This window comes from Mytilus californianus, unplaced genomic scaffold (genome assembly GCF_021869535.1).
Source record: "Mytilus californianus isolate M0D057914Y unplaced genomic scaffold, xbMytCali1.0.p SCAF_4, whole genome shotgun sequence".
Classification (NCBI taxonomy): Eukaryota; Metazoa; Mollusca; class Bivalvia; order Mytilida; family Mytilidae; genus Mytilus; species Mytilus californianus.
Window position 1 is genome coordinate 124,165,874 of NW_026262690.1, and position 72,089 is coordinate 124,237,962.

At 32.9% G+C, this 72,089-nt stretch overlaps 3 protein-coding genes across 3 annotated transcripts; 2 read left to right on the plus strand and 1 right to left on the minus strand.

Annotated features, from left to right (window-relative positions):
- Positions 1 to 592: 592 nt before the first annotated feature.
- On the plus strand, positions 593 to 16,899 carry LOC127739318 (WD repeat-containing protein 20-like). The gene is made up of 5 exons (XM_052250987.1): positions 593 to 854; positions 2,173 to 2,355; positions 8,289 to 9,524; positions 11,464 to 11,503; positions 12,145 to 16,899. The coding sequence occupies exons 1-5, from the start codon at positions 606 to 608 to the stop codon at positions 12,165 to 12,167; spliced, it is 1,731 nt and encodes a 576-aa protein (XP_052106947.1). The 5' UTR covers positions 593 to 605; the 3' UTR covers positions 12,168 to 16,899.
- Positions 16,900 to 24,805: 7,906 nt separating this feature from the next.
- Positions 24,806 to 51,674, plus strand: LOC127739317 (heat shock protein HSP 90-alpha-like). The gene is made up of 10 exons (XM_052250986.1): positions 24,806 to 24,931; positions 38,166 to 38,243; positions 40,056 to 40,572; positions 41,256 to 41,467; positions 42,220 to 42,444; positions 43,455 to 43,811; positions 48,292 to 48,439; positions 49,219 to 49,487; positions 50,160 to 50,493; positions 51,304 to 51,674. The coding sequence occupies exons 3-10, from the start codon at positions 40,056 to 40,058 to the stop codon at positions 51,405 to 51,407; spliced, it is 2,166 nt and encodes a 721-aa protein (XP_052106946.1). The 5' UTR covers positions 24,806 to 24,931; positions 38,166 to 38,243; the 3' UTR covers positions 51,408 to 51,674.
- Positions 45,356 to 46,669, minus strand: LOC127739320 (piggyBac transposable element-derived protein 4-like). The gene has a single exon (XM_052250991.1). The coding sequence runs from the start codon at positions 46,649 to 46,651 to the stop codon at positions 45,410 to 45,412; it is 1,242 nt and encodes a 413-aa protein (XP_052106951.1). The 5' UTR covers positions 46,652 to 46,669; the 3' UTR covers positions 45,356 to 45,409.
- Positions 51,675 to 72,089: the final 20,415 nt, after the last annotated feature.

Below are 72,089 nucleotides of genomic sequence, written 5' to 3' on the forward strand. Positions count from 1 at the left end.
GTCATCCATCAAAGATTTCAATCTAATATCCGCAAACACTCATTCTATGTTAGAATTGCTAAAACCTGGAATAAACTACCAGATAAAATCAATAAAACCCCATCTATAAATACCTTTAAGAACCGATTAGATAAATGTTGGTCTGACGAAGAGCTATATTACAATGACTAGAATGAGCAGAAATATCCGGAAATCACGGACAAAACAATATTAGAAATGACTCAAATTATGAGTCTGGTGAAGAGGAACCTTAGGGATCCTGTACTGGAGATCAACTATAAGTAAGTAAGTAAAACCTTTAGCTGAGCTCATCATTTATCTCGAACTAAAATACAACATTGCATTGTAATAACTCACACGAAGGATTACATATCAGGCTTAAGCTCAGATGAAGATATGATAAGGTGGGTTGATAATCTGTAAATGGACTGGACTGGTCATCTAAAAATAAGAAAATCGGGTTAAATGCGTCTTCTGGGACTCGTTTAATCATCAAGTGAACATGTAAACAAACCCACGTGTTATTGTTTACCTATTTCACGGAAGTTTACATGACGCATGCGTATTTATCTTATCCGGGCACCTGTCGGAAACTCAATTTCAATATGGCGTCCCAAAGTGAGGGCGGAGGAAAAGATGACATTAAAACTCACTTTGTAACCCGGGAAGGGACGTACAAATTGATGCCACTGTCAGAATATTCAAAACCTACCCGAGTTCCCTATAATGGTCAAACTAACACTCCATCCAGAGTGTCATTCATTAATGTAAACGATGGTTCTCCGTCGCCAGATAGGATATGTTTCAACGTTGGCAGGGAATTGTATTTTTATGTTTATAAGGGCGTAAAAAAGGTATATTTTGCCAATTTATGTTACAGAATATATAAGCAACTTGCACAAAATATATAGGTATTTCACAATCACAAAACACGACTTCAGACATTGTCAATTTTGCACCAGACTTAAAATAAATACATAGGTATTTACACATTATGATGAAACCGGTATTTTAAGTTTAATTCCGTTGAGGTTGCGATACTATGCTGTAAACTTTCTGTTGCAATAATTATGATTATTAACCCCTGTCTGCAGCAATAATCAAACAATTAACTGCACAGTGTGCATTGCCATGTTTTATTATGATGAATATACCAATTTCAGGTTTGTCTGCCATAGAAGGAAATAATATGTTTTCCTGTAGTGCTAAGCATCACAACAGGAAACATTTGACATCGAACTGCAAAAGTGTATTGGTCTAGTAGAATGCAGGGTTCATATTTATTTTTGCATAAATATGTTATCATATGCATTTAATTTGTTGTTTGATGTTTACATGCATGACATGGTTAAACAGCCACCAATCTTCAAACCAAATTTTCTATAAGTATGTTTCTGGTCTAGTAATTATAAGTCAAATTATTATACATGCAATTTATACTAACACAGAGACCTAGTTAAAAATTTTAAGTTTATCAATATATTATCTCCCAATTTGCTTTTTCCTAGTAAAAATATGAAATAACATTTACAGTAGCAAATACTTTTACGCCATAATATCCTATGACAATTTTCCCACCAAATTACCCCATTTCAACCGGGCAGTTCATTCATAAAATCTTATTAGAATGTATTGTATTAACATCTAGCAATGACTACATGTCCAAGACTAGTTCTATTGTGACTATATAAAGTATTTTTGAGATTGTTTTCTTATTCTGTTTTTTTTTAATAACAAATTAGCTCAGACAATGGTTACTTAATCAGATCAATTACCAATTGTAATTTGGAATGTGATTTTGTGAAATGATTTATTTGTTAACATGTTCAATATTCAGTGATTATGATAAACTTGGATACTACATGTACAAATGATGTAGAAAAACCAAAAAAATTGCCAGACCCAACCAATTTTTGCTAAACATCATGTCAGACCTATAGCTAAGGAACTAATGTATATTGCTTAATTAAAAAAATGAGATGTGGGGAAAACATCAATAAAACAGCAACCCCCCCAAAAAAAACCCACAACAGACACCAAGAGGTCATCAGACAATTTTAAAGTTACACGTATGTCAAAATCTTCTTGTTGAAATTGGAAAAAATCTTGTGTTATGGTATACAATCATGAAAGTTATGAACAAACATTTAAGATTTTCTTTTTTTCTTTCAGGCTGCAGATCTGACAAAACCAATAGACAAGAGATTATATAAAGGGACATTTCCGACATGTCATGATTTTAATAGAATGATAATATCCAGTGAGAGTGTTAGATTGTTAGTAGGCTTTACTGCAGGACAGCTACAGCTTATTGATCCTATAAAGAAAGAACTGGGAAAACTTTACAATGAAGAAGTTTGTATAATTAAGCTTTTAAAAGTCTAGTCTGAAAGAGTGTGGGGGGGGGGGGGGGGGGTGTGATGATGTTATGCCCTGTGTTTTGACAGTGCACATGCCTCCTTGCTTTTACTATGACTTGATTATAAGTGTTTCTCTCCACCTTTTGCAGTTCAATCAAAATTCTTACACAATTTGTTTGATGAAATCAACCTGTTCAAAGAATCAGAAATTTTAACCAACTGCAAAGTGATAAAATAAAGCATGAAATCTAAGTCATGAATTATATTCTAGTCTTCAATCATGATAATGTTAAAGAGTGGCCATTGTTGAAAATGCACATAGATCAAACTGAGCCTCTAGTTTAGGATTTGCTGGGGCAGTGGTACATCAGAGTGCACTTCATGTTTAAAACAATGAATTGTTGTCTCTAAGCCAAACTAAATCAATAGTGTGTTTCCGGTTTCCCGACTCTACCTCCTGTTCCGACACCGACCCTAAACATTTTATTTAACAAAAATTCAAATAAAAATTCAAAATCCAGATTATTTGACTGTCCGGAATCCGTTTATTTGTTTAGAATACTATAGATCTTCAAAATGTTTGTTAATAAGGACCAATAGGATAAGTAAAGCATTTCAAGGACAAAGATTTTAAATAAACAAGCATGGCTTTTCGACAACCGTGTAGCGTATTAACTTTCAAATATGCGAAATGTGATCACATGGACGCAAAATATGACATCAATTCCGAATAATTACGATATAATGAATCTATGTAAAGAACATCATACATTTTGTCATATTGGACCTATAGATTAAAAAAAATACGAAGTTGACGCATTTTGCTCAACTTCTTTGAACAGGCAGTCAGGGGTACTACTTGTACAAGTAATTCTTATTTACTTGAAGAAGTAGATATTCATATACTTATATAAGTAAATTTGTAGGATACTTATACAAGTGTATTTTATTTACTTGTATAGATAAAAAAAAATTGGGCTTAGTTATGTCCCTTAGACATTCAGATTTTTTACTTATACAAGTAAAAAAGTCATCCTATCTTCTTTTCTTGAATTCTTAGGACTTCTTTGCTCTAATAGAATTTTTGATTGTCTGTTCTTTGCAGATGTCTTTGCTAATCATTTAAGTGTAATTTCATGGACAATGAAAATCTCATTTGTCTGTTATCTTCAGAACACTGCTCATTTACAAGCCCCCAAGGGGCAATTTTTGAAGGCTTTGCGCAAATACTTAAGATCTTTGCGCAATCAGTTTCTTTGTTGAATTAATGAGATGAAACATTGAACTCTAATAAAAAATTATGAGCTAACCTGAGAAAAATTGTTAAAGGCATGTTTTTACATTTCAAAACTTGAGAATTTTTGTGGGATTGTAAAAAAAATTTACTTATACAAGTAAATTTTTGAGAAAATTAAGGGGAGATTATTCAAACATTATAATTAAGGATGTTCGCTACTCTGTTTCAAAATAACAAGCTTTTTAAAAGACTATTATAAATTGATAGTATATAAATAAAGGAACTGAAAAAGCAGAAAAAAATGTAGGGTCCGTGTACTTGTTTTAGAGATATAAGCCATTGAAAATTTGGCGGGAAATAATTCTCTCTAGACTTTTCTTACATTTAACATTGGCACCCTTTTTCTTTTAAAATTTATGAAAAAATAACAAGGATTTGATAAGATTTTCAAATATGGCTTTTTAAACTATTTGTAATAAAATTATAAAAAGAAAAGTAGGGGTTAGCGGGGAAATTTTTTTAATGACACTACATGGATAAAACCAGAGGATTTCGAATATCTGGCAATAATTTCAAACCCAATAGGAGCGAACATCCTTAACTTATATAAGTTTATTTTATTTACTTCTTCAAGTAAATAAAGATTACTTGTACAAGTAGTACCCATGACTGACAGGTACAAGCAAGATTTTTTAAATATTTGTATATAATGAATAGTGTATTCAGTATATATACATATATAAACAAAATCTCATCTTTTACCTGTGCTTCTTTGGACCAAAAGTCAGAATCGTTCCCAGTTTGACAGACTATCTGTCGGTTAAATTACTGACAAACATTTTTAAAGTAAAATGAATTCAATTTACTGCTAAAATCAATCCTGGTTATCCAGCATTTGTTGTAAAAAAACGCTTTTACGAATGTTACAGTGTTTTCCCTAGGCTATTCAAGCATTGCGGTACCGCTACGCATAAATTTCAACCGCCATGCTTTCATCATTGCCGCAATGCATCCCGCTATGTGTGAAAATAATAACTGTGTAAAATATTTATTATCGATATTTTGAAAGTGAAGTGACAAGTGACAACACTCCACAGGTGTTTTAAACTCATCCGACTCATAATTGGATGCATCACGTCGCGCGTGCCGGGATTTTATAACCTTCTTGATTAGTTGCATGGTTGTATACATTTACACATCGAGACTTCGGTTACATAATAGAAGTTGCCAGTTAGCTGATAAATAAATAGTAAGATTAATCTCCAATGCATATCTTTCTGTGCCAAATAAAAAGTTTTAACATTTTCCCAGTATAAATTTCACTAAAAAACGGGAGTTTGACATCGTTATTTTACTGTGATCATTAAAAAGTAGAAATTTAAAATTTAGTATAGTCTCTGGTATCATAAAATAAAACTAACGTAACTTCACCGAGAATGAACAAAATCTTTTTTTTAAATAAAGTTTCGCAGTTTTTTCATCAGCTATATCAATGTATATTTACATCGATGAACTATTTTTTGATTGGTCACAACAATCAGTTATTTTTAGATTAGTCGCTGTTGATTGATTATATCAAAGAATACACATCACCGCAACCGTGCCGAGAAAAAGACGTGTCTTATGAAATGATGGAAAAACTTTCAAAACATACGTAGTTATTTACGGAAATATTGTTTTTAATATAATAAACTAGTGTTGTTCTATCTTTAATTCAATGGGTCACATAGCGGATTCATTTGCCGTTTTTTACACAAGTGGGGCTAAATTATTTTTTCTTTCACTTCGGCAAGATAGGATTTTTACAATTATGAAGCGTTATAAATAAATCGGACAGGAATGTATTTAAAAATTGTCATGAAATAAAATGTCAGTTAGCTTCCAAACAGGTAATTGCCAAATATGTCATCTGTATCAAAAGATCAATGTAGGATAAAAATACTTCAATCAAATAGTTTGGGGGTGGGGGTTAAAATTGCTGCAAGTTTTGTTTATCCAAAATCGACTTTACATATATCCATATTGGTCAATCAATTAATCAATTTTTCCCAAAGTAAGTTAAGGGGGGGGGGGGGGGGGGGGGGGGGTCAGTGAAAAAACTATGTGAATTAACTTTTTTTTATCCTACAATGAACTTTTGATGTCGTCCCTAACGCAAATAAACTTTTTTATTATTGTTCCCTGTAAAATCTCTGTGAAGCAATGAAGACATTCAAAGTTTCATTTAACAACTTGCTGTTACTGCTGAAACCATTCTATCAGCAAATTGAGGACACTGTTAGTGAAAGAATGTAACGACATGACATTTAGGCAGACAATGAACAAAGTTGCCAGTCTTAGAACTTTGTATCCATGTCTGTCTAAGTATGCAGCAATTGGTCTTGTTTTGCCAGTTTCAACAGCTGATTGTGAAAGGTGTTTTTCATGTTTAAACAGAGTTAAAACACCTTTGAGAAACAGACTATGCCAAAAAGTGCTGAATTGCTTAATGCATATATCAATTGAAGGACCAAAGGAGGAAGATTTTGATTTTGAAAAATGTGTGGTGAACTTTGGAAAGTTGAAACGGAGAAAGATATCAACAAAATAATGTGTACATGACATTAATTTGTAAATAACTAGTGCAGACTGGATTATTTTTATTATTGTTTATAAGGTCTTTCATTAATTCCTCTCATCTGTAATAAATACTTTAAAGTTCCATGACTTACCTATAATAAAACAATTAGATTGGTATATGGCTTTAAACATATAAATTATGTAGTGTTCCTAATTCTGAAAAAGAATCATCGCGCGCCGTGTTGCAAATCCACCATGGACCCACCATGCATGAAAAATTTTCTAGGGAAGACACTGATGTTATGCAGAATTGTGCTCAGGACGCAACATAAAAGGCTGTTATTGCTTTTAAGTTAATGACGGCAAGGGGGCAGACAATGTGGAACGAGAAGGAGGAAAAGAAGCTTTCTCTAGTAGGCAGTCGATGGTGTATAATTCATATACATTTATAAATGAATCTGCCCTAGCACCATGTCTACTTTTATTCTTTTATACTCTGATTTCCCATAACAATTTATACAAGAAATTGAAAAAAAATCATGTCATATCTATATCTGCAATTTATTTGACCAGTAGCTATAGATTAAGATGAAGATTTCACATTCTCACTCTTCTCAAAACCTGGAGTTTTAATCATAGGCACTTGTCTCAGTAAAAAAAATTTCCTATATACATGTACCTTAATATAACACGTGTTATATTAAGGTATATAGGAATTTTTTTTTTCTGAAAATAGGAAACACACTATTAATTTATTTTGGCCTATGTCATTATATTTATTCATTAATTCCTTTTGCCAGTATAAAATAAATCATATATCATTAGACAATGATAAGATTCCTCATTTATTTTACTCCACGATTATGTAGGCTTTTATTAAGGTACAATTCCCCTGTAACACAAACGAAAGCTTTCTTTCCATCAACCCTCCATTTTCAGCAATGTACTTTGTAAAATTAGCAAAATAGATAAATGAATTTTTGATCATCGGCAGGTGCTTTCTGATGATATATACCTTACCTGTATTTGTCTTGTTATTTTGTGAACTAGGACATTCAACATCTGACTAAAGCATGTTGGTCTAGTACAATTAGGTTCATAATCATATAGCATTAATATGTTCTCAACCTGAATATGCTTTTAAATTGCCACTGATAAAAGTTTAACAGCTGTCCATCATCATTTATTGGTCTGGTTATATCATTTTATTACCCCTTCAGGGTCAAGTAAGATCATTTTTGGCATGGGATAAAAAGTAGCAGCAGATATATCACCAGCAGCTGTATTTTGTAGTCAGAGGAATTTAAAAAAAGTGTATATATATTTTGCTACATTGGCAATAACCAGATTGATCCCTGATAGTGATAAATGTACATTGCATTAAAGGGGCATTAGCTGTCAATCAAATTCATGTTCACCGATTTGACTCAAATTCTCATATTTGATTTATAAACATGTAAAACATTTATCCAAACTATAAAAAGTCTTAAATAAACAGTTTACAGGGCATGTGCTAGATAATATGTAACTTTGTTTCGTGTGTATTTTAGTCTTGACGCCATCTAATTAACTATCGAGTTGACCTCCGAAGACCTCAGATAGTCATATAAGCGATATAAACATAACTATAGATATAAATAGACAATGAAATCGCGCAATTGGATTTTTCTAGGTCTGTTTAATTTCATATTGTAGATTAAAAAATATATGTTAATCATCGTTTTTACCTGTATAAGAATGATTTTTTGTGGATCTGTGGATCGAATCAGTCAATCAAATGATTTACCTTTGTTTCACTTTCAATGTTGACATTCTTTTCCTTTATAAAATAACTGAACACGCACAATGCATGCGTTATCCATCTCTAGCTAAGGGGTTAAATTGAAGTTCACATGAATACGGATTCAATGAGGTCAATTATAATCATCAATGTTTCTTAGCTTTATTTGACAAAATTGAACCATACTGGCTGCTTAAACATTTGTTAAAGCGAATTATTATTTCACTATTTCACTTTCATTAATGATTGAACAAAAAAAATCCTACTTTAGATTTTTTATATATCTCGTAGCTAGTGCCCCTTTAAGTTTCTATGATATAATATTTAGTATATATTTGTCGTTTTTTTTCAGCGATTAATAGACAAAACCAAAGTTACGTGTATAAAATGGATCCCAGGATCAACCAATCAATTCATAGTATCACATTCTAGTGGCCAGATGTATATTTATAATGAAGAATTGCCGTGTGGCCCCACCCCTCCTCATTATCAACCGTTTAAACAAGGAGACAGTTTCTCAGTGTTCACATGTAAAACAAAAAGTACAAGAAATCCATTGTACAGATGGATGGTAGGACATGGACCAATTAATGAATTTGCATTCTCCCCATGTTCTCAGTATCTGGCTGTTGTGGGACAAGATGGCTATTTACGTGTTTTTAATTACAATTCCATGGAATTAGTAGGATCAATGAAAAGTTACTTTGGTGGTTTATTATGTGTGTGCTGGTCACCAGATAGTAAATACATAGTAGTAGGAGGGGAAGACGATTTAGTAACAGTTTGGTCTTTTGTTGAAAAACGAGTTGTTTGTAGAGGTCAAGGACACAGATCATGGATAGGGGTTGTTGCATTTGACCCTTATACATCAGTGTTTAGTGAAGAAGAGAGTGACTCTTCAGACAAAAAGACTGGGTCCAGTAATCATGAAAATGTTGTGAATGGTAGCCTACAATCCAATAGAAATTCGTTAGAATGTCAGTCAACGTCATCATCATCGAATATCACTACATATCGATTTGGGTCAGTGGGACAAGATACAATGCTATGTTTATGGGATATTACAGAAGACATTATCAAACAACCATATGGGCGCTCACGGACAAGTATTCTGGTCACACCAAACGCTTCACATACATTACCTAGATGTAATAGTTTACCGCAGTCCCAAAAATCCAATTCAGTAGCAAGTGACCTTACTTTAGATGGGAATGCACATCCTGTGGCTAATCATACATCTAGTTTAAGTACAAAATTTGCAACATTAACTTTAGCAGATAGAAAAGAAAGCCAGGAAAGGAAGGAACATAAAAGAAATTTTAGTTTAGCAAGTCGAAGTGTAGATAAAAACAGTATATTAAGATCTAATCATGTAAAACCTGTAGACGATTCAATTAAACTCTTAGGCACATTAGCTTGTCCTCGATTAGAGGAAGCACCCATTTTAGAACCTTTAGTGTGTAAACGAATAGCATCAGAAAGATTAACTGAACTTATATTTCGAGAAGAATGTATAGTCACTGCTTGTCAGGAAGGATTAGTTTATACATGGGCTCGACCTGGTTGGACGTGTCCACAGGGGTATGCGGTAGGTACCACACTCTAATTTCCAGTCAATACCATTGCAGAAACATTGTTTATTATGTAAAGAGTGTATATACATTTGCACTTTTGTACATGAATATAGATACTAAGTTAGATGTGTTAAGTTCTGGAATATAGGAGAAGGTACATGTATAACATTGTACCCCTTTGAATTAAAACAATCAAAAGTTATAAATTTATCAAATTACATCTTACAAAAATTGTTAGATGTTCATAACTGATCATACAAAATTAGTCATGTAAGTGTGACAGATAAAAATAATAATATTTTTGAATTTCGTGCTGCACACATTTGTAGTTTATTTATTATAAAATATTAAAGGAAATAGGGTATGATTGCCAAGAAATAGGGTATGATTGCCAATGAGACAGGGTATGATTGCCAAGAAATAGGATATGATTGCCAAGAAATAGGGTATGATTGCCAATGAGACAGGGTATGATTGCCAAGAAATAGGGTATGATTGCCAAGAAATAGGGTATGATTGCCAATGAAATAGGGTATGATTGCCATGGAGACAGGGTATGATTGCCAATGAGATAGGGTATGATTGCCAATGAGATAGGGTATGATTGCCAAGAAATAGGGTATGATTGCCAATGAAATAGGGTATGATTGCCAAGAAATAGGGTATGATTGCCAATGAAATAGGGTATGATTGCCAAGAAATAGGGTATGATTGCCATGAAATAGGGTATGATTGCCAATGAAATAGGGTATGATTGCCATGAAATAGGGTATGATTGCCATGAAATAGGGTATGATTGCCAAGAAATAGGGTATGATTGCCAAGAAATAGGGTATGATTGCCAAGAAATAGGGTATGATTGCCAAGAAATAGGGTATGATTGCCATGAAATAGGGTATGATTGCCAAGAAATAGGGTATGATTGCCAAGGAGACAGGATATGATTGCCAAGGAGACAGGGTATGATTGCCAATGAGACAGCTATCCTCCAGAGACAAACTGCTGTAGATGTTAGCTTATAACATGTATAAAGATAGTGTTACTGTTTTAGAGAGCTTTAGTTACTTTTATGTGAAACAAAAACCTACCTTTTTTGCAATAGCAGCTTTACATAGTTAGCTAAAGGCTGACACATGAGTAAAAGACATTTTAAATTTTTACTTTCATTTTTTCCATCAGCATTTCACAATAAACTTTTAGCAGCCATAGGCCTGACATTCATGTTTTGGAAAATTTTATATGGATTCTTTTGACCTAAAGGAGAAAATCTTACAATCTTGAGGTGTTGAGCCTGATGCAGAGCATTAAGTAGATATAAGAAGATGTGGTATGAGTGCCAATGAGACAACTCTCCATCCAAGTCAAAATTTATTAAAAGTAAACCATTATAGGTCAAAGTATGGTCTTCAACACGGAGCCTTGGCTCACACCGAACAGCAAGCTATAAAGGGCCCCAAAAATTACTAGTGTAAAACCATTCAAACGGGAAAACCAAGGACTTGTTTCATAAGCACATGTATAATATTATAAGCTTTGGCTATTGGGCCTGTGCATGTGGCACAGTGTTAAGACAGGTTTCATAAGTACATGTATAATTTTACAAGCTTGAGCTGGCAGGCTTGTGACAGAAAAGAAAACCAATCTTCATTAATAAAATTATGAAAATGAAAATATTAACATGATTAATGTACAATGATGTAAGGTTTAAAAAACATGAAAAAACAAAAATATTTACTTTTCATAATTTTCATAATTTTAAACATTTACCCAAGTTTACAGTAACTATTGGTTAATGAATGTTAACATTGAGGTACCCACAGTTACATGAAAAAATTTTTTTTTAATTTGGTTAAAAAGCTTCTCTCCCCCCTTCAATATACAATACATGTAATGATGTACATACATGTTCATTTTAAGACTATATACATGTAGCTGTTACTATTTTTTTTTCAGAATACAATGCAGCACACAGTTGTTAGTCCACAAGTTGGAGGTACTGTTGTTTAATTGTAAATAAAATTTTATGTAAGTCCTGCAGATGGACTTGTTCTTCAACTTGAAAATTGTGAACTAGTACGTTAAAATCAAGCTCAGCATGTCAGTCTAGTTCAAAGCAGGATTAATATTCATTTTGCATTAACATATTCAGGATGTATGCATTTAATTGAACGCTGGATGTTGAATAGCCATCCATCATCATCCCCTTCAAAGCTGATCAGGATAAATATAGTATGTCTTACCCTTGAGGGGGAAAACATAATCTTAAATATTGTATATATCTTAATTACATCACATAAGTTTTTGAAAATAAAAATGAACAGTCCACCTTGGAATTTTAATGAAACTTGACAAACGGTATGAAATTCTTAATTCATGGCTCAGCTAGCGCTTTACCCATGAAATCGATGAAAATGAGTATGAAGCAAGAAATCAGGAATCTATAGTAATTATTAAAAAAATTTATTACTGGTACTCTACAAAAGTATTTCGTTATTAAATTTAAAAAGATTTTATAACCATATAGTTTTTCTGGAAAAGTAATGCATGTTTTATTATTATGAAAAGCAAGCTATTGTACATTGTTTATGGCATGGTTTAAAAAAACTTTCTAATGGTTTCAATATTTATTTTCAGAAGTTTACCAAATGCAGTTTTAACACAGAGAAGATGTCTCCTGTGGACCCTGAGTCGAACCCTACAAAATGTGCAATGTTTCTCCACAAACCAATGGAATAAGTGCTAAGAGGGGAGACAATCTTTCTGACTGTGATACATGGGTTATGTCCCTTCTTGATGTGATTTAACTGTGATCTTGTGCTACCTTGTTACAGCTGATTATTTGTCACTGATTGTTTGTGTGTATAAGTGTTTGAGTGTGTATTATACATGAGCTTTGTGTGAGAATGGATGCTTATGCGTCAAAGGGCACATTTGCTATGAGTATAATTAACAATAATGTTTTATATTATTAAGAATTGCATATATGGGTTACAGAAATTTATTTAAAGCACTTAAGAGCTTTTAGTTGAATTTTTTTTTTTTTTAACGAAAAAGTTCAACTTCTAAATCTAAATATAATTGTTACGTATATTCCCCTTGTTGTAGTCCAATTTGGTCATGGTCCCATGCACTTACAATATATAACAAGCAATTAATTGTTTAGACATATGATATACTATCTTTACAAATCATCTGTGGCTATCTGATAGTGCTTATGTGTCTTTTTTTATTAAACAGTTTGAAAAATTTTTGTTAGGTGTGTATTTTTTCTGACTGGACATATCATTTCATGCAGGAGCTGCACTGGCCTAAAAGAATTGTCGCCAGAAATCTAAATTTTTGTAACCAATTTCAAAACATTTGGATCAAGCCCACTATGCTCATATTGGACATAGCTCACACTTTTTTTCCTAAATTTTAGTCGGTTCTTTCATATTAGTTAAATTATTAAAAAAATTATTATAGGTTTATTGTTCCTCATCATGACTATTAGTCATTTTAAAAGCCTTCCAAACTTAGATTTATGTCACTTGGTCTCTTGTGGACAGTTATCTCATTGGAAATCCTACCACATCTTCTTGATTTTTTCTTAAATAGCAATCTTAACAATACACTTATGTTTGTTAACGTTAAAAACTAAAGTGGTACATTTTAAACAATAAACTGCAAAACTTTTATTCCATTTTAAAAATGTAATTAAACATGTACATCGTGTAGATTTATTCTGATGATTGCTAACTATTATTTTTGAAAGATATGTATATAAGACCATCATATTATGCATTTGTCAGATAAAAGTAATAAATTTACTGAGAGGGTCATATATGTATAGACAATTGACCTGATGACCAGCAGGTGCACTTTGGGGAAAGCAGCTAATTATTTGTGTATTGGTCAGTTAGGGCCCATCCACTTGTATGAAAGTTTACTTGATTTAGGAGACAGAGCCTTAAATTGATGAACAATAAGTATTTATTTTTTTATTTTGACCTTTCTATACATGTAAAGCTCTTGATTCATGAAGAAAACTTTAAAATTCTGTGTGATTTTTTTCTGGACCAGAAATGTTGTCAGACATGAAAATCTTTTGATAGATAGAATATAAATTGCAATTGGTGATATTGGTGAAGCCCAGTGCAACTCTTCATGAACCTGTGTGCAATAGTCAAGTGTTTAAATTCCATTCACTATGAAAGCTCCAATAATGTAACTGGTTTTGGCCAACAGAGAGAGAAAAGATTTATTCAAGTTTTTGTAATATTGATTTTTGGAATCAGTTTGGACTCACCTCTGCATAAGTTATTTTTGGACTTGTCTGATAAATACCCTAGCGAGAAGGAGGCTTGCCTTTTAAGTCATAAAATTTAAGTTTTTGATACAAGTAGTTTTCAAAATTTTCATTTAAGAGTGGAATCTGGATTAATCAGATTTAATTTCAGAACTTATTACCAATTCTCTCTCCTGTCTGTTCCATTTTCCATTAAATCAATACTTTAAAAATATAGAGACCAAGCATGAAACAGTTTCTTTACATGAATAAAAATGGGACCAAACTTAAATATGATGCCTGCTAGGTTTTACTTGGAAGGCACATATAGGTTTTTAGAGTTTTCCCAAATATGTATATTTGTAATTCAGAATGTCCAGAATTTAAAATTAAAATCATTGATGGGCTCTTTTGTTTTCTGTAATACAAAACTATTGGTTGACCCAACAACATTTAAAAAATAATTGGAAGTAAATGATCAGATATAACAAAAATTTTTCTTTCATTATAACAAATGCGTAATATTTCTGTAATAACTCTATTCAGTAATTCATTTATCGTTACACATAGAGCTCCTAATACATAACTCAATGATTTGAAGGTCACAGCTTTTCTTCTTTTTACAAAATCAATATAAGTGTTGAAATAAAAATCTATTTTTTATGGATAAAAACTTCAGATATCTGACTAACATAAAGTCTTCACAGTAGGCAGGAAATATCAGAACTACAAAAAATAAATGTGTTTCAAGTGATAAAGCTGAAATTGAAATCTTGGTTGAGTAAAGGAAAGTTTGAAATTTGGCCTAAGAAATATACATGTATAACTAATAGATGTCTCCTTTCCCCTTCAATTTTTTTACAGGATTTCTGTTGCAACATTTCATGATTTCTTCTGAAATATTCTACCTAATTCATAACTTAGTTTACAACAAAGAGATTTGAATCTCTTCTATTTTGAAAATATTTATGTCAATTTCAAAAAACATTAATATTGTAATTGACAATTGATTCAAACTATCTTGTTTTCCTTACTAAGGACACATTCATTCTTTAGTGTCTAGTTTCTGCACATTTTTCTCCAAAAAACTGTAAATTGAAATACATTAGAGAGTTGAAGGTGTACAAATTGATGAAGTCCACTTAATCAAGGTTGTTCATTTCTTCATTTTTTAAGCTATATAATATGGATATTTTTTGACACTTTTTAACAAGAAATTAGTTAAAATAGGTTTCTTAAAAAGAAGTAGTAAATGTAAATCTCTTTGATTTCTATTATTAGCTTTATATTTTGAAGATATATTGATAAGAGTTTTTGTATTGCCTAATCAGAGTCGGTGTTCTATCAAGAAAGACAATTATAATATAGAAATTTACGTTAGATCTGATATTTATCTTAGATTATTCTCATTAGTTTTATAAACAGAAGCATTTTTCTCCTCATCTTGGTAGAGGATAAGTTAAGACATAATATTTCCATTTTCATAGCATGATATTCATTATTACAGGATGAAAAGTCATTTTTTTCTAGACTATTCATGTGTTTACTGGGCCGATTAGCTCACAAACTTCTTATGTGTAAAGTTTATATGAGTTTACGGAAAGGTTTACACATCAAGAACCTCCAGAAAAATAATTTGTTTAATCCTAATTATTCTCAACCCAAATATTTTTTAGTTTGTTCTTTTAATTTCAACTCCCTTTGAACCACTGGATTCCATTCACGTGTATGGTGCATGAATACATCACAATGATATTGAGATGGTGGTTCATATATTTTGCAAAAGTATTTTCTGACACGTCTATCAAATTGTAAACCAAGGAAAAACATTTTACAGACCCAATAACATTCACGTATTTGTATATAAGCAAATTATATAAGAATTATTTCAAAGTATTTACAAATTATAAGTCTTGGATAATTAATGGACAGAAACGGAGAAGTAAAAAATCTGTTATTCACAGGGGAGATAATTTAGATTGTCTCCCTTTTAAGCTATAGGACGAAGAAAGAAGCAATTCAGTGTTTCCTAGTAGTAAATTTAAATCAGGGTAAATAACTCTCTTATATTTCCCCATTGCATTTTGGGAAAGGTGGTTATTTTGAGAAAAAATAGCAAATACTTAAATTGGGTATTAGAAATTTCTTTGTTTTACTTAATATATGTTCAAAAAAATGTTAGAAAGACCTTTGAAATTTTGGAGACACAAATATCAACAGCTTTGACATTTATATGTATCTTTATTTTAAAAAACCTTTCTATGGTTACAATTTTCAAAATGCCTTCCTTGAATACAAAGTAAATTCACACACCTGACATTCTTTGGAACCAACTTTTGGAGTTGACAGATAGTAATTTCACATCTCAAAATGCTATTCCCTGAATGAAGTTCAGTAGATACAATCGGCTGTAAATTTTCTGCGATATTTGAAAATTAATTATAACCTTGGGATTAATTTTTGTAGGAACTAAGTTTTTGAATTTTGAAATTCCATACTACTTGATATAATTTACACTTTGACATGTTGTTATTTTTTTAAGTTCCATGATAAGTTCCATAATGAATAAGTCCATTCATTGAAACTGTTGCACAAACACCAACACAGTCAAAATAAATTTTATAAGTATCTACATTTTCAATAGCTAGAACTTTTGCTAATTAACAATGCAGTGAAAGGTGGGCATTATGTCAAATGGTGCATGTTAATTTGTCAAATATTATAAACTGTGACTGTATATTCTGAAATTAATGTATGCAAATATATTTATTGTGGTTTAAGATCAGAGGGTCTATTAATGCAATTAAAAGAAATTCTTCATACAAAGAATTCAGAATGTAAGAAGCTCTCTCAAATCAATATTCATATACACATGCCATCTCATTTTCGCCCCCAAAAAAATCTAAATTTACAGAAGGTGGAATTACTTCTTTTTTAATCAATTTATGATTTTCATTTTTCATCATAGACCAAAAGATAAGCTGTTTTTAATGAAGAAAGATTTTTTAAATTTTTGTTGAGATTGTTGAAGATTGTATGTATGAGATACATGCCTTGAATACTTAACTTTGTATTTTGAAAGGCTTGTAATAGTTTATATTATAAAACACTTTTAAAACCTACTTGTGTTATGCTTTTTGTTTTGTTAGGTTTCTGTCATTCATATATACCCCACATTTCCTATTATTCATAGTTGTGATCTTTTTTTATGCACCAGCAGTAGGCAATGGGGGCATTAAAAGAGGGACGAAAGATACCAGAGGGACAGTCAAAGTCATAGATCGAAAACAAACTGACAACGCCATGGCCAAAAATAAAAAGACAAACAGACAAATAATAGTACAGATGACACAACATAGAAAACTAAAGACTAAGCAACACGAACCCCACCAAAAACTGGGGGTGATCTCAGGTGCTCCGAAAGGGTAAGCAGATCCTGCTCCACATGTGGCACCTGTCGTGTTGCTTATGTTATTACAAATCCGGTAAGTAGTCTAATTCGGTAGGTCACCTTCGTGAAAAGGGAAGGATATTATAGTTACGACATAAGGAACATATCCGATATCATCTGTGAAACGATTATTCCATAACGGTCAACCAACTCGTGATGGTGTCCGTAAAATTTACGAAAGGATGATTTCAACTTCACCATTTGGAACTCTTCCATGTGAGCAGCAATCCTCTATCAAGGGTTACCCTTGACTGTCCATCTTTCCGTCTGTCCCATTTTCGTTTCTGCACTCTTAACTTAAGTTTGCCTCATGCAAATTCTATGAAAATCATACACCATGCTAAGAACCAAAACTAGCAGACAGATTTCGATTTTGGGCAGTGAGTCACTTATCGTTTTAGAGTTATGCCCCTTTTTAATTTGGAAAATTGCAATTGTTTCGTTTCCCCACTTTAACCTAAGTTTGATGGAACTCATACACAATGCTTAGAACGAACTAGCAGATAGAGTTCCAATTTGGGTTGTGAGTCATGTACTGTTCTAGAGTTATGCCCCTTTTAACATGGGCAATTGCAAAGCTTGAGATGTGTGTTTAAAGTAGTCTCAGGTTTCCAGAATGTTTTATTAGCATTGTCAGATTAAAGCATCTCATTAACACTGACTTAAAGTTTCATAGCAGACAACACCTGTTTCATGTATAAAGTAGAATATTAATGTTATTTTAAAACTATTTATAGTTCAGAAACAAATGTGAACTCTCTGAAATATCTTGTTCTCCTTAAGGATTAAAACTAAATTTTATATAAAAGTAAGGAGATGTGGTATGATTGCCAATGAGACAACTATCCACCAGAGTTCAAATGACAGGCATAAGCAATAATAGGTTACACTTTGTAAATACAGCTGTTTCACAAACCACGCCTCTTTTGGGGAGATATATAATATTCATAGATTTTTGTTCTGTTTACGTACTGGTTCCCAGATTTGATCTCTGTTTCATATCATTGAGACATAACTTAGGAATGTTACCAGTATAAATATACATGGAAGCGGCAAAAATTGAATTCTGAGGAAGACCCAAAGTGAAGGGAGGGGCAGTACAGAATTTTAGTATAAGTTTAAACACTTAAAAGTTCAGGGTATATAAATGTAGAAAATATGCCGCACAGCCCTATATTTTGACCTTTGAATAAATTAGTAGTGCATATCAACGTTCCAATCTAGGATATATATTTTTCTTCCGAAACTTCATAGTAAAAGTGGCACAGTTTTAGCCGTAAAGGGATTTCCTATGGGAAATTGCATTGTCTATATTTACAGAAGGTATATAGGTTCGTTTGTATTAGGATGAAGGTATTGTTACTAGTTTCACATCAATGGTCTGTGAAATGCAGATCAAAGGTTCGAAGAACCCTGACTGAAGGACATGAAAATGCCCAATCATTCTGTATATCAAACTAAGTTAATAACTTAATATTGACCATTGAACCATAAAAAATACACACGACTTTTTACTTATAGTTTCTGAAAACTAGACCATATCAATACTTAATTGCTGATCAGTGAACCATGAAAATGGTATGAGTGCCAATGAAACAACTCTCCATCCAAGTCACAATTTGTAAAAAGTAAACCATTTATATAGGTCAAAGTACGGCCTTCAACACGGAGCCTTGGCTCACACCGAACAGCAAGCTATGTACACCAAAATAATCATTCCATATACCAAATATAATTTACTACTTGTAGAAAAAAAGCACACAATCCGAGATTTGCTCAATGAACCACGAAAATCAAATCGAGGTCAGATGAATTCTGTCGTACTCTTACAACCGTTCTTTGTGTTCTACAAGGATCACCAGTTTTTTGCCTTTCATATGATACATAAATTACCAAAATATACATAGTTTGAGATTTGCACCTATGCATCTACATCTATCTACATAATACTTCTTAACTTCAATATGTTGAAGATTACAAGAAGGCACATACATGGGAAAAAGTTTTAAAATCTGAACATATTTACAATAATTTCAAAACATTTTTTTGAATTTTTTTTTTTTGCATATAGATAAAAACATGATCTTGATCTAGCAATATATATGTGATTTTGCACCAGACTTAAAGGCTTCCAAGTCTGGGCTACAGGCTACTTGGTATGGTAAGGAATTCCACAACCTTATTGTTCTGGGAAAAAAATTAATATAAATGGTAATTTGTGGGAGAGAATGTCTGTACAAATTTATGTTCTCTTGATGGTATTAGGTATTGGTTATTTGAGATGGATACTAATTGGTGTTGAATTTTGTATAGCATGGTGACTGATGCGAGATTTCTTCTTTGTTGTTGTGTCGGCCAGCTTAGATGTTCAAGCATGGCTGCATGTTACACTGCTTTGGTAGCTGTATTGATTTAGTGTATTCCTGGCAGCTCTTCTCTGTGTCATTTCAATTTTATGTACTTGTTGTTTCTGCCAAGGGTCCCAGACAACACTACAATATTCAATTTTTGGTCTGACATATGTTTTGTAAGCAAGTTCTATTTGATGTGTGACTGTCAATTATCACTTTTTCAGATCTGTGAGATAACCATGCCTCTATCCAGTCTATATTTTATTATTTATTCCCATGCGTTTTAGTTTTAAAATCAGTCTTTGAGAGTCCACTTTATCAAACGCTTTTGAAAAGTCCATGACAACTACGTTAGTTTGTTTACCGTTTGCATATAATCAAGAATTTGTTGTGTGAATGTTAGTAGTTGTGTTTCACAGCTAACTTTTGATCTGAACCCATGCTGCAGTGGGTAAAGTAAATCATAATTATCTAGATGTTTCATTATAGATGATACAATTATGTGTTCTAATGATTTACTAAAAATACAGGTTAGGGAGATGGGCCTATAATTTTCAGGTTTAGATTTTGCTCCTTTTTTGAATACTGGTGTAACCATGGCCTCTCTCTAAACTTTTATTCTCTTGTTTTGATTTGACAAAGGCATAAACTATCGTTATTTTAGTTGTATGTTTGGTCGGGTCAACAACAGCATGATGTGGTATGTTATGTTTGATTCCAGTTTCATTACTACCATGGTTTGAAACCTTTTCGATGATGCCCTTTCTGCACTGGTCTTGAATAATATCATCATACTTGACTAAAAGGTCAGGATTATTCTTCCTCATTTTCTGAATAAGGGACTTTAGTCTTCCGTATGCAAGTTCCCTATTGAACAGCGGTATACCACTGTTGCCTTTATTCAGGACGTTCTGGTTATTTTTCTTTCCATGACCAGGTTACTTGATATCTTCCATTTTCCATTTTTAGTGAGGTGATAAAGTTACTCAAAGTATTTTCATCGTCTGATGTATATGGACAGTCTTTTATTCCAATAGTTTCCAAGTTCCAGAAATCTTTTTGAAACATACAAAAATGCAACTGCAGTAAATATTATAGAAAATGTTTATGTAATCACTGGAGAAGACTTGGCAGAGAATGCAGTTACTTTATATAAAGAGGCCAAACAAATATTCAGTGCTGCATCCATGATCTTAAGAGAATGGGCATCCAATTCACAGGAATTTTGGAAATGCATTCCCAAGGAAGACCAGGCAAATAGAGAAAAATTAAAATTTCTTGGGTTAACTTGGACAATAAAAGATGATACATTAGCAGTTAACATGCAGTGCAAGAAATGATGACATGTTTCCGGTCACCAAAAGAGAAGTATGACAAAGAGTGGCTTCTGTTTTGGTCCATTTGGATTCTTCACTCCTGTGACTTTTTAAAAGAACCAAGCTTTTCCCCAAAATGTTGTGGAACAAGAAAATGGAAAGGGATGAACAACTGACAAATGAAGATATCCAGTTATGGAAAGAAATATCTTCTGATTTAGATGAAATTGCACACTATCATATTTCTAGAGCTATTGGACTAACAGGTAAAGTTACGTTCAGATTACTATGCGTTTGCGATGCTTCAACCAAAGCCTATGTGCTGTTTATTTACATCAACTGAGTGAAAACAACTTATGTCAAATTGGTTTACTTTTTTTCTAAGAAACGTTTGGTACCGAATAAGAAAATAACTTTACCTAGACTTGAGTTATTAGCAGTTGCAGTTGTCATTGGTGTCCGGTGCATTCACTTTGTTAAGGAGCAATTAAAAATTCCAGTCTGTGAGACGATTCTGTGGACAGATTCTCAATGTGTTTTACACTGGATAGGAACTGAAAAACCTCTAAATTGGATAAAGGAAATAAGACAGCAGAAAGGTATCTTAAGTATTACATAAAGCAAAATTGCTGGCTGGGGAGAGTCCTGACGGAGAAACTGACAGTTTTGGAAATTTGAAATCTAATGTTAGGTATTTGTTTGACATTGGTTGCAGCAGATTTTCCTCATTTGCCGCTTAATTAGAGTGTCAGCTTAGATAGTTAGATTTGTTAAACGGTTAAAGAAAGAGACGCTATCTGGTCCTCCAACAGCAACAGAGCTGGTACATGCAAAGTTAATGTAGATAAAATTTGTCCAAAATCAATGTTTTGGTGATGTGATGACTGCAATTAAAGAAAATAAAAGACCCTACTTATTAAAGAAAAGGGGCGAAAGATACCAGAGGGACAGTCAAACTCATAGATCGAAAACAAACTGACAACGCCATGGCCAAAAATAAAAAGACAAACAGACAAATAATAGTACAGATGACACAACATAGAAAACTAAAGACTAAGCAACACGAACCCCACCAAAAACTGGGGGTGATCTCAGGTGCTCCGGAAGGGTAAGCAGATCCTGCTCCACATGTGGCACCCGTCGTGTTGCTTATGTTATTACAAATCCGGTAAATAGTCTAATTCGGTAAGTCACATTCGTGAAAAGGGAAGGGTATTGTAGTTACGACATAAGGAACATATCCGATATCATCTGTGAAACGGTTATTCCATAACGGTCAACCAACTCGTGATGGCGTCCGTAAAATTTACGAAGGGATGATTTCAACTTCACCATTTGGAACTCTTGGCTTAATAGCTTCCTTGTGAGCAGCAATCCTCTATCAAGGAAATCATGATAGGAAACACAAGCCCGGGAATATCGTATCAATTGGGAGATATATACTCCGTATGCAGGCGCTGCTGGAATGTTGCTACATAGAAATGGAAAGTTCACAATTGGGAAGCTGAAATCATCTCTTTTGTCGTAAAGTTTTGTTTTCAACCGACCCTCAGTGTCAATTTCTAGATGTAAGTCAAGATATGAGGCAGACTTAACTGTATCTGTAGTATCCTTTATCTCTAGTTCGATGGGATAGATTCGTTCAACATAGTCACCAAATTTTGTATTATTTAGTGAGAGAACATCATCTATATAGCGGAACGTAGAGTTAAAGGATATTGCTAACTTCTTATCTTTCTTCCTAAGAAGTTCCTGTATGAAGTCAGCCTCATAATAATAAAGAAACAAGTCGGCAAGAAGAGGGGCACAATTGGTTCCCATTGGAATTCCGACAGTCTGTTGAAAAACATGTCCTCCAAACGTATTAAGTCAGTTAGAGCTCATTTTAGACCAGGAAAATGTAATAAGATGTATTGGTAGATTAGGAGCTGCTCAACTGTCAGAAATAAGGGGCAAAAACGCCCACATTACTTCCAAAGAAAAAACAAAGTAACCGAACTGTTAATTGAAAACATGCACCGAAAATATTTTCATGTTGGTGTCTCACAAACTTTATCAACAATGCGTCAAACGATTCCACAACGACGATCAGAAGTGAAAAGAGTTTTGAGAAAATGTAAAATCTGCAAACGGTGTGAAGGTGGACCATATAAAATGCCATTAATGTCTCCACTACCAAAGAAACGAGTGAACGAGTCAGCCCCATTAACATATACAGGAATGGACTATTTTGGACCACTTTTTGTGAAATCAGACACTGGAAGCAAAAAAAGTATGGGTTTGTTCATATACATGTCTAGTGGTTTCTCTGTCCTATATGTTCTCCCATCATTTGTATTGTAGTCCTGTCATGTAATGTTGTCATTTTAATGTTATATTTAAAACATTGCCATAAAAGCGGGAGGTTTGGCTAGCCACAAAACCAGGTTCAACCCACCATTTTTTTCTTAAAATGTCCTGTACTAAGTCAGGAAAATGGCCATTGTTATATTATAGTTCGTTTCTGTGTGTGTTACATTTTAATGTTGTGTTTCTGTTGTGTCGTAGTTCTCCTCTTAAATTTGATGTGTTTCCCATCAGTTTTAGTTTGTAACACGGATTTGTTTTTTCTCAATCGATTTATGAATTTCGAACAGCGGTATACTACTGTTGTCTTTATTTAGAGGCATCCATTTTGAATTATGCAAGATATGTCAGCAGAACAATTCTTACTAAGCTTTCAAAGATTCATAGCTCGCTGGGGGAACCCAAAGCAAATAATTTCAGATAACGGATCCCAGTTCAAATTAGCTAGCAATACCTTAGAAGAGGCTTGGAATGGTGTAAAAGTCGATTCACATGTGCAAACTTACATGGCAAATGAAGGAATTCAATTAGTGGCAATTCATTGTTGAGTTAGCACCTTGGATGGGTGGATTTTATGAACGATTAATTGGTATTGTTAAATTGTAAAAATGATGTTTACCGAAAACAGTTGGAAGTTATGTCTTACATATGAACAATTTAGAACTCTCCGAATAGCTGAATCTGAAGCAGTTGTGAATTCTAGACCACTTGTATATGTTGGAGATGACATAAATTCCAATATAATTCTTACACCAGCACATTTTCTAACTCTGGATCCCAAAACAGGCTTTCCAGATCATGCATAAAGAAGATGATTCCACAGATCCAGAATATTTACCGCAAATCAGTAGTGCTAAAAAATTATTATTGGTATGGAAGAAAGGACAGAAACATCTAAATATGTTTTGGAAAACATAGAGAGATGAGTATCTTCTTAGTCTACGTGAAAGGACTGTCAACAAACTAAGGAGTGGAAGAATTCAGTGCAACACTCCAGCTAAGGTTGGCGACATAGTGCTAATAAAGGACAACCTTCCACGTGAAGTTGGAAAATTGGGCGTATAATTAAGTCAGTTAGTAGTCAGCTGAGATGGTCAAATAAGATCTGGTAAAGTTATGTTACCTAATAAAAAGACATTAAACCGAGCTTTGAATATGCTATATCCTATAGAATGTGAAGAGGTTAATGAGGGCTTCACAAATACAGATACGGAAAAGGATACTGAGTTAATGACAATACTTTAAGAGAGAGACCATAAAGAAGCGCAGCCCAACGGGCAATGAAGAAGATAAAAGAACAATTGCCAATTTGGAAACGTGATAGACTTTCTTTGGCCTCGCGAGTGTTGCAAATATAGTACGCAATTATAAAGACAATTGACCTTTATTTGACATTGTTTATTAAACTCACATTGTTATAGTGAATGAATCATGCTAGAATATTCTAGATAGATAGTGGAAGGCATTGTGCATATTTATGTTTCAGAAAGTGGAATTTACCTTCATACTAAAAATAGACGTTGTTTATCATTTATCTAGTTATTAATAGATTTTTCTAGATTTAGAATGTTCTTTTGATTTTGGTATATAAGTTAAGGCTTATTGTGAATATAGATCATTGTAGAAATAGTACCGTTAGTTATTTAATAAAGTTATAAAAGGATTCCGTGTTATTCTGATTTCGCCACAGGTATGTTTTATAGATTTTTTAAACATATTGTATTAATAATAATAATTTTATTTGCAAAATACACCCATATGGGTCAAGCAAACACAAATACAAACATATCTAATACAGATAGTGAAGAATTACAAATATAAACATAAAAAAAAAGTTATAAATGCAAATGTAACCTTTGATGGACATGGACCTCATTTTCGCAATTCTAAAGATTGCTTTATAAAGTCACCAACTTCTGTCACCGAAAGCTCAGATTCAGGATTTAAAACATGTAAAAGTTGTTTTAGCTTTAAAACTGGTTGATAATTTGTATAATCAGGGTTTATATTATTTATCTTTAAAAATAAGCAATCTCTTAAAGTTGAGTTCAGTTTGCAATATAGAAAAAAAATGGTATTCATCATCAAGTTTATTACAAAGTTTACTAGAAAGTTTACATAACCTTTGATCTCTGGGTACATTTATATATCTTCCCATTTCAACTTCTAGGTTATGGTCACTAACTCTTAATTTAGAAATTAATTGTCTGGTTTTTAAATTTGATTCTTTTAATAAATAATTCTCAATTTTTATCTCAGATTTTATTTGACTATATAGAAATATTAATGATGAATGACATTTTGGAAGTTATTTGTTTTTTTGTATATTTTCCTAAGAACTTTGTGATAGCTTTGTTTTTTATTCTATTTAAATTGATTTGCAGAATGCTATCTATAAAAAAAATAATTTTAATTTTATGAAGCAAACCCCTTAATAACGTTATTAAAAACATTTTATCAATGACTTGCCAGAGTATTTTATAAGTGAAGTCCCTATTACTTAATGATAAAACCATTGAATTGCTTATTGTATGACGATTTGGTCCTTTTATCAACATCTGCTAATGGACTGCAAACAATACTGAACATCTTGGAAAAATTACACACTCGGTGGTGTTTAAGAGTAAATCCCAACAAAACAAAGGTTCTAATAGTCAGCAAAGCAGTCAGACACATTTATGAAAAAACAAGTTGATTAATAATTATAAATATCTTGGTTTGCTCTTTATTGCATCCGGGTCATTTTCAGATTATAATAAACAATTAATTTCCCCATAGGCGACAATGATAGCCTTTTTCGAGATACAGACTTTAGAAAGCTGATTTTTTTTAACGAAACCTTGCTAGAATTAAAGAAAAGTTATTAGGACAGTATTTTTTGGTCCAAAAAATATAGGTTCGCGTTGCTTTTCTTAGCGTAATTTGTACTTATCTCCCATGCCTATCAATTTTGCACTTAAAAATACGTGTCTCATCCTAGCGTTTAAAAGACATCTCAGTTCCGTTAGGGCTAAGGAAAATAATTTATTTGGCCTTTGGTATAATGCAGAATGCACGAAATTAAGTCTCTAATTACAAAAAATAACGGGCGCACATATCAACCAATCAGGATTAGCTATACTCTTAATTCTGAATACCATGTTATGCTCATAAAATGGCTGCGCCCATAAAATCTAATGGTGTATTGTAACCTTCATATGCTCACACTGAACTTTATAAAAAGTCTTTGAAGGCTTATATTATAAATTGTATAAGATTTTGTTATCACTTAATCCAAGCATGAGTACCATTTTACATGTAATTGATCATACCATAAAACCAATACTATACGGGTCTGAAATATGGGGAACTTTTAACCCATTTTCAGCCAGATTCAGAAATTGAACTTTACCATTTGATAAAATCTATTTCAGTTTAAAATGTGAGCGACTACACATAAAATTTAGTAAACTTGTTTTAGGTGTTCATAATAAATCAACAAATTTTAAAATTGTATTCGAGCTAGTGCGATTCCCATTATATTATGATATAAATATATCTATGTTGAATTACTGGTATCGCTTGGACAATCTTGATTCCAGATTTTCTCTTCTCAAAGTTGCCTATGTAGCATCACACAATCGTTTTCATTAAAAAAAAAACATCTTGGTGTGGCTCTATGAAGTTCTTGAAATGATCCCAGACATCAATCATATAGCTTTATCATCACAAAAAATTAAAAGCTTCAAAGCTGATATGAAAAAAAAATTAAAATCATATTTTATAGACTTATGGCACACTGAACGGATGAAGTATTCAGATGGTAAACTTAGAAATTATGTTACATTTTAATCAAATCTTGGAAGAGAAAAATATCTTTCCGTTATGGGGAATTTTGAACAGAGACGAAGCTTAACAAAGCTCAGAATTTTATCACTCCACTTAAGAATTTAGTCCGGAAGGTATAAGGGTACTCTCCTAAATGACATATTGTACTCGTTGGAGATGTGAGGGATGAGTATCATTTTCTATTTCAATGTGTTACATTTAATGATGACCGCATTCCTCTATTTCAAGAAATAGCTCAAAGTTGCCACAATGTTCTAAGTCATAACTCAAGAGATAAACTGATATGGCTTATGAACATAGAAGATAATTCAATTCTCACTGCTGCTGGTAAATTTATTTCTAAAAATTGTTAATGGTATGGCTTGCTTAATTGTCTGCTTCAGACACCAGGAGGACTGTGTAAATAACACAGCTCCTTGAGCACCGCCCCTTGGTAGTTGCAGTAGGTTTCCAAAGTTTCCAAATCTGAGAAACAAATTTAGAAAATCTCTTTACCTGGATCATGACAAATGAAGATTTAGACTTTAATACAAATTTTAGTCTAAACCTATATAAAAATTTCCAGATTAGACAGGAAAAAAGAAACACAAGTTAAGATAAACAAAATGGAGTTATTCCTCTTTGTACTGGCTCATCATGTTTCCATATTTGTTCTTAATCGTTTTTAATTTTGTCGAGCCTGCGACTTTTGTCGCAAAAGCGAGACATAGCGATCCTACATTCCGTCGTCGTCGTCGTCGTCGTCGTCGGCGGCGTCCACAAATATTCACTCTGTGGTTAAAGTTTTTGAAATTTTTATAACTTTCTTAAACTATCCTGGATTTGTACCAAACTTGGACAGAAGCTTGTTTATGATCAAAAGCTAGTATCTAGAAGGAAATTTTGTAAAAATTTATTTCCTGTTTTTCCGTATATTACTTATAAATGGACTTAGTTTTTCTTCCAGTTAACATTACATACAGTCTGCAGTTAAAGTTTTTAAAACATTTATTATATTCATAAACCATCCTGGGTTATTACCAAACTTGGACAGAAGCTTCTTACAATCAAAAGATAGTATCTAGACGAAAATGTAAAAATTGCCTTCTTTACCATTTGTTCATTCAATAAATTTATGTTTCAACTCTTTTATAAATCTATAGATTTGATTGCATACTGTATTCATTTTTTACAAGCATAACTTTTTTCATACATTTCAAAAGTTTTATTTCATTAACTGTAAATCTATTATTTGCATTCCCCTATCACACTGAAAACATAGACAACAGCAAAAGAAGGCGAGACACTGGTTTCCGCGGAACCCTTACGAATTTTTAATTATTAACAATCAGTATGTATGTTAATTTAGATTGCATGTGTTGTTTGTGTGGATAATGTGATTTGTGTTGATTTATATGCTCTATTTAGGCCTTTTAATTAGGAATAAAAACATTTGATTTGATTTGAGTAGGGAAACCTACACTATTCACAATAACTATTACAGCAGTATGTATATGTTATTTGCTGTGCATAAACTTGGACTTTTGTTACATTTATGTTTGTTTCTCTGCATCAGATACGAGGAGGTTTGTAACAATCCTAGAGCACCGTCCCTAGGTACCTGTTGCAGCTAAACAATCAATTATATCTATACATTTCCAGCAAAAATATAAAAAAAAACAACAAAAAATCCGTGCAAATAAACTCAAGTGAGAGAATATTTGCAACATCTTTGGAGTAGCAACTCTTAAATACTTTCATTTAACATATAATAGCCTGTATCACTTTAAATTAATATTTTAGGCGTATTATATGAATGTCATGTCTGATGTGTATGCCCCCCTGGAGACCTAATTTGAAAAATGAAATATCTGATCTTATCGTATCAAGCTGCGCCCAGACGGGAGCATATTATTATCATGTTGTTAGATATCATCGGTTTCCCGGCACAGTGCAGTTAGATTCATCATTGTGTTAAATCATGGAAGTATTATATTGACAATATAATACTTCCATGGTTAAATAAAACACAAAGTCTAAAAACTATTTCAAACTTCCCTTTTTCTTTGTGTTTTATTCCGAAGTTATTTTCCACATTGAGAATAAGAATAGAGGGCGCATCATATGTATTATATTGTATTATTATACTTCATGTTAAAATGCCAGATTTTGATTGGCTAATACGAGGGAGATAATTTACTCTATCCCATGGCTGAGCGGGAGACAATTGTTTTAATGTCACCCTCTCGTGCAGACCAATCAAAAATCGATAGTTTAAAGGACAATGAAATTAATTTACATCAAATAATTAAAGACAATACTCAATTTCTACGTTTTGGCTCAGAACTTTTTCATAGACTGTCAAAAAAAAAAAAAAAAAAAAAACATGCTTCAATTCTGTTGATTTTTCTAATACGTATAACGTTGTTATGTACGTGACGTCATAGTAAACTACTTAAAATTTAATATTCAACAGAAAAAGACAATAATAATAAGACATTCAGTATTATAAATTAAATAACACATAGCTGAGAGGGTGATAGAGCAGATTGCTACCCCTCGAAAAAACATTGTCAACCTGGCTTCGCCTCAGTTGACAATGTTTTCTCGGGGTAACAATCTGCTCTATCACCCTCTCAGCTATGTGTTATTTATATAATGTCTTATTATTGACTAAAATACTTCAATCATTGTACTTGATTTATATGCTCTTTATGGACCCTATAATTTGGAACATATAAAATATTCTATTCTATTCTATATAAACTACTGTTTATATTGTAAAATCATATGAACACATTAAGGATGTACTTAGGTGAGGTTTTGGAATTTGTGTCAGATGTTCGGACTCCTTGGTTTTTTCCCTACGATACAAGGTAAAATATTTTGCCGGTCCGTGTAACAATTATCAATTCAAAATTTCAAAACGTTTTCAAATTTTAGTTTTTTGAATTTTTTATCAAAGTTTTGAAATATCAAAATTCCAAATTTTTAATTTTTTTTTTTAATTTTGAAAATTTCACCAAATAATTAAAACTTTAAAATTTTAAACTTCGTTTTAAAATTTAATAGTTTAAATATTTTAGCAAACTTTAAAAATACTAAACTGAATGTACAGTTTTGATCATTTCGCTTTTTGAAAGTTTGAATTTTTTTATTTTTTATTAAAATATAGGAAAGGGGGAAAGGACTAAAAAGTGGATACCTGTTACAAGTGCGAAACGGAATACGAATGGAAGGAAACGAAATGAAATTTACCAAAACATATCAAAACGAAAACAATATTTTCTGAAAAACTAAATATAATGAAAATTATAAAACAAGAGGCTAACTTGTGACCTACCGAATTACTTATTACCGGGTTTGTAATAACACGAGCAACACGACGGGTGCTACACATGTGGACGTGTTGCTCATGTAATTAAAACTGAGGGCACGCATCAATAAAAATGCCCACAGCTCATATGGATAGAATGGCGCTGTATGTACAGCGGCAACTATTACATGGATATTCAGACTGAAATGTTTATGTGATATGTTTATGTGGTATGAATTCATTTAACTTTCAGAAGACAATCACGAATTCCGCGAAAAGATGTTATCTTCTTTGGCCCCTAAACTAGGTGACGTCCTAGGTATGCTTCCGCCGTCAAACGTAAACACCGGGCGTTTTCTGGCTTCTTGGCCGCTTCAGAATGTAATTAAATTTGATAAAAAGAAGATTTCTAGGTGCAACATGTGAGTTTTTTTGCTTATCATTGTAAATATTGCATGTCAATACATTCCGCAATTCAAAATGTCGGCTTCCTTAGTTACAGACAAGGAGATAGAGAATTGTACGCTTACTGACATCCAATCAGAACCACTGATACAAACTAATTGCATTAGAATTAGCATTATCCTGGCTCCAAACTTCTAATTATTGGTCTAAAGCTTCAAGACAGCATGTATAGCGGATAAGCAGTGTAAGCGGCAGATACTTATATAAAAAAAAATCCAATCCACAACCTCTCACATTTAAGGCGATGTTCATTACGACACCACTGATTCGGTATTTCAGCTACCGTATACCAATACTGGACTTGAAATCAATAATAAAAGGCAATATATGATCGACATGAAATCGATAAAAGACTAAAGATGATCGTTCAAAATGTACGTTCAATGATGCTATCAGCCGATATGGATGCAGATAGTAAGAAGCCGAAAAGCAAAATAAAAAACTGACTTCAAATTTGAGGGAATTCACCTGTATTTAACCATTTTTGTTGAATCAGTATTACTTAACATACATATTTACATGTATACTCAATCTTACCACATTATTCGGCTTACTGCGAGTTGGTCAGTAATTTTCATTGTTCTCCTAAATTAATGGGTACTTTATCAACCAAGTGACGTTTGGACAAAAGTGTAGAACAAACACAATTGTTAAATGGGAGTAGACTATCCAATCTAGAATTCCTTTTGTCCATTACGACCAATAAATTCGAACTTCGCTGTTATCCTATGATTGACTGTGATAACCAAATAGTTCTAAATAAATTATCTGAAATGCTTAGCTTCTATTGGAGATTTTTTATTGTAGGTAAGGTTAACCTGATTAATGGAGTTTGAAATAGGTTCGGATTTGTTTTTTTTTTTTTTTAAATAGTTATACCTTAAAAATTTCAGGATACTGATATATCATATGAAATAAAGCCTCTTCTTTAAATATTGATTTTGCCATTAAAAATGATTCAACACTTTTTGTTCTTTTTATTCCCACGAAGTTAAGAATGACCATAATCAAAGTGTTTCTTTCTTTTTTTAAATTAAGTCTCAGCTCTTTGGAAATATTTATTTGTTTTATTCAATTTTCTCCGCTTTGATGCCCGTCTGCCTCTTGTTTTATTTTTTTTACCTTGATTGGTAACTAAACATGTTCATTTAGTTTTGTTTCGTTTCGTTTGATTTTGTTTTTTTTTTGTTTAATTTTCTTTTGTTTTGTTCCCCCCACCCCCCTGCTACTTCGCAAGTATAATGGTCTAATTCATGACTGTCCATCTTATGCTGAATACTATACATATTAAAGGCAAAAACTATTTCCTTAAATTTAACTTTAAATTCAGCGTTTTACATTGCCCTGGTTTTTCGAGAGCAAATTTTAAAACGTCCTAGTTTTTTAACAAATGGGCCGGGTTTTTTTAAAGAAAAAATGTGAATACGAAAGAAGGCATTCTTTGCATTAAACACTTTTTTTTCTAGATTTCAACTGTTATCTATAGTGAAGAAAAATATTATATATTCCCATGAAGTCACATATATTTCAATATTGATCAAATTTAACCTTTTTCGATTTAATGTTAATTTTCTGTACTGAAAATAGTTTACAATAACCTTGCAGTATTACGATATATAAGAAATCTCTGGGTGCTTTTTAAAACGGCCTTTAGCACCGATCACAGGGGATTCATAGTCTTTTCAATTCAATCTCATGCTAACTTTGTACCAGATATCAACCTCAATGCAAACGACATTCTGTACCAGCATTTTAATCAGCCTGATCATTCCATCGTTTCTATGACAGTTCGTATAATCGAAAAAATATACCCACAAGACTAACAATCCTCAACTTGCAACGCCTCTCCGTAGACAAAAAGAGGACTACTGGATTCGACAATTGGGAACTGCGACACCATATGGTTGCAATGACAAAATTGATGGTATAGGTATTCTATCTAGTCCTTCCTGTAGCTCGGTGAATGTGATGAATATTTTCAACTCTACTCCTCGACGTAGACGCAGTCATGGTCATCGTCATTATACATCACCTACTTTGCATGATGTCTCTATTAATGACTTGCTGCCATTTATACAAAAGCCGTTAGGTATTCATCACATTCGCACGAAACTGTATTCATTACCCCTTTCAAAACTTCATTCTCTGTTCAATTTATGTTTGGAAACCACTGTTATAAACCCTCATTCAAACCAATACAAACTTACAGCTATTATTTCGGATATTGCAAGTCACAAACTTTTCAAACCAGTTCGCATTGGAAAAGATGAAAAAGAGAAAAGATCTTTTCTTAAACTTTCCTTTGCCAACAAAGGTCTCGATGGCGTCAACTTAGGCAATATCCTTCATCATAAATTAGTTCAGTCGAAAATACCTCCTTATTTTAAAGATCAGTCTGTACCAATAATTTCTTATACCTATACCAAACCAATTGCAACTAAAATTTTCAATTACAAACACATTTTGCAGGATCTCAACATTGACGACTTCAAGTCTAAACCTCCTGATTGCACCTGTGCTAGTTCCCAATTCACATATAACCCGGCTGGCCACGTTATTACCGGAGACCTCAACATTGTCGATAACACTTCCCTGCGAAATTTGTTATCCAAAGGTCCGAAATATCGTGAGCCTAAATCCATCAATTGGAAATACAACTTCAAAATACTGATGGATTCAGTCGAGGATTATGCCAGGCAATGGGCTAAACGGGAGAAAGAAGACGTAGATACTCTTTCCGAATGGATTAAGGCTGTGAGGTCGTTGATACAAATCCGAATTAAGAAACTAAATGGGCATATCAATACCCACGCTACATCAATCTTTAAAGACCCAAATGTTGCAAAACACTTGTCCTACCTCCATGACAAATATGTTGTTGTCCCCGCAGATAAAGCCCCAAACAACATCGTTTTTGTGTGTAAATATCATTACATAAACTGCTTGATAAATGAATTAGGTATTGACAATTCACTTGGAAACTCAACATATACCCTCACGACACTTACCAAAGAGGAAATCCTAGATAATCATAGGTCTGTTCTATGTTCCTTTGGAATTTCAACCAAAGACGAAGAACTGGATCTTCCATCACTGTATTGGATACCTAAACTACATAAGTGTCCTTACAAACAACGGTATATTGCTGGGTCTTCCAAGTGCTCCACGAAACCTCTTTCTAAATTATTAACATCTATTTTATCAGCAATCAAAGCCGGGCTCCAAAGTTATCGTGAAACTGCCTATTCTAGAGGTGGCGTGAATCAGATGTGGATACTAAAAAATTCCAGAGATCTTTTAGAGTACATACAATCTAAGACTCTCTCATCTTGCAATAGTATTAAAACATTTGACTTTTCTACACTTTACACAAGTATTCCCCATTCCAAACTAAAAGACAAATTGAAAGAGTTGGTATTACTTTGTTTCATTAAAAAGAATGGCGAACGTAGATACAAGTATCTTGCCTTGGGGAGGGATAAATCCTACTTTGTAAAGAATCACTCTGATTCAAACAAAAAAGTCTCTGAAACTGACACTATCAAGATGCTTGATTTCTTGATTGACAACATATATGTTACGTTTGGAGGACGTGTTTTTCAACAGACTGTCGGAATTCCAATGGGAACAAATTGTGCCCCTCTTCTTGCCGACTTGTTTCTTTATTATTATGAGGCTGACTTCATACAGGAGCTTCTTAGGAAGAGAGATAAGAAGTTAGCAATATCCTTTAGCTCTACGTTCCGCTATATAGATGATGTTCTCTCACTAAATAATACAAAATTTGGTGACTATGTTGAACGAATCTATCCCATCGAACTAGAGATAAAGGATACTACAGATACAGTTACGTCTGCCTCATATCTTGACTTACATCTAGAAATTGACAATGAGGGTCGGTTGAAAACAAAACTTTACGACAGAAGAGATGATTTCAATTTCCCAATTGTGAACTTTCCATTTCTATGTAGCAACATTCCAGCAGCGCCTGCATACGGAGTATATATCTCCCAATTGATACGATATTCCCGGGCTTGTGTTTCCTATCATGATTTCCTTGATAGAGGATTGCTGCTCACAAGGAAGCTATTAAACCAAGAGTTCCAAATGGTGAAGTTGAAGTCATCCCTTCGTAAATTTTACGGACGCCATCACGAGTTGGTTGACCGTTATGGAATAACCGTTTCACAGATGATATCGGATATGTTCCTTATGTCGTAACTACAATACCCTTCCCTTTTCACGAATGTGACTTACCGAATTAGACTATTTACCGGATTTGTAATAACATAAGCAACTCGACGGGTGCCACATGTGGAGCAGGATCTGCTTACCCTTCCGGAGCACCTGAGATCACCCCCAGTTTTTGGTGGGGTTCGTGTTGCTTAGTCTTTAGTTTTCTATGTTGTGTCATCTGTACTATTATTTGTCTGTTTGTCTTTTTATTTTTGGCCATGACGTTGTCAGTTTGTTTTCGATCTATGAGTTTGACTGTCCCTCTGGTATCTTTCGTCCCTCTTTTGTATTTACAGTCAATAATAAAATTATTGATACATATATTACAGAGGCGAACTCATGAGTTTTAAAAATAGGGATAAAAAAAACTTAGGAATAGCAGTGAAAAATAAAATAAAAATAATATAAAAACAAATTTTCTACTAAAAAAAGAACTCCCCGCAATAAATTAGATTACATTAACAAAATCCTCAATCCGCCCATGTACTATTTCCCATTAATTTGACAATAACATTTAAAGTGAATGGAATATTCAATAAAAATTTAAACAGCACTTGACTGCATACGCCCAAGCGCTTTTCTGTATTTACCTACATCCGGAACGCTCAAAGCTGAATATTTGGAAGCCAAGTAAATATAAGAACCGAAACAATTGAAGAGGTGTATGGTCAAAAGGGACATTAAAAATAGCAAAATCCATCTAAAGGAAACTTTGCCCGAGGGAGTTGAAACCTGAGTTTCTTTATAATTTATATATAAATGGCCTATTTTAAATGATTGATTGTTGGTTGCCAGTGGCAAATATCAAGTTTCATGAATATTCAGGACGATAACAAATTAACAATAAATACAATAGGTATGTCCTGTAATAGAGTCCGTTCAGGATGAAGGTCGGCAAAGTTAGATCGCCACTGGAAAATGAGGGTATATTGGATAGGGACAGAAATTTTGCAATCAACAAACCACTCAAAGAGTTGTTGTTACGGTTCGTAACGTGCAGAGAGCGTGGAAATCTCTCTACACGCCCCATTCTGACTGGACGTGGCTGCGTACTTGTTTTTTGCTCAAAGTTGATTGTCGCACGATAACTTACAAAAGTGCAAATAACAAATACGGAACTTGACTATCCCTTATTTCAAAAATCGAATATCCCGTTTCCTTTTATTCGCGATTTAAAAATAGCAGTAATCACAAAGTCGACAAGTAATTTCTGCATATTGTTCATTTAGTTAGAGAATCAAAGTGTGTCAAAATCAGGTCTTACTAATTATTTTTTAGACTTAAAGAAACATATTTCTCTTTTTTATCCTGTAGATCATACAAGAGAGGGGCGAAAGATAATAGAGGGACTTTCAAACTCATATGTCGAAAATAAACAGACAACGTCATGGCTAAAAAGAAAAAGACCAATAGACAAACAATAGTACACAAAACAAAACATAGAAAACTAAAGACTGAGCAACACGAACCCCACCAAAAACTGGGGGTGATCACATGTGCTCCAGAAGGGTAAGCACATCAATCTCTACATGTGGCACCCGTCATGTTGCTCATGTTGTTACAAACCCGGCAATAAGTATAATTCGGTAGGTCACAAGTTAGTCTCTTTTTTTATATTTTTTATAATATTTAGTTTTTCAGAAAATATTGTTTTCGTTTTGATATGTTTTGGTATATTTCATTTCGTTTCCTTCCATTCTTATTTCGTTTTGCATTTGAAACAGGTATCCACTTTTTAGTCCTTTCCCCCTTTCCTATATTTTAATCAAAAATAACTTGAAAAAAATCAAACTTTCAAAAAGCGAAATGACCAAAACTGTAAGTTCAGTTTAGTATTTTTAAAGTTTGCTTAAATATCTAAACTTTTAAATTTTAAAACTAAGTTTGTAATTTTAAAATTTTAATTTTTTGGTGAAATTTTCAAAATTTAAAAAAAAATTAAAAAAAATAGAATTTTTATATTTTAAAACTTTGATCAAAAATCCAAAAAACTAAAATTTGAAAACGTTTTAAAATTTTGAATTGATAAATGTTACACGGACCTTTGCCCCATAACACCCATTTATCTTGTCATATAAGACTTAATAGCTCATAAAAGGTCATTTACCAAAAATTAAGCAGATTCTTGATTTCTTTTCTTTTGATTTGAGACCCAAATAATACCAATGCAAATATAAGGTAAAAGTCCGAGTCAGCCTTTTACCGCCATATTTTAAAAATCAAATATATCAAAAAGTAGCTCCATAACCCACAGGGGTTTGTTACAATTTGCCGGGTTTACTATCCATACGAACCCCGAAAAAAACCCTGTGCATTACCTATCAATATTTTTAGCTTATTTTGTTCCTTAACTAATGCTTTTCCGACTTATAGCATCAATTTTAAATTCTTTATTTTTTTTTAATTTCACCTTAGTACATCCTTACGAGAAAGAAGTAAACATAATGGGATCAGGAAAGTTAACTAAAAAAAATAGAACACAAACATAAGAGAAGCGGTTTTTTTTTTGGGGGGGGGGGGGGTCGCTCGGGGGCGGCACACTAGGGGCATGCCCTCTTCACACGATAAAATAAAAAATGTCATGATTTTTTTTATAAATCTTCTATTATTTATATTTATGTTTAATAGTAATGTTTTTTTTTGTGTGTTGTTTAAAAAAGCAAAGTTATTTTTTTTAGAAAATAGTAGTTCAGAAATGTACTTTCGATTTCATATTCATGAGATTTTCGTATTCACTGGAAAAATATCGGAAAATTCCGTGTTATGCTCTTTGTTCCTTTCTATTGGTCACGAATTTGATCGATGACTAACGGGTTTTACCGAAACTCGAGAAAGCGGACGAACATTCTGGAAATTAACGTCACTTCCGTAGAAAATTCTTGAAGAAGGCGATTAACTACGGTATATTACGCTATCCGGTAATGTAGTCCATGCATGATATGAGATAGAATTGCTCTAGAGTATAATTTTCTCTTAACATTTACATTTATTCGATAAGCTTTTGTCATTGATTTACTTTCTGAGTTAAATTATTATTCACGAATATTAATATTAATTTTTTAACATCGCAATATTCTTACTCAATATCTGTCTTTTTAAGCGTGGTCAAGCCACAAGGAACTTCATAAGAAAACCGGCGTAGACGTACTTTCCAGAGAGAACACCATACAACGCCACGGTAAGTTTAGACATGTAAAAAATATCTAAGTCAAAGCAACAAATTCAAAGCTGTTTTTTTATATTCACAATATGCATAGTTTTAAATAAAAAAACAGATCATCAATAGAAAAACATAAAAGGGGGAGAGAGATATAATAAAAGAATTGAAACATGATCGCATGGGTTAAAGCCGGACATGAAATAATGCATTAACAAGCAACAAAGTAATTTGGAGTTATTATGTGTGCATTTAATAATATCTTTTAAGGAAATATGATAAATTGTATAGTTTTCTTTATTTGGGAAAAAAAAATGTAATTCATTATTCAGAAAAAAAAGCAAAATAATTTTTAAGATTAATTGTTACGACACCCTCTATTTTTGTGTTTTATTTCCATTATTAACAGAGAAAAAACTGAATTTCCATAGTACTCCAGTTGCAAAATGAAAAATATGAAATGGAAGTTTCTGGAAGGTATCGGGTCCGTTCGCGCCCAATACACGTTCGCACCCTACACGTTCGCCCCCCAGGTCCGTTCGCACCCTACACGTTCGCACCCTTTTTTTAATTCAAAAACCTGATAAATTTTTAGATGTTTTGTAAAATATTTTTATTTTCATAAATAAAGATTCAGGAATTTTTAAATGAAATATTGTTTTAAATTGATTTGATGATTTATTATTAAATGTTAATTATGTATGATTACTGCTAATTGGTATTTATACACAGCCTAATATGATGTTATTGTTGAGTGTTTAAAAATCATGATTGTTGTCATGGTTGTTTTAACTTGCTTTAAATGTAAATACTGCATGTATTTAGCTTGGTATGAGTAAAACTTTGAAGATTTTAAATAAAAAACATGAAAGATAGCTTGGCTCCTTTGATCTCATGTGTGTCAGAATCTCACTTTATTCATAAACAATGAAAAAAAAATATTTATAGCAATACACTATCCAAAACATGATTACGAATTATTCAACACATAAAAAAAAAAAGTTGTCAGAATCCCATTTCCTTTTGAAACAATAAAAAATAAATATTTATAGCAATACACTAACCAAAACATGATTAAGATTTTATCAACACCTAAAAAAAACGTTGTCAGAATCTCACTTTATTTAGAAACAATGAAAAAAATTATTTATATATATATATAGATATAGAGATATAGATATATAGAGAGCAATACACTTACCTAAACATGATTAAAAATTATTCAACACAAAAATAAAATACTGGTCGTCAGAATCTCACTTTATTAAAAAACAATGAAAAAAAAATGTTTATAGCAATACATTTACCATGACACAAAAAAAACCTTGTCAGAATCTCACTTTATTTAGAAACAATGAAAAAATATATATTTATAGCAATACACTTACCAAAACTCGTTTTTAAATTATTAAACACAAAACCAATAAGAATTGGGCGCGAACGTGTAGGGTGCGAACGGACTTTGGGTGCGAACGTGTAGGGTGCGAAAGTGAAAGGGGGGCGAACGTGCATGGGGGCGAACGTGATTGGGCGCGAACGGACCCGGATTCTTTCTGGAAGTGGAAGTGTCTAAACATCGAATTTGAAAAAATGTAAATAAAGAATAAAATTGGTTGTGTACAAAATTTTGACATTTAGTGACCCTCTTCTAGATATTTTGGGAAATAAGCATAAAATTTAAATAGCCTTTCAATTCTTTGAACGATACTTGAAAAAAGGGGGAGGGGGTCGGCCCTTACTCTGCTAAAAAAGTCTGAATGAGAGAAAAAAAAACAGTTGAAGCAAACTTGTTTAGTGTGAAGGTTTATAACTGTTAGTGTTAACAATTTTCAGATGCCAGAACCAGAACAAACGATGGATGAAGGAGAGGTTGAAACTTTTGCTTTCCAGGCAGAAATTGCCCAGCTGATGAGTTTGATCATCAATACTTTCTATTCCAACAAAGAAATCTTCTTGAGAGAATTGATCTCCAACTCGTCTGATGCCTTGGATAAGATCAGATATGAAAGTTTGACTGATCCTTCAAAACTGGACCTTGGAAAAGACCTGGAAATCAGAATAATACCAGACAAGGACAACAACACACTGACCATCATTGATACTGGTATTGGAATGACCAAAGCTGACCTGGTCAATAACTTGGGTACCATTGCCAAGTCTGGTACTAAAGCTTTCATGGAGGCTCTTCAAGCTGGAGCTGATATTTCTATGATTGGACAGTTTGGTGTAGGTTTCTACTCTGCCTACCTTGTTGCTGATAAAGTAATTGTCCAGACAAGGAACAACGATGATGAGGAATATATCTGGGAATCAGCAGCAGGTGGATCATTTACAGTCAAAACAGCAACAGGTAAAGAGAATTTTGATCAGTTTGGGGACCCAAACTACATGGAGGGTCTGATCTTGGGTCCTGCTTATTGCTTTGTCAGATTCCCATATCCTGTTTATCATTGTATTAATAACGCTTGTAATTTCACGTGTCCTGCCCGACTTTGTTTCCAGTTATCACACTTACAAAATATCGGCCAATCCCACATCACGCTCATAACTCCAATGAGACCCACTACATGTATGCAATAAACAAATCTTAATTAAACCTGGTATCTGAATTCTGAGGAGCATTTAATAAAAGGTTTTTAACGGTGGGTAAGTTTAATCTGGATTCGATTCCCAGGGAGGAATTGTGTATATACCAACCCACCGTTACAAAACTTTTCATTAATTGCGCCACTGATTTTAGACGTTGATACCGTGTGATTTGGGGAACATTTGAGTCATGGTTTCATGTTCAGGAAATGTGTAATTCTTTAAATATCAGAATCATGTGTAATCAGATAATTCATGTTACAAGAAATTTTCAAAAATTTCAAAGCAACATTGTGGATTTTTTTTAAATCGTGAGAGTTTCTTCGCTTTATGTCGTTGGTCCTTGTCTTAATTTTGAGCTCTAGATCTGGTTCTGACATTTTGGATTAATTTGCATCACCATAATATTGTGTTCATGAATTCATAATCATTGAATTTTATTTCTAGGCGAGTCCATAGGTAGAGGTACCAAGATTACACTTTACATGAAAGAAGACCAGGCTGAATATTTGGAAGAAAAAAGAATCAAAGAAGTTGTGAAGAAACACAGTCAGTTCATTGGTTATCCAATCAAATTATTGGTAGAGAAAGAACGTGACAAAGAAGTATCTGATGATGAAGAAGAGGAGAAGAAAGAAGATGAAGATGAGGAGAAAAAGGTAATTAAATGTGGAAAATGTTTTACACTCAGTGATATTGTTTGCCTCAAATTAAAGCCGAAATTCGGCTTTTTCCCCTAGAGAAAATTCCCAATTACTAAAAAAAATGGCTTAAAATTCCTCCCAAAAAGTTTTACATTTTCCCCAAACAGTGATGGCATTGGTAGTAATGATTGTAAATATCGTATTCATGTTATTATTTTGATATTAGAAAGCACTTTTGAGATCCGGTTTTCTGATCAGAATCATCATGGTGTTTGTAACACATGTGGTTTTCAATGCATTAAGTACCATCATTGCTTCTGTTTCTTTCCCCTCTTAGAAAAGTACCTTTCAGGTTGAAAATGTCTGACAACCAAAATATACATGAAAAAACAGTGCAAAAAAGACTTCAAAGGTCGGCAAAAAATCGGAAATGTGTTTAGAATAAAATATACAAATTTCCCAATTTCAATAAAAAATATGCATTTTTCCCAATAAAAAACGGTAGAGGTAGTTTTGAAAAAAGACAACAATATCACTGACACTGGATTAATAGAATGATTGCAAATGTTCGCCCTTCACAATAGTCTATTTTCCACTTGTAAAAATTATATACTGTCATTCTCAGTCCTTCCACCATATTCAAGGTTGATATGTTGCATATATCAATGAATAGTTTCTGCAGTTTATTGATTATAACTTTTGAATTTCTTAAAAAGATTTTAGTTAAAAGAGTGTATGTAAATTCTTAACATAAATCCTAATTCCAGGATGACAAACCAAAAGTAGAAGATCTTGAGGAAGATGATGAAGATGAGGACAAAGATAAGGATAAGAAGAAAAAGAAGAAAATCAAGGAAAAATACACTGAAGATGAAGAATTGAATAAAATGAAACCAATCTGGACCAGAAACCCAGATGACATTACACAAGAGGAGTATGGAGAGTTCTATAAATCCCTGACCAATGATTGGGAAGATCATTTGGCTGTCAAGGTTTGTATTACACTCTCGTCATTTTTTTTACATTGCCAGTAGAAGTAGTGTCTTACTAAAAGAACAATTCTATAATTTCCCTGAATTCTTAATTATTGTTTCAAGTTCCAAGAATATCTTGCAGATGATACATGTACCATAGAATTTCATCAAGTTTGGTTTCCATTTATGATGAGGTGGTGTAAAGCTACCCCAAATCAATCCATTTATACTGCTATTTACATGTACATGGTTTTAAACTTTGGTGAATTGTGCAAACTTTATTTATATAATACAAATATTTTGATTCCTATAATATTTAAAGTAAGCTCACATGTTGTATTTGAAATTCATAACTGAGAATAATAATTGAACTTTATACTAGTAAACAATTTTGCATTTTTATGCCCCCACCGTAGCAGAGGGGGCATTAAGTTTTACCCTTGTCCGTCCGTACATCCCAAAGATGGTTTCCCTTCTCTAACTTGAGTTTGCTTCAACCAAATGTTATGAAACTTATACACAATGCTTATTACCACAAAACACAGATCAAGTTTGAATTTTGGTGGTGTCACTTTAACTGTTCTAGAGTTATGCCCCTTTCCGTTCTCTAACTTTAATTTGCCTCAGACAAATGTTATGAAACTTATACACAATGCTTATTACCACAAAATATAGATCAAGATGGAATTTTGGTGGTATCACTTCTACTGTTCTAGAGTTATGCCCCTTTACAAATGGAAAAATTGCTGAATTTTTCTTTTCTGTTTTTGAACTTTAGTTTGCCTCAACGAAATGTTATGAAACTTATACACAATACTTATTACATTTCTACCACAAAACTCAGATCAAGTACAAATTTGGGTAGCGTCACTTTTACCGTTCTTCAGTTATGTCCCTTTATAACTTTATATGATTTGCAAGCGGGGCATCATCTGTGTCTCGTGGACACGTTCCCCATTTATTTTTTTCAATGTGATGTCCACACAGTATTTTTTGGTCATTGAAATTCTTGATTTGATTTCTTGTAGCATTTCTCAGTAGAAGGACAGTTGGAATTCAGAGCTCTACTATTTGTTCCAAAGAGAGCCCCATTTGACATGTTTGAGAACAAGAAGAAAAAGAACAATATCAAGCTGTACGTGAGGAGAGTATTTATCATGGACAATTGTGAAGACCTTATCCCAGAATATCTCAATTTTGTTAAAGGTGTTGTCGATTCTGAAGATTTGCCTCTCAACATTTCCAGAGAAATGTTACAACAGAGTAAAATTCTCAAAGTTATCAGAAAGAACTTGGTGAAAAAATGTATCGAGTTGTTTGATGATATTGCAGAAGACAAAGACAACTACAAAAAATTTTATGAACACTTTGGCAAAAACCTGAAGGTAGGTTTTTTTTTTTTATATTTTGCAACAGTTTCAAGTAGTCTCCTATATTGGCCCGTGACGAGCAGATTTTATAAATGGCAGCTAAACCCAAGATCAAATTGGCTGTTAGGCCAGTTAATTTCATATACAATATATAATGTATTTTCTCACTATTTTAAATTGCTGTAAATTTCATAGAGAACAATTCAATTTTAAGATTGAGTTTTCCTGCTCAACCAGTGGAAATATCTTAGCTTTTTTTTTTTTTAACTCTGGTTTTAACTAAAACTTATGCACTATTCCTGCATATCTGGAAAGAGGGCAAACCAAGAAGCCATTATTTTCTTTAACACTTTCGCTCCTGAATTAATTTTTTTTCGCGGGATTTGGTGGCCGAAGTTTATTTCCTCGAGCTAATTCCCCGACCGGGTTTCATTTTGCAAGGTTCTACAGAAAAAAATCGTGATTACGGAAATCGTCGAATTTCAGCAAACGACAGTAAATTGGTCGTTCATAAGCCACGTGGTGAAAGAAAAGTTTGTTCTCCAAGGGGGGTAAATGCCATTTTGTTGATTGACTGCGATTTAAAGCAAAATTATTCTACTTTCCCGTTGAAAATTTGCGTACGTACGGAATTTTTTCTACCTCGGTACTGTTTAAATGCGCTTAAATTACGTTTGAACCAATTTTACTTCAAACAAGTGTCATGCAAACGAATAACAGTCATACTACTCAAGTTCCTTATCCGTAAAAAGTATTCCAATCGATGTCTTCCAGACAAAAAAATGCTTAATAAAGTGTCTGTCGTTTACGAGAAAATTGCGACCGCCATATTGTTTACATGGTTAAAGAAGAGAGACAACTCCAACAAAATCAGGAACATTAATCCTACCATAAGCAAGAGTTTGAATTTGGAAACTAACAAAATCCGTGCAAAATTGCAAGCAAAATTAAAACCAAAATATTTTATCGAGACAAACAATAAAATGTTGCAGTATTTTATCATTTTCATCCCCATTTGGTTCAGCAAATTAATTTACTTCACACAAACCATTTGTTATACTTCAGTAAATTCATATATGTACTGTACATGCTGTATGAGATAATTATACAGATCTATGATTTTTTTTCACTTGATGAAAATTTATTGTATAAACGTGGATGCATTAAAAGACTGGATTACATTCATAATTAATAGTTCAAGATCAAGATCAAGATGAGAAAAAGTTTTAATGTTGAATTTTTTTTTTAATAGTTTATAAAATTTTTGGCATCTTTTTAAATTCATATTTTTTTCATGTTCATACTTCAAAGTTTCTGTCTAGAATTTTTTTTTAACTAAAACTATTCTGCCAGTTCATATGATTTTTAACAAAAATATATGTTTAAAATGTAACATATATAACTTACAAAAATTTACAGATAAATCCTCTAGCTTGAATGTCAACACTGGCCTGCCTGCATGAATTGATATCGGAAATAAGGATTGTTTATATGTGGTAAATGTTCAGTTTTTTTTTAAAACAACTAGTCAACAATTAAAACTTTTAACAGACGTCTAAACAGCTTAAAAGTAACAGTCAACATTAACAAAACAGTTCTATCCACTTCCTTGATCAGTTGTAACAATTCCTTACAGTGTGGAATTTGGTAAAGCATTCAGGCAGGCACAGGTGTTTTCCACAATCATTACAGCCAAATTTGGTTTGTTTAACCGTCTCCTGATTTCCATTTTTTGTCCTCATGTAGCATAAATGGCATTTTGACTTCTTGTTGAAACTAGATGGCATATGTCTCTGAACAAGTCTGTTTTCAAGTGGAACTTGTGATGGTCTTCTCCTGCGGATGTCAGATGAATAGCCTGCGACTAATCCTTTTGCAATATTTAAAGTAAAGTCAAGGAATATCATTGAAGATGGATGGTTATTGCTCATGATAAACAGTTTAAAAGCATTAAATTTTGCCATTTCCAGTAGTACAAAGAAAACCCTCTTACTCCATTTGATTGTTTTGTGATTGTAGCAGTAATATTGGATATACTGGTCGGCACGGTCCACACCTCCCATATTACTAGTATAATCTGCAACCATTTTTGGACAAACAAAGTTTTGCCTAGAGAAATTGCCATCTGTATTGACTAGTCTCTGCACTTCAGATGTACTGTTGTCATGAATAGTTGACAAGACATTTACAATTTTTTTATCTTTCCAAGCTGAAGCTACAAGACATCCTTTTTGGCGGAACTTCATATCCCCACGTTGATTTATGCCTTCTAGTCGTTTACAAATTATATCAACGGGTAGTCCCCTACGGTTTATTCGGACTGTTCCACACGCTGCTGTACCATAATTTTCAAATAAATCTACAAAAAGCTCTGGACTTGAAAAATAATTATCAGTATACACATGGTACCCTTTACCCTCTAGTTGTGCTCCCTGTAGACACCTTTTGACAACATTACTGGCGAGGTGTAATTGAGGAGTTGCACGTCTCCCTGGATATATGTCTACAAACTGTATGTAGCTACTTTGAGACTCAGCTAGCATCCACACCTTCACTCCCCATTTATGTGGCTTTGCTGGCATGTATTGTCGAAACTGAACTCTACCTTTAAACGGAATCATACTCTCGTCTATAGTGACATTTCTTTTAGGGTTATACTCCTGGTTGAAGCAGGCATTGAAGTGATTTACCAATGGTTTGACTTTAAACAAGGGGTCATAATTTTCAGCACCTGGTAATGGTTCTAACTCTGAGTTTGAAAAGTGGAGGTATCTCATTATCTGTGTGAACCTGTCACGACTCATGGTTTGCGGAAATACAGGTGTATGCAAAAAATGATCAGTTGACCAGTACATTTTAGTAGATGGTTTCCTATCAACACCCATTTGGAAACAGAGTCCAAGAAAAGCGTTCATCTCTGCAACTGAAGGTCTTACCCAGGCCATTTTGTTCTGATTTGGGTGTTGCTCTTTCTGTTTAAGGGCATAGCGGTCAGTTTCATCAATCAAATTTTCAATTAGCATGTCAGTCAGGAAAAGTTTAAGGAAATCTATAGGATCCTTGTCTTGTGGCATGATCCTAGTTGGCCCTGAGATTCCAGAGGGTGTGAAAAGGTGAGGCATTCCTCGTTCATGATATATAAAGTTTTCATGCCAACCATTATGATTATGAAAGACATTACCAGCATCACCAGCAGGTCCAGGGATATCATCATTGATATCAATGTCTGAATCACCGGATTCTATGTAGCCGTCACTGTCATCACCTAAACCCTGCTGAAGTAACTGATGCTGGTATCTAGCTTCAGCTTCATCTATTTCACCTTGAGAAAAGCCTTCAAATTCGTCAGATTCATCAGACGACATTTTGTTAATCTTTTTTGACTGAACAAGTGACCCAACGGTGATACGAGACTTACCTTTCATCACTTATTTTACTTAAATTAACAGATTAAAATAGCAGAAAACACCACTACAGTGTCAGGTTACATGTCTTACTTAGTTGATAATTTTATTTTTACTTCTAAGTAAACGAAATATAAGCGAAAACAAACTTTTTACCGGATTGCATAAATTGTGTAATATTTTTCCGCCATGATTGTTGACATATTTTCCATAACGATGTCTATTTCCGGTTCAATTTAAGGTCGTTAGAATTTTTGTATTTTTAGCACACAAAAAAAGAAATTAAGGATTACATTAATATGCCAAAATTCTCGAGATTTTTATGAATTCGTTGATATGTAAAATGATCGACAAGAACTATTTTTAATTAGCTTTATTTGTGTTTGCAAATGTGATGTCACCGAGATAAATTTTACTATCGTACAAGCACCTGCTCGACATTTGAAGCATTTAAAAATAAACTACGATCCTGAAGTTAAAGCAAAAATAACCTGAAGTTTGTAATTTTATATTATAAATTTAATTTGATTCGTTGTTGCTTTGAATACTTACACTATTTTCATGAAAAAAACCGATTCAACGAGGAGTTTTTCGTTTCGCCATTTTGCAAATGGAGTCGATATTTTTTCATGTTTTATTTTCAGTTTTCGCATTTGATGAACAATATATCCTTTCAACCATTGTAAAACTAAAATTATGTTATATTATTTTAACTTTATTTACACCATGAACCGAAACCTATGGTTAGAATTTAGTATTTTTACTTTTGAAGTTGTCGTTCTAAAAATAGAATTTTAGGTATCCTTAAGGATAATTTCGCCCACAGCTCCGTGGTGCCAAAAGGATAATTTCGGCTCGCGCTCCAGGGTGCCAAAAAGATCATTTCGGTACGAAAGGGTTAAATTGTCAAATAAAAACTCGTGTTTTAATAATTTATTTTAATTGGTATTTGGTAGGAAAGTATGAAATTAATATTAAGAAAAGTGCCATTTAAAACATATTTTAAGACAATTGCCACCTGTCTTCATTATGAAAATTATACTTGTTTCTCATGATCATGGTTTTAATGCATATTTTATTTGTATTTTCAGCTTGGAATTCATGAAGATTCCACAAACAGAAAGAAAATTGCTGATTATTTAAGATATTTCACCTCCAGTTCAGGAGAAGAAATGTCATCACTCAAAGAATATGTTTCCAGAATGAAAGAAAATCAGAAAATGATTTATTACATCACAGGTAAAGATCAGTTATTGTTGTTGAATAGATACTGAGTACATTGACTTTGGGAAATGCAGATATGAAAAAAAAAACCTGTCGCATTGAATTCTAGTATATACAGTTGCTAATTAATTTCTACAAGTACAAGTTGAAAATGAAAGGAAACAATAATTGACTAAATAGTTTCAACAAAATAGTACACGATTATCTTTGTAAATTAGTTTATTATTTAAAGGAGATGTGGTATGATTGCCAATGAGACAACTTTCTGACAGAGTTTAAAAATACGAAGATAAAAGCAATTATAGGTCACTGTTATAGCATTCAACAAAGATAAAAAAGTCCGTTATGAAAATGGCCCCAACATGAAAAATGTGAAGCAATTCAAACAAGAAAACTTAACAGCCTAATTTATACAATATTATTTACGAAAAACAAATATCCACAATTTGACAAAAAAGTTATTTGATACTGTGGGTGGTATTTCTATGCTGTCAGATATTGTATGCATGAGGCCACACTTAAAAATATTTTAGTTTGCCCTAACCCTACCCATAGGTAGAGAAAGTGGGTAGGTAGGTAGGCATTTTCTTTTTTTTTTCAGCTAAGAGAAATTGAAGTGTCCGATGTTTTTTTAGTCTTCATGCCTATCTTATTAAAAAAAAAAAACTTTTTCACATCAGGACAATAAAAGATTTTGAGTAGGCAGCTATTTTCTGGGTAGGTAGGGTTAGGGCAAACAAACACATTCTTTTTTATGGCCTGAGAAGTTTTCAAGCATGATTATTTATTTACAGGTGAATCCAAAGATGTTGTTCAGAACTCTGCCTTTGTTGAGAGACTGAGGAAGCGAGGACTTGAAGTTATTTACATGATTGACCCCATTGACGAGTATGCCGTACAGCAATTGAAAGAGTATGATGGCAAAAATCTGGTCAGTGTAACCAAAGAAGGTCTAGAACTCCCAGAAGATGAGGAGGAAAAGAAAAAGTTTGAGGAGGATAAAGCTGCTTTTGAAGGCTTGTGCAAAGTAATGAAAGACATCCTGGACAAGAAAGTAGAGAAGGTAAGAAAGCTGTTAGTGGTGAAACATCTTTGAGAACATTTCTATAAGTCGGTTGACAGAATCTATATAAGAATCATCATGCCTGTCCATCACCAATGATTGAGAATTGCTTTTGAAAACCATTTAAAAGAATTTATTTGGACCACTAACTTCAATACAATCCCAGAGCTGTGGTACTTGATTGTTGGAAAAATTCCAAAAGTTTTGGTTTCTGGATGATAAAGTGAGTTGACTTCTTGAAATTGATATTGAAATTTTATTGGAATGTTTTGGACCTCAATTTAACCAATGTTATCCCCTTTATTATATGACTTTTTTCATTTTTTCAAAATTGAAACATAAACTTGCCGGTTTTTCCATGGTTTGTTTGTCTAAACATCAGCATTAAGATAAGGTGTGTTTTCTCATCATATTTATATAGTATTGCTCTAATTGGCACCAACGAACAGTCAAATTGTATGAATATAAACTCTCTGAACTACAGGTATGGCAGAAAAGTTGTATCTATTAAAATTTTGCTACTACGGAAACAATATCATGATCTCTTGTTGCATACCTGTGAAAGTATCGGTGCTAGATGAAATGCTAGTCGTCGTCTGTATTATGTCGTCACACAATTAAATAAATTATATTTTAAGAATGAAAAACTAAATTCTTGTCTCTTTCACACAGGTAACAGTTTCCAACAGACTGGTAACTTCCCCTTGTTGCATTGTAACAAGTCAATACGGTTGGTCAGCTAACATGGAAAGGATCATGAAAGCCCAAGCTCTGAGAGATACCAGCACCATGGGTTACATGGCAGCCAAGAAACATTTAGAAATTAATCCGGAGCATGCAATTATCAAATCGCTGAAAGAAAAATCTGATGCTGATAAGAATGACAAAGCTGTGAAAGACTTAGTTGTGTTGTTGTTTGAAACGTCTTTGTTAGCATCCGGGTTCTCACTAGAGGAGCCACAGAGTCATGCCAACAGAATTCATAGAATGATCAAATTAGGTTTAGGTAAGTTTATTACCCAGTAATTAAGTGTTCTCAGCAGGGCCTTTTAGCAAATTGGTAATGTGATGGTATCTGAAGATTGTCTTGTACTGTAATTTCTAGAAACAAATTGGTATTTAAGAATCCCCTGTCTACCTGTATGCTACGGTATATGAAATTTGTGGTGGGAAACCTATACATGGTTTGTTCCTTTTTTCCAATAATTATTTCAAGTTCATCTCCTCTAATATTAAAAATAAATTCAGGAGTTGAATACTAAGTGATGTGTTAATTCTAAGATGCTGTTCTCTTTAAAGATGAACCTATAAATCTGATGTATTGAGAAAAATAACTATAATAAATGATTACAACTAAAAAAAGTATTTGTTCATACAATAACGTACAAATGATCACGAGTGAAAAAAGGAAAACCACAAGTATTCACATACAATGATACTTCAACAAATATGAAAAATTGAACCACAATCTGATTGAAATACAGATCCCCAGTGTCCATGCTTTGTTTACAAGAATCTGACAATGCTCTGTTCTACCTTCTGTATCGTTAACTAAAAGGAAAATATCAAAAATACCGAACTCCAAGGGAAATTAAACCTGTGAAGGTATATAATTACCACAAGATTAAATCAATCAGGGAAAACCATATTCAGAATATTTTCTTAAATATTTATCACTAATAAATAAATCAAATTAACAATAATAACAAAATTAATCAAATGCCTCAAGTTAATTCATATCGTTGCACAAGAAGCAATTTTTTGTATCCCTGTCTTAACAGATTAATATTAAATGGAGTTAATTTATATTTTATAGGAATTGATGAGGAAGATGTACCAGTAGAACAAACAACAACAGAAGAAATGCCACCATTAGAAGGAGACGAAGATGATGCATCACGGATGGAAGAAGTCGATTAAATAAAAGAACTGTTTTAAAAAGAGACCCACCATTCTTACATCATAAATCATCATTTTATTGATATAAAAAAATCATGTGCATTTAATGACAATTCAAGTCGCAAAAATATCGGCCGAGACCACTGAAGTCAATATTTGTTAGTGATAAAGATTTATGTATTTTGTTTCAGTTAAGAAAAAACTCATTTTTGTCTGTGATCTTCATTTTTCATTGTGGTTTTCATCCTTTTATATGAAAAAAATGTTAATAAAATCCTAAAAAAATTGTTCAGTTGCAGATAATTTAAATGTCATTCTAGATTTTAGGGATTCAGTACTATAGTTAGACCCAGAACTTATTGTTTACGTTTTTTCTCTGTTGAAAGAGAGGAGAAAGATACCGTAGGGACAATCAAACTCGTATGTCGAAAAATCAACTGACATCACCATTGTAAAAAAATGAAAAGTCTAAAAGACAAACAACTGAACACAACACAAAAACATAGACTGTGCAACACGAACCCCACCAAACCCCAGAGGTTATCTCAGTTGTTCTGGAAGAGTAAGCAGATCCTGCTCCATGTGGCACCTGTTGTGTTGCTTATGCAAGTACAAACTCGATGGGAGGTCTTAATTCTGAAGGTTATTTTCAGGGAAACTAATAATTTTTCTTTTTTGATAAAGATTGGAAAAAAGAATATGTGAATTTTATCAAGTTTATAGTGGAAAAATTAATATCCTGAATAGATAATAGATTGGTCCACAACAATGGAGATTGGATTTAATATTGAGGGTCTTGCTGTTTTGGCTCTCTAGAATTAACTGTCTAAAATGAGATTGTAGTCACTGATTTGATTGATTTGTCGATTCAACTCGGTATGAGTACCAATGAAACAACTCTCCATCCAAGTCACAATTTGTAAAATGAAAACCATTATAGGTCAAAGTACAGCCTTCAACACGGAGCCTTGGCTCACACAGGTGCAAACAAATGCAAGTTTAATATCCAAGGTAGGCACTTTGGAAATGTGATGGCTACCTGCAGTTTCATAATTTTACTTGCAATTTTTTTGTAAAAGTATATTTGTACATAAAGTGCCATCCATGGGTTCCATTAATGTTTAATGAATAAAGTTTTTATGCCCCCACCGTAGCAGAGGGGGCATTAAGTTTGACCTTTGTCCATCTGTACGTATATCTGTCCGTACGTCCCAAAATTGGTTTCCGTTCTCTAACTTTATTTTGCCTCAACCAAACGTTATGAAACTTGTACACAATGCTTATTACCACAAAACAGATCAAGTTTGAATTTTGGTGGCGTCACTTTTACCGTTCTATAGTTAGGCCCCTTTACAAATGGGAAAAAATTGCTAAATTTTTCGTTTCCGTTCTCTAACTTAAGTTTACCTAAACCAGATGTTATGAAACTTGTACACAATGCTTATTACCACAAAACTCGGACCAAGAACAAATTTGGGTAGCGTCACTTTTACAGTTCTTTAGTTGTGTCCCTTTATAACATATGCAAGCGGGGGCATCATCTGTCCCATGGACACATTCCCCATTTATTAACCATATATAAATGTATATAAATTTGCAGCATAACAACGTGAAAAATATGTCCAGATAGGTATTGTTAAAATTACATTTTCCAGCAAGTGTAGGAAAGATTGGGAGACCTCCAGAGGATAACTCAAATTCTTCAAATAACTGCAGAATTGCTGCTATATGGGAAAATGTGTTTACCTAGTTGAAATAAAAATGGATCATTATTTGATAGCCAGTGAGACATCTCCACTTTCAGTCGAGACCCAATTACATGTCACCATGCTGCCTCTTCAACAGTGAGCATTACCAATGTGGTAAAGCTTTAACAGGACTGGGGATAATAAAATGGGATATAAAAGACTGCCTGATTATTAGATTAAAAAAAGTTGCGGCAGACATCACCAACAATTGGATTGCAGGCTGCTAGTAGAGGACATGGAAACGAGCGATGTGGCTGGTTCTAATATGATTGTACGAGTCGAACCTTACATCTACCCGGATCAGTGGTGTAACAGTATGTACATAGAACCAGATCTGAAAAAATTCTTCCACGAGATTTGTACTATAAACCACTAAAAATAATTGGCAGGCAAATGACAAAAACAAGGCCCACTTAAAGTAATTGATTCATGAAAATTTCAAACTACAGAAGGTTATTACAAAACAGAACTTGTGAACGGTATAAAAAAACGAATTCTATATACTTAAGTGGCGGATCCAGGGGATGGGGCGGTTCCGAGTGTTGTAACCCCCCTTTTTTGGACGATCAATGCATTTGAATGGGGACATACGGTTGTAACCCCCCCTTTATCCTGGGTTGGCCCCCCTTTTGAAAATGGCTGGATCCGCCGCTGAACTTATTTCATTCAAAATATATATGCAAACATAAAATAACATTTTTGAGAGAAAAGCTTTTAAATCATTCAATAATGGAGTGGGATCATTGTGTGTAAACATAATATTCCGGGGAAAACCAGGAGTATATATATAGAGGTACTGTTTTAAAAAAATAAATAAAAGGGAGTGAACAGCTTGGCAATGGAAGGCACAGAAAGTTCCGGAATGAAAAAATAAATATTCCTCATAATAGTTCTAGTAGTTGATTACAACAAATGGATATCTAATTTTCTGCATCTGCACATCAGAAAGCTGGTTTTCACACATGTAACGTGTTAAACATTTAGAAATTTTCAAGAGCAGTGCAAACTAGTGAAATGACTAAAAACAAATAGCTATGGAAACATTTGAACATTTCTTCTGTAATGAAATACAAGATACCGATATGTATATTTTAAATAGAATTTTCTCAATGATTGAGCTTAAAAATAAACCTTTAACCTTTAATTTGTGACCGATAAGCTTAAAGATAAGATTGAGTGAAGGATGACTGCACGGCATTCAGCGACCAATATTACATAGAGGAGTGTGTATACTTGTTTTCCACATTTTACGCCAAGCCAATCATTGTACTTTAACTCTCAACTGCCACCTGCTTAGAATGGAAACACTTAAGTCCATGGAGTTTCATTAGCTTGCAAAATCTCGCCTCCAAGGTCAAGAACTACCGAATTGTAGAAAGGAAATGTTTGTTATCATGACGGTTATGGCTATAAAATTAAACATTGATTGATTCGGATAGGTGTTTAACGCCACTTTCAACACTACTGTGCTATTTCGTCGCGGTCAGTTTTTATTGGCGGAGGAAGCCGGAGTGCCCGGAGCAATAAAATTATACAGGGCATAGGGCTATTGTTTGTCGTTAAAGAGTCGCCCATTACAGAACTAAAATATTTGACAATAACCATTGATATTAATACTTTAAATAGATAAAGCCTTGTAAAGAAAAAACCTAGTTCGTAACTTCATAATTCCCAAGCTTTAGAAAGCGTTTTTCATGTCTTCATATGGTTCACAAAGCAGCCAACTCATCGTCGTCGTATAACGTAAGTAGGTATTTCGGGGCCTTTTATAGCTGACTATGCGGTATGGGCTTTGCTCATTGTTGAAGGCCGTACTGTGACCTATAGTTGTTAATTTCTGTGTCATTTGGTCTCTTGTGAAGAGTCATTGGCAATCATACCACATCTTCTTTTTATACTTAAGTACATATTCTATACTGGATCTTCTGGTATGGTCTTGCCTATATCTGTTACCGAAGAGAGGCGTATATCTATGCTATTAAATGAGAAGACCTCATTTGTGTGTCGCTTCTCTTCCTTCCACAACATATTAATCATCATGCCTTTGTGTCCTATAGGTACTATGCATAGTCGCGTTTGTCATCCTCGTTTATGATTATTCCGTTTGGGTTATTTTGGGAGGAAAACGAAAATAAAGGCGTCCGAATATTGTTTCCGTCATCGGATGGACTTTTAAGTCATAAACAAGACTTCCGTTTAGGACTGTTTAAAATTACACATAATTTTCATAGGTACTTAGGGGACAGAACAATTATTTTCGCTTTTTATGTATACTATGAATAAAGTGTACATTGTATTTGCTATCTACTATCAATTCCAAGTTTACTATCAACGGCGGTCAAATATTATATAGAGATTATCATAGTTTATGTCTGTTCATAGTAAACAGAACAACGCGAAAATAATTGAAATTAATAGAAAACAAAAAATAACGGATTTTGAAAAAAGGGGAGGGCCAAAAAAATTGTCCTGTCCCCAAGAACCTATGACTTTTGATACCTTTCCTGAAATTCTCGAGTCATAAAATCTTTTACAACAATTCATCCTACAACAGTTTACATACTTGCAACCACGCTCTAAATGCCTGCGATTTCGCGGGTGTGTTCTAGTGTGAATTAAATTAACATGAACTATAGAAGGAACATTTTTTTAAATATCATATAATCAAAGCTGACCAACGACTAAGCCAACAAAAAATCAATGGTAGCATGATACTATCGATTTCATCAAAGCAATATACAGGGCGTAAATATTTATATATCTATTGTGGATATATGATGCAGCTTCTGGTGCATGGTCAACGAACACTGAACATTATGGTTTATATGGTTATATTATTAACTTATATTATATTTCATGTTTGGGCTGTTTTTTCTATTGTAATTTTCTATATTGTAAATGTTTAATGTACTTATGACTGTACTGAAGGTGCTCATATTGGGTTCTCTATTGAAAATACAAATTTATCTCCATCTTATCTTAATATTTGAAATAGTGTAAATCTGTTGTGATTTTATATAGGCCTTTGACTGATAATTTAGTAAATAAATAAATAAATAAATAAATAAATAAATAAATAAATAAATAAATAAATAAATAAATAAATAAATAAATAAATAAATAAAAATAAATAAATAAATAAATAAATAAATAAATAAATAAATAAATAAATAAATAAATAAATAAATAAATTGAACGAACGAACGAACGAACGAACGAATGAATGAATGAATGAATGAAACAAATACAATGTATCATCGTGGTTTGTTTTTTAATGCTGTCTAAAAGTAATTGAAAGTCCCAAGACCCCTTACCCCCAAAATAAAAGAATACGAAAAAAAGAAATAGGATGTCGACTTTCAACAGGTTATCAAGTCCGTGACCATAATTTTCCTAGGAAATTAAGTCCATGGATAAATTTTCCTAGGAAAATAAGTCCATAGCTAGTAAACATATATGTTAAAACAAAGTCTGAACTGAAAGCTGCCGCTACTGAACAACATCAGTTGGTTCCCGCTATGTATTGGCTTCTTATACTAGAAATACACAAGGCACTATTAACCTGTTTTTATATCTAAATCCAGTAGGTGTTCAACTATACAAATTTTGGGATCTGATAAATATGGGAATAGAAAATATAACAATACATAAATAGGAAAGAACTCAAATCGGCACGTATTAAGTCATATTGGCAAATGATAGTCGATTTGACATTTATCTATCAAATATGATTTTTGTTATTTGAATTTTGAGGGACAGTTTTATCTTTTGACAGTTACTAGTATATCGCATCTCTTAATTTGAAAGATCAATTTGGAGGTACGTCCCACGGCCCAAGCTTGTCTGGCAAAACAGCCGTTGGACGTCAGAGCAATCTCGGACTAATGTTCTGTCAGATTCTACAGTTCTCATCTCAAGAGTTTAATAAAATCTAAAACTATTTGGAGTAAACTTATAATTTATCGTATCCCAGAAATCTCCAAATTGCATTTAACTATTTATAATAAAGTATTGTGTCAGAATGTTAACGATATTCATGTTATCCGCCTTTTATAATTTAAAAGTATCCACGCATAGCTTCCGTATTTGCATAATTCAAATGTTAATTTTCAGTTAATCGATAAATGTATTTGTGAAAAAAAACTTAGGTTGCAAGTCCCTGATCAGCAAAACATTTAAGCTGGCCGTTATACCAGCTCACATTAGAGACATTCGGGGACTTTCTACATCAGTTATAAAACATAGACGTCTTATGTGCATTTCATTAATAAAGTATATTCTTATTGCATTTGTAATTGGCGATAGAACATGGATCAAATTGGATAATCTCCCGTTAACCATAAAAAAATAGCTAGAATCCGAATTAAAAAAAATACAGCTGGATTATATGTTTGTGAGATATTAAGTAAGATAATTAAGAATAGTTAAAGTTTTGTCTCTTTTCCAGACACCTCTAATTAAAATTAAAGAGTAAGAACCAAATACCCCCAAAGTTTCACGCATTGGTTCAAAATCAGAAATCGCATCGATGGTCTCGTCGTCGTGTTCTAACCTTGTACATTAAAAGTTCCTCGTTTCTTTCGTTAGATCCCCGATCGGGTCAAACCAAATATTATTACGTTAGCATTTGCTGTTTCTCCGCTGAACACGCGGCATTAATGAATAAAGACAACGCGTGGGTCTAATACAAAGCAGGTTTCATATTCGATCATATTTATATCGCTAAGATGTTCTCGCCCTGAATATGTATTTAATAATTTACCACCTGACACTAAATAGCCATTCATCATCAAAATCAGACAGTTGATGAAACGAAGTGAAATTTGAACATTAAAGTGTCTGAATGATACACTAAAACAATTTTGCAACAATTTTTTTCTATGTCCATAAAATAAAACTGCTTTCTGTGCTACTTTCACAAAAAAATTGTTATATAATGGTTAAAAGTTAATGTCTTTCTCGTACATTTTGTCGAGCCTGAGATAATTTGTCGCGGGAACGAGATATTGCGCATTTTTTTGTCGGCGTCGGCGCCGTTAACATTTAGGTACAGTCTGCGGTCAAAGTGTTTTTAGTCATCAATAACTTTTCCAAACCTTCTTGGAATTATGGAAATTAGACAGAAGCTTTTAAATGATTAAACGACAGTATCCAGGATAAAAGTTTAAAACACATTTTTTTTCATTCTTTCGCTTTTAACTGATAAATTATTATTTGTTTTTTACAATTTACATTTCGTTACAGTCTGGGGTAAAAGTTGTTTGGACATCAAATAACTTTGTCAAACCTTCATAGAATTTTATGGTTCTTTAGCACAAGCTTTTTGTATGATTAGTAGATAATGTCGGAATAAAAATTCTATTTCTATTTTTTCCGTTCTTTACTGACAAGTTGACATTTATCTTCAAGATCAAGAAATAGCATAAAAAAGTTTAGATTTTTATTTTTTTCCCTGTTTTTTTTAACCAGATAAATAGACTTATGAACCCTTAACGATTTGTTTGGATAAATCCTAGAAATTTGCCGAAATCATTCAAAATTGCACAATATTATGTTGTTTATACAGTCTCATACATGCATATGAAACAGTGATATTGCAAAAATTGGTCAATATTGGAGAACCTTTTTGGAAATGGCCTAAGTGCATCGAAAATAAGTTATGAAGAATTTGTGCCTATAGATTAACTGTTCCGAATGGATGATGCCATAAATAACATAAAACACATTATGAAACACTGATCAGTGTCACTTCCGAGAATTATTTCCTTCTTCGTGTAACTGATGCTGTTGACATGCCCACATATAGCAGTCTATGTAAAATATGTGCTTCTGGTCAATTGTTGAGATCATGGATTTAGCTGCTGAAGGTAATATATATATACGTATATCTTTATCAGATTAACTTTAGTAAATATCTATTATTTTGGGAACTACAGTACATCACTATTTTATTTAGCCCAACATGTATATACTTGTTTCCTGCCTCCTGGCGTTTTTTTAAGGATAGATAGGTAAGTTAAAATTATTTTATTTTGAAAAATATAATACACACACTATATACATTTATGGGAAAATATTGCGTAGTTAAAGACGCTTCACCAAAAATATCCAGAAAATGTGTTAGCCTAGGGACAAAAATTTAGGATAGGTAAGGAGGCAAAAGACAGAACTATATTTTGTCCTGACATGCATGTAACAATAACAAAATTAACAGTAATGTAAAATAAAGCAGCTTGAATATGTGCTAATTTTGGCAAATATGCTTCAGATGAACAACGAACACAACCAACAAATATCGTTTGAATGGTTTTACACTAGTAATTTTTGGGGCCCTTTATAGCTTACTGTTCGGTGTGAGCCAAGGCTCCGTGTTGAAGACCGTACTTTGACCTATAATGGTTTACTTTTTTTAAATTTTGACTTGGATGGAGAGTTGTCTCATTGGCACTCATGCCGCATCTTCTTATATCTATTTTTTTTTCTTTCATTTTGGTAAAGATGACCGTTGATGAAAATAGTGAAATGTGAATATTAAAGGAGATGACCAACTATTATCAAAAGTTACCAGCAGCTTATTTCTTCGTAGTTCTGATCAAACTACTGCCATTGTTCTGTCCAATTTAATCCAAAATGATAATCATACTGTCAAAAATTAATCAAAAATGCATCTTTAAATTCCTAAAGCATCCAATAGTTTTCTACAAAGATTTTTTTTTGATTTTCAAAAATAATTAAACTCAGCAAACTGATGTTATATAGGAAGAAAACACCCATACAGTGTAATAGTACATATTTATTTTAACATTATGTCATACAAGTGTGAGGTTAAGCCAGCTATAAAACCAGGTTTAATCCGCCATTTTCTACATAATGAAATGCCTATACTAAGTCAGGAATATGACAGTTGCGAATTGGTTTCCATTCGTTTGATGTGTTCGAGCTTTTGATTTTGACATTTGATTATGGCCTTTCCTTTTTGAATTTTCCTAGGAGTTCGGTTTTTTTTTATTTTACTTTTTTGTTATTAATTTACAACTACAGAATTCGTTAAGAAACTATTAGGTTCCTACTCCATTGCTACGTCAAAGTTGACCATAGATTCACTTGGCTATTAATGTCGATCTCTTCTGGTTATATAAGTCCTGACGTGTAGAGGTATTTATCTTTGCCCATGGAATTGATATTGTATAAGGAAACTGAAAATATTTCGTTAATATATATATATTATATTTTGATACAAATCGAAACTATTTTTACATAAAATATCAGAAAAAAGGAAACCGGAAAACTTGTCAAATGTGATGAAATATAACAAAGATTTTTATCAGCATTTCCAAGAATATATTATACTTAATAAGCTTTCATTTTTTTTAGATATTCCTTGATTAAAATGTAGCCATGTAAGTTAAAAGTTTCCCTTTTTTCCTTGAAAAATATATCATATGACCCTGGAAAAAATACGGAAGCGTATAAGCGCCTCACATTTTTTAAAATATTTTTCCCTATGTTTGCGTTATATAATTGTATTATTCATTAAGTTTGTTATATGTTATGATCAATCTATATTGGATTTAAATTTTACATCTATGATATATTTTTAAAGCAGTGTTTTTGTAAATATCGGCATTTGCATTTCCGCCTCACGGTGAATTAATTGCGGTTTTGAAAAGTAAAAAAACAAAAAACCGAAATACTAGGAAAATTCAAAACTTTTAGTCCGTAATCAAATGGCAAAATCAAAAGCTCAAACACATCAAACGAGTGGATGAAAACTGTCATATTCCTGACTTGGTACAGGCATTTTCTTTAATATCTAGAAAATGATGGATTAATTGGTTTTACAGCTACCTAAACCTCTCACTTGTATGACAGTCGCATCATATTTATTTTATTTGACTTATAATTGTAATTATTGTCATGTTGATCTTTATTGCTTGATTATGCTTTCAACTATCTTTTATCATTTTCAAGATATAAAAATGGGTAAAAAGCGTCATAAAAGGGCAAAATCTCTAATAATAAGTCTTTTTTTTTCTGTATCCAAAGTATGACAGCTGTGGACAGTAAACTAGGAATTGATAGTAAATAGCCAATACAAGTGATTTCTCGTATTTCTATGTTTCATTCTGAATGGAGATAAACTGCCAAATTCATGACCACCGAATTGAATCAAACTCTCAGTTTAATTATATTCACAACATACTAAAATATATTGAAAGAGTAATAAAAGGGTCGTAGTGAATAATATGATATGCATGAGATGGCAATTTTATGTCGAATAAATAATTTTGACATGTCTATGACGTCATATAGTGACATCACAAGTGATATTTCAGAACTAAAGTCGACAGTCACTACTTATTGCTCTTTCATGATGACTGTTTTGAACAGCGGTAAACTATAGAAAGCCAACGGGGTCAAAATTCTTAATTGGTAAATTGTCAATTTGTAACTTGTATCTTTGTAAAGTCAAAATTCGTAATTCGTAAATTGTCAATTTGTAACTTGTAACTGTGTGATTTCAAAACGGTCTTTATTGGTAAATTGTCAATTTGGATATTGTTGTTTTGTAACTTGTAACATGTCGATTTGTTAACTGATGATGTCGATGTGTGAAATGTCAATGTGTTTAATGTCATCGTTGTATTATTCTAACGATCATAATGACGACAGATGGCGCTCGGTTTCTTCTTCGGTGTATAAGCCTCCTGTAAGTAGCAGCACATTCATATGGATTATATACCTAAGTAATTTAAATCAATTATGTACAGCACATACATATAAAAGAAAACAAATAAATAAATACATTGTTTGTTTTATATGGCATGTATACCAGGGACTCGGTTTTATATAGGGGGTGACCTCGAACTTTTCAACTGATTTTTATAGTTCCTTCTTATGTTAGGGGGGGATCCCGATAACATGTTTAACCCCGCCACATTATGTATGTATGTGCCTGTCCCAAGTCAGGAGCCTGTAATTCAGTGGTTGTCGTTTGTTTATGTGTTACATATTTGTTTTTCGTTCATTTTTTGTACATAAATAAGGCCATTTTCACGTTTGAATTGTTTTACATTGTCATTTCGGGGCCTTTTATAGCTGACTATGCGGTATGGGCTTTGCTCATTGTTGAAGGCCGTACGGTGACCTATAGTTGTTAATTTCTATGTCATTTTGGTCCCTTGTGGAGAGTTGTCTCATTGGCAATCATACAACATCTTCTTTTTTTATATTGTATATTTACTGTACTGGTCACCAAACCTTGCAGGGTGTGTGTCACTTCCTGTATTATGGTATATACAGATGTGTCGCTGGAATTGTATTCATTATCAACTTCGAAAATATATAACTGTCAATTGGCAGGAGTTTACTACTTAATATTTGACCCGGCCAAAATTAGAATTTTTGTATCTTAAAATGTATTTTCTGCAAAGGTTAGGACTTTGTTAAATACATACTGTATCCCCTCTTTATTTAGCTTCACATTCCCATTTATAGTTATTATTATTTATTTTTAAGCTCATTATGTTTTATGCAAGAAATATCAAATTTTTGTGTCATATATTAGATCAATGAAAGACCCTCCCCCCCAAAAAAAAGGGAAATATATATATAAAAAAAAAGTAGATGTGGTATAGTAAGAGACCAAAAGACATCAATAAAAGTTGTTTTTATTTTCTAATAATTAGAACCTTAGGATGCTTTTCCATTATGAGTGATTTTGGCAGTTTTCTGATGTTTGTCTTTGGTTAATGTCTATCATATTTGTTTTTTTTTCTTTATTGTATTTTTTATACATCAGGCTGTTGTTTAATCTCTAATCTGGAATATTTCATCCACCAAATGCATGTAAGGTGTCTATCAATACCTTAGGTTTTCTGCATCATTGATTTTGAATATTTGCTATATTTTACAATAAAAAAAAAACGGACATGAGGACAGAATCTGGACATATCTTTTAAATCACCAGCACAGTAACATGACACTTCGAATTTGCACTAATTTTGCAATAAAAAATTTCGTTGTTATATACCTTTTTTTTCGCTTTTTTATACGTATTACTCTATTTAATTCACTTGACCGATTTAACTTTCTCAACTTTAAAGTATCACCTGACATTGCAAGGCGATTTTTCGATGGAGTATTTCCACCAATACACTTCGCTCACACTATTAACAGTAGTGTGAAGGTGATAATTAATTTAAACATCAAAAAAAGAATCAATGCGGCGCAATTAGAAATATTAAGAGGTGTCAGAGGAACGTTATGGCCACCCTCTCTTCCTCCAATACCAGTGGAAACAAAACGTAAATATTTTAAATAAATTTAATAACTGTTCTAATGCATTCACAATATGTAATCAAATAGAAGCTAAACAGCCAAACTTTTCAATCTGATAGTTGAAAATTTAACTTTTGTTAAATATCCATGAAAAGAATTGCTACTTTAATGTGTAAACTACATGAAATGCCATATCTCTTAACTCATTGCAAAATATAAAAAAAAAAATGGGTATGGTTTCCAATGAGAGATATAGTTCACTTAAAACTGAATTGAAACGATTTAAACACATACAGGTTATCGTAAAGCCTTCGATAATGAACAAAAACATACAGTATGCTAAGCAATATATAGCAAAATAATACAAGATTGTGAAATAATTCCCAAAAAATAACTCCTCTGATACTTCACGTCCATTTGATGCAGACAACATGGTATATAATCTAATAAGATTGTACATCTATTCCCCGAAAATTATCAAGAGGGGACTATTTTCATAATACAAAAAGGTCTGCGGTCTGTATATTTCATTGAAAATTTAGGAATATTATTTTGTTTTCTATACATATATAATACCAGTACTGCCTAAATTCAAGATAATAGTTGTTGTTTTATACACTCATTCATTAATCAAGACTTCGACAAAAAGTTGTTTCTTCCTCAAAGTATTTAATGGTGTGATACTATAACTTTTTATAGCCACCTCATCTAAGGACTTTGATCTGACATTGATGATATGTCTGCTGCGCAATCTAGGAGGTTTACTAACACCCTACAATGGGTGGGATCAACTTCCCCAGCCGAATGATACGTTACCGGGAGCAGACTTGGCTACACTAAAGTGGTACAGGAATCAGTTGGCCCATACGACATGTACTGCTATGGATAACAATGAATTCACAGACAAATGGACTCGTGTTGAAAAGGTATGTTGTGACAACCAAAGCTTATGCATGTTCATACAATACAATGCAGTAATTATAATTAAGACATGAAATAAAGAAAAACGTTTTAAAACAACCGTTTGCCTAAGCTGGTGTGCAAGAGATACAAGTTTAAGGCAGGTCCTCAGAAAATGAAAGAAGTAATATTCTGCTCACAGGCAAGGCTCTGGACTAGAAAAACACTGTGAAGTATCTGTGAGAGGGGAAAACAAGCTCATTTCTTCTTTGACTGTCCATGACGTTAACATAAGGCTCCGTACTTTGACCTATAATGGTTACTTTTACAAATTGTGACTTGGATGAGAGATTTGTCTCATTTGCACTCATATCACATCTTCTTATATCTATGATGATTTTATATACTATATCCCTGGGATGTGTTTTAGTTAATTTTAGTCTCTGATTCATGATGCTTTATTAATAATTTCTTGTGGCTTTTAACTAGCTTTCAGTATTCTCAAATCGTACTTTTTTCTTAATTTGACCTGTTGATACAATTTGTAATGTTTTTTTGTTATTGAATGTTAACTTAATTAGGGTTATATCTCGTCTCTATTTTCAATTTATAACAGTGTTTGGTATGAATATTAATTTTCACTATTATTCTATGTGCTATGAACAACAAAAAGTATATTGTATACCTTACAACAAAACTATTTTCATTTATCTGTGTACATTATTCTATTTGGCGGCATTTTGTTCAATTTTCTTTTTCTGGAATTCTTTATTATTTAACCCCTTATTATATTAATTTTGTATCTAAATTGTGTCATAGATTAAATTTATTCGTTCAGTGTATGTTCACTTGTGTTAATATGTCTTTTGATTTAGTTAAGTCATTTCAATTGATATTTTATAGTGTCTTGTTTATGTTGTCAATGTGGTGTTACATTATTGTTCAGTTAAGGACGAAGGTTAGTACCTATTAAAACGTTTAAAATTCGCTGCATTTGTTTGCACCTGTCCTAAGACAGGAATATTATGTTCAGTAGTTGACGTTTCTTTATGTGGTTCCTAAGTGTTAATCGTTTTTTGTTTTTTATATAGATTAGACAGTTGGTTTTCCCGTTTGAATGGTTTTACACATGTCATTTAGGGGCCCTTTAGAGCTTGCTGTTCGGTGTTCCAAGGCTCCGTACTTTGACCTATAATTGTGACTTTTACAAATTGTGACTTGGATGAGAGAGTTGTCTCATTTGCACTTATATCACATCTTCTTATATCTATCCATCGATTATATTTATAATAATTGTTCATCTTGTATCATGTATATAATTAACAAATTAAACAAAACTTACCTAAGTTGTAGTTTGATGTTAATTTGGTAAGGTCCAATCTACCAGAATCACATGAGTGAACAGATGATCACATGATGCAAATCAGACTTCAGAGTGGAGAAAGTCAGGAACTGAAACTTCCATAATGAGGGTGGGCACAAATCACAACTCGGGCGGGCATGTGATTCTGATAGATTGGACCTTACCAAATTAACATCAAACTACAACTTAGGTAAGTTTTGTTTAATTTGTTAATTTAGTAAGTCCAATCTACCTATAGAATCACATGAGTCTTTAGAGTTCAGTTCTGCACTTTCAATCAAAATCTTTGTTAAGAAGCAACAGTTATACTATAAACACTACATATTTTCACTACTTGAAAACACTACTAATTCTAAATTTCGGAAATTATATACATCCATATACACAAAACTATCTTATTTCCCCTTGGCCAATAAGATTTCTTTACTGAAGGAGCTGTCATTAGTAATTGGTCTTTGATAAAATTTTCTAAACACACTATCTTTCCTCCATCCAGCTGTGCGAAGAATCGTAGCTATTGGAATTCGTCCACTAACATAGGAAGTAGCAGCTCCTCTAGTACTATGAGGTGTAAAGATTGTCATATCTATTCCAGCCAAAATTAAAACTTGTTTAATCCACTTAGCAATGGTACCCTTTTTTACAGGTTTATACGGTTTTTGGAAACTCAAAAACAATTGAGTATTATTAAATCTCAAATTATTTGTGCGTTCTAAATATTCATGTAATGTATGAACCACACAAATCCTAAAATCTGGCTTAAATGCTTCTATAAATATCTCTGGTAACTGATATCCAGGTCTAGTTTGCTTAAGCAAGTCTCCATATCTTATTTTAACTGAGCATGTATCAAGTTCCAAATTTCTAATATCTATTAAGAAAATACTCTGCATTCTTTGACCTGTTGTTAAAGCTAATAACATGGCCAATTTAAATGTTAACTTTTTTAATGTAATATCTTTCACTGGTTTCCAAGTCTTTAACAGACTTAACACAATTTCCACATTCCAGGTACAATTATACCTAGGTAAAACCGGTTTCTTGTTAAATATTCCCTTCATAAATTGTTTAACATGAAAATGTTTTCCAATTTGCACATTAGTAATAAGGTAAACAAAACTAGATACTGCTGATTTAGCAGTATTAACAGCACTATATCCTAGGCCGTTCAGATGCAATTCTAACAAAAATTTTAATACACTATTTACAGATGGATCAAATCGATACGTTTTTTCTTTGTCACAAAAAAGCAGCCATTTTTTGATATATGTCCCATACTGTTTTTTGGTAGAATCTCTCCATGAATTGATGATGATGTCGGCAGCCTCTGCTGATACTCCTCCCTCACACATTTTATTCCGGAGATCTTGAAAGCCCCCAATCTCATATTTTTCAAAGGATGAGTTTGATTTGTTTTGGGATTCGTCAGAATCCTTTCCACTTTTGGCAAAATATATGGTTGATCGCAAATCATTTGTAGTAGCAGAGGAAACCAAGGCTGTGTCGAAAATAAAGGTGCTATAACTAATGCGGTTGTTTTTTCCTGACAAATTTTCTGTAACACTGCACTGATCACACTGAAAGGAGGGAATATATAAGCATAAAATGTATTCCAAGTTAAAGAGAATGCATTAACAGCCAAAGCATTCACATCCGGGCCAAAAGATACATATTGTTCTAATCTATTGTTATGTTTTGATGCAAATAAATCAATGTCACATGGACCAAGTTTATTCATTATACACTCAAAAATACTATCAATGATCATCCATTCCATATCTGAATTAGACTTGTGTCTGCTTAACGCATCTGTTTTTATATTTAACTTCCCTGGTATATGAAAAACACTAAGCCAAATTTGTCTATGTATACACCACAACCATATCTCTTTAGCTAAATTATTTAACTCCTCTTTTCTTCCTCCCATTTTACTCAAATACTTAATGGCAGTTGTATTATCAAGAAATAATTGTACATGTTCATTACGAGTTCTGTCACAAAAGGCTTTTAATGCAAGAAAAGCTGCTTTCAGTTCCAAAAAATTTATGTGTTTATTACGTTCACTTAAACTCCAAACACCTGATAATGTAAGATTATTTGTTACATCAAGTGCTCCATATTCTAACATACTACTGTCAGATTCAATTTTTCTTTCTGGTGGTTTAAAAACAATAGGTTTATAACTATCATGAATGTTTTCAATCCACCAGTTTATACATTGTTTACTCTCATTTGATAATATAATCCTAGCATCAAAATTTCCTTTATTCAATTTCAATTCAACATCCTTTTGTATTTCTAAAGTTTTGTAAAAAACTGGTGCATATAAAACACCATGTTCACTGGCAACCAACTTTCCAATTAACTGTGCAAATTCACGTATAGTAATAAAACATTTCCTTAACAAAGTTCTGCATAATTCCACAATATTTGCAACTTTCTTGGGTGCTAGGTTCACTACCATGCTCACAGAGTCTATACTGAATCCTAAAAAATCAATGTTTTGAGCAGGCACAACAACTGATTTTTCTTTATGTATAGTAAATCCAAGACTATCAAACAATTTCATTGTTTCTTGTACATTATTTAGGCATTCCTCATAAGTATCCCCTACCAATAAAATGTCATCAATATACGCACAATTAACATATCCTTCTTTCCTTAAAGAAGATAACACAGGTTTTAACAACTTTGTGAAAATACGAGGAGCTGGTGATAAACCATTAGGCATAGCTGTAAACTGATATAATTGACCTTTCCATGTAAATCTCAAAAATTTTCTATCTTCCTTTTTTATTCCTAAACTGTAATATGCATCTTTAATATCCAACTTTGCAAAGAAATTTTTATTTTTTCACTAATTCTAATGCTGACTTGAAAGTTTCCATCTTGAAATGTTTATATTCCAAATGCTCATTCAGATTACTTAAATTTGATATTAATCTAAATGAACCATCAGCTTTGGGCCTAATAAAAATACTAGATAATACTTCCCCACACTGATGAATTACAGGTTCAATAACCTTTTTGTGTAAAAATTTTGTTAACAAATTGTCGATAACTATTTGTTCACTTTCATTAAATTTAATTTCTTTTCGTGAACATTTACTACATGGTTCACATTCAAATTCCAAGTGATAACCTTGACATACAATATTCAAGAGGTTCCTGTCACTTGTAATTGTTTTCCATGTTTCACTATACTGAGCTATTTTTCCAGCAAAAGTTGTCAGTAGTATTATGCAGACAATAAAGATTTAATAATGTACTTACATTACTATTACTATGTGTGTCCATTTCTAATGGCCCAGATTCCCCTTTCCTTTCTTGCTGAAGGGTTTCTTCTGTTCTCGTCGTATCTAGGCCTTCTTGGCTAAAAAATTGTTTTTAAATCCACTTTTCCCTTTCAAACTTCCATTGTCAGACTTAAAATTATCATGACGAGAATAAGTATCCTTAACTTCAGGTACATGTGCCTTATCCCTGTTCCATGCACTTTTAACCTTCATTTTATTGCCCAATTTCGTACTATCGTCTATTTCTTTCATCCGTTGTTCCAGATTTTCTCTGTCCCCAAATAAATAGTCCGGCGAAATTTTCTCATCTTCGTGGCTCAGAGCTAAATATTTTTTGTCTAAAGCTGGCGTTAGCAACTTCCTCCTTTGACTAGACAAATCTCTATGTGCATATAACAGCAAATTTAAGGAGTCCAGGGATAGTTCAAACGTCTCTTCCGATTCTTCCGACGAGCTTTTCAAAGACTTTTCCATCAGCTGAACAACAGGTACCATCCCTTTAACTAGATACCCCTGGGTTCTTTGCAGGGATCTGTCATTATCTTTCAGACGTTTAGATGTTTCCTTCGAACTCCACAGCACTTTGTTCACCTTTGGCACCTCGAGAAATTCACAGTTCTCTGGACGAACATATTTGTCCACTAATTCGTGAACTTCTTTATTTTTATGATCCACGGCAGACTCCGCCCCTTGATTAACGATTTTTGCAATCTCCTAGTGTACCGGCGATCCTAACTTTTGTTTCTTAGACAAAAAGTTCTCAACTTTTTTCATTTTTGACATTTTTGACATTTTTGTCGTAACTTTCATCCTTTTTTCCGGTGGTTCCTCCGGTATATCCTCCTCTTCCTCCTGAGAAGATTCATAATCACGTTCCGATTCCTCCTCCGAAACACTATCATAGAATGTATTTGGAGATTTGCCCCGTTTATTGTTTGTTATTCTCAACTGCGTCGGCGCAATCGGATCAGCTGTTTTCTGAAGAACCGCGTTTTTTATTTCAATTACCGATTTGGTTAGTTCATTGATAGCTTTTTGTTGTTCAAAGTAAAGCTTTTGGTTGTTTATCAATTGCTCATTGTATTGAGCTAACAAATCCGGTCGATGTTGATTAACTTCAACACTTGCAGTAAAAGGTGCATTGTTAGGCTCCACCCCCTTTTTGTTTTTCTCAACTGTCGCTCGTTTCGGAACAGAATTTAAACGGGTGGACTGTGAAGATGATGGAGCTCCAGTATGAATCAACTGAAGAGAACCATCATCCTTCACCACTATTGCCTGGTCTTGGAAAACATTGCAATTTTCCACCACTGGATCCAAAATAATAAATTCCTCTGCCATTGTTCGGAATTTCCTAAACGCACGTGCCCTCTCTATCAGCGCAAACACATTTAACAAAGAAATTTGTTTACAAACGTAAGTTCATGTCAAATGAATATTACTAATAACATCACTATATTTAAACTTTCAAACTACGAAAAATTCCTGACTATCCAAACACTAACATATATGAAATTTTGAATTTTTGTCTCCTGAATAAAAAGTCTAACTTTGCATAACAAAGGATCAACCTCGTTCTGATTTGCATCATGTGATCATCTGTTCACTCATGTGATTCTATAGGTAGATTGGACTTACTAAATGCATTTTTATTAAGCCCCCTCCAAATCATTCTTATGAACCTAAACCATATAATGACTCCCCTCAGAACATTGTTTCAAAAGTTTGACCCCTCCCAAAAGAAAACCAATCGAATAACAGATGCGAGAAGGGGATGGCAGCTAGCTTCATAGTTACAAACATTTACTTACGCTATCTGCAACAAAGTACTGCAGAATAAGATTTCCCCCCATAGCGGTACTCATTTTCTTTGGTTTTGGACCGATCTTTTTTTTTTAAATTCGCCTTTATTGTATTTGATCGAAGTTTCGAAATTGATAACTATATAAATGTATACGGTAACACAACTAATTTTCGCGAATTCCGCGAGAAGTAAAATAACGCAAATATAAATCGTCGCGAAAACTTAAAACTTGTATCTGTCCTTGTCTAATTACGTCAAGTACAGTTGAAAATCGCAAAATGAAATCGCCGCGAATTGAACTAGAAAGAGCTAAACGCGAAATAAAGTATCCGCGAAAATAAGTTGGCTAACAGTATACCAAAATGTGCGTAGTATTTATAAATAGAAATGGAATATGCCTGAAAATCAATACATTTTTTCGTTTTGTAACTTAAAAAAGATTCTTAATGACACCGATATTTTTGCATGTGGACAAATTACACCGCAGAATATGATCAGTGTTGTTTAAATGCACATTATCGTCTTTGTTTAATCGTTAAAAACAAGAGGTATTCCTAGTAAGAGCAGTCTTTGAAGTTAAAAATGCATGTTTTACTTATGACGTCATCGTTAACTAGTATTGTCTGACCAAGATGAATAGTTCACTTTGTTGTCAAATCGAATATGGATAGAGGAAAAGGTGAAAGTAATATTAAAACATTATTCCGAAAAATAATATTTCATTTAAATGCGTATATGACAAGAAAAAAACTTTAAAAGTTGTGTTACAATATTTTAAAAGATCATCGCAGAATTTACAATTATTTGAAATCTGTCACAAAACACAAATCTCTCATTTTATAAAGAGCTTTACAAATTTCGAACGAATGCCGCAGACACAAATCACAATTTACAAATCCACCCTTCCTGTGTCAAAATTAAACAATAAATATAAAACTTTTTAAGTCTTCCAAAATGTAAATATTTAAATCAAGTCCTATATTTCTTATTTTATTGAATCTTTTGAAATGTCACACTTGCCGTTTTTGACGTTTTCGGCGTAATTATTAAGTGTCTAATGAATAACAATAGGCATTCGATGTTTTTTTTAACGATCTGAAATATTGTGATGAGATATATTCTACCAGTGGTGTTAACCAGATGTGGATTCTCAAAAATGCGAAAGATCTACTGCTTAATCTTTGATCACAATCTTTGCAATTTTGCAGCAACATCAAGACGTTTGATTTTTCTACGCTTTAAACTACTATTCCCCATGCTCAGTTGAAAGATTGACTTCATCATCTCATTAAACAGAGCTTTTTTCTATAA

What these genes read in the sequence shown, in the direction of transcription:
- LOC127739317 (XM_052250986.1), top strand. Translation starts at nt 40,056, where the DNA reads ATGCCAGAACCAGAACAAACGATGGATGAAGGAGAGGTTGAAACTTTT. An exon ending in ATGAAGATGAGGAGAAAAAG is followed by an intron (nt 41,468 to 42,219) that starts GTAATTAAATGT and finishes TCCTAATTCCAG; the next exon opens with GATGACAAACCAAAAGTAGA. An exon ending in AATGATCAAATTAGGTTTAG is followed by an intron (nt 50,494 to 51,303) that starts GTAAGTTTATTA and finishes TATATTTTATAG; the next exon opens with GAATTGATGAGGAAGATGTA.
- LOC127739318 (XM_052250987.1), top strand. Translation starts at nt 606, where the DNA reads ATGGCGTCCCAAAGTGAGGGCGGAGGAAAAGATGACATTAAAACTCAC. An exon ending in GAAAACTTTACAATGAAGAA is followed by an intron (nt 2,356 to 8,288) that starts GTTTGTATAATT and finishes GTTTTTTTTCAG; the next exon opens with CGATTAATAGACAAAACCAA. An exon ending in TGTTAGTCCACAAGTTGGAG is followed by an intron (nt 11,504 to 12,144) that starts GTACTGTTGTTT and finishes ATTTATTTTCAG; the next exon opens with AAGTTTACCAAATGCAGTTT.
- LOC127739320 (XM_052250991.1), bottom strand. Translation starts at nt 46,651, where the DNA reads ATGTACTGGTCAACTGATCATTTTTTGCATACACCTGTATTTCCGCAA.